This window comes from Pygocentrus nattereri, chromosome 16 (assembly GCF_015220715.1).
Source record: "Pygocentrus nattereri isolate fPygNat1 chromosome 16, fPygNat1.pri, whole genome shotgun sequence".
Taxonomy (NCBI): domain Eukaryota; kingdom Metazoa; phylum Chordata; class Actinopteri; order Characiformes; family Serrasalmidae; genus Pygocentrus; species Pygocentrus nattereri.
Genome location: NC_051226.1, coordinates 12,970,622 through 13,042,710, shown reverse-complemented (window position 1 = coordinate 13,042,710; position 72,089 = coordinate 12,970,622). Strand labels below are relative to the sequence as shown.

At 40.5% G+C, this 72,089-nt stretch overlaps 2 protein-coding genes across 2 annotated transcripts; one reads left to right on the top strand and one right to left on the bottom strand.

Moving 5' to 3' along the window:
- Positions 1-793: 793 nt before the first annotated feature.
- Positions 794-7,096, bottom strand: ackr3a (atypical chemokine receptor 3a). The gene is made up of 2 exons (XM_017713617.1): positions 6,960-7,096; positions 794-2,188 (listed from the first exon to the last, which is right to left on the bottom strand). The coding sequence occupies exon 2, from the start codon at positions 2,168-2,170 to the stop codon at positions 1,082-1,084; it is 1,089 nt and encodes a 362-aa protein (XP_017569106.1). The 5' UTR covers positions 2,171-2,188; positions 6,960-7,096; the 3' UTR covers positions 794-1,081.
- A 7,022-nt stretch (positions 7,097-14,118) lies between these two features.
- On the top strand, positions 14,119-52,584 carry tsc1b (TSC complex subunit 1b). The gene is made up of 22 exons (XM_017715675.2): positions 14,119-14,174; positions 15,977-16,229; positions 16,515-16,618; positions 18,484-18,636; positions 18,753-18,897; positions 21,190-21,344; positions 23,066-23,139; positions 23,251-23,429; positions 23,846-23,964; positions 26,823-26,988; positions 27,120-27,238; positions 27,608-27,704; positions 27,965-28,060; positions 28,903-29,503; positions 31,291-31,334; positions 33,159-33,325; positions 37,458-37,640; positions 39,055-39,165; positions 45,356-45,478; positions 46,363-46,550; positions 47,631-47,804; positions 49,047-52,584. Exons 2-22 carry the CDS (start codon positions 16,121-16,123, stop codon positions 49,597-49,599), a joined length of 3,660 nt encoding a protein of 1,219 aa, XP_017571164.1. The 5' UTR covers positions 14,119-14,174; positions 15,977-16,120; the 3' UTR covers positions 49,600-52,584.
- Positions 52,585-72,089: the final 19,505 nt, after the last annotated feature.

Below are 72,089 nucleotides of genomic sequence, written 5' to 3'. Positions count from 1 at the left end.
AGCCGACAGCACATGACTGAGCTGTCCTTGAGCAAGATACCTAACCCCCAATTGCTCCCCGGGCACTGCGGATTGGGCTGCCCACTGCTCCGGGCAAGTGTGCTCACTGCCCTCTAGTGTGTGTGTGCTCACTAGAGTGTATGAGGTGTTTCACTTCACTCACTTCGAATGGGTTAAATGTGGAGGTGAAATTTCCCATTGTGGGATGTATAAGGGTCACTTAATCAAACACAGCATGACATGAGTGTTAGACATCATTCCTATAGTAGGGTAATATAGTGAAAAAATAACCATGATGGTAAGATGACCCCCTCTTTTCTCCTGACCAAATGATAGGGGCCAAATCGAATGTCAGCACATTTACAGAACGGCAACAACTAATTATGAAATTCCATCAGGATGACTGCATTCCTTTGGATTTATAACCCTCAGAAAGTTACCATTAATTAATGTACATAATATCATTACAATTACTATTTAATTGATAAACAAGCTGGCATTTTACTGCTGTTTGTCTTTTGTCATTGCTTACTAAAAGGAATAATTGATTAATTGACAATAATGTGCTGGAATGTTCTAGTGAAAGGAACGTTGCTGTTAATAAAGATTGATTGATTGACTCAATTTGCTTTATGCTCATCAAATAAAGGTGCCAGAAAGGGTTCCATGGAGAAATGACATAGATCGCTCCAAAGACCCCTTTTTGGCACCTTTATTTTTTAGTGTAAGTGCCATCCTTTAGTATTGTATAGTATCCATTAAACTCAGTCTGGAAACAATGACTTCAGAAATATTTATTCTATTACACCTTTATTGCATTACATTTATTGTATTACATCTTGACTTAGATCTATTTTATAACATCTGCATTACAGAGAAAACCACTGGTTATGCTGCTTTTGCACACATTTCAGAAGTCTTTTTTTTAGCAAGAAGACATTCTGACAGTCTACTTCCCTCCTCTGAGTTCTAAATGCTTTCTCCTGCTATTACTGTGATAAAATTCCATTAAAGTGGAATTTCAAACTCTAAAACATTCTTTGTTTTAAAGTTCATAACTTGGAGTCCAAAAGATCCTACATCACAGCTGGTTCTCAAAAGCTGTGTATTCTCTCTCGTTGCCCTGAACGCCTTCTATGATGTGTGCGAGGCCTGTGCGGGTGGAATATTTGAAGATGAAAGCTTTCATGAGGTTGTAGCGATAGTGGGATTGTGAGAAACTGTAGACCACTGGGTTCAGGCAGCAGTGGAGCAGGGACAAGCCCTGGGTCAGGTGTAGCGCAACAAAGAGTCCATTCTCTGCCTCACAGCTAAGTGGTAGCAGCCCAAGCATGGCCATGGCATCTGCCAGAAGGACTCCTTGATATGGTGCCCAGCAGGCCAGGAAGACCACAATATAAGTAAGGATGTTCTTCTTGCTGACACTGTGATCTCGGCCCCTATTTGAAGAGGCCAGAGTATTTGCTAGCAGTGCGGATGAGGTGGCAAAGACACAGAAGGGCACAGTAAAACCCAGCACTACAAAGCTTAATTGCAGGCCCACCATCCAGTCCATTTGGTTGTTTTCTGGGTAAACAGGACGGCACAAAGTCACATCGCCGTGCACAGACGGAACTGATTGGAGGAAGTGGGTGTCAGGCACTGAAACAATCAGAGCAACTAACCATACTCCAGCACAGACCAGACGCCGCATAGTCTTTTCCCTTTGACAGGAGGCCTCATCTGTCCAAACCACAGTCAGGTAACGTTCCACACTCATGCAGGCCAAGAAGAAGATGCTAGCGAACAGGCTGACACTGAAGGTCAGGTGAGTTAGCTTGCAGGCAGCTTGACCAAAAGGCCAATGACCCTCCTGTGCAATCGAGATTGCCCATATGGGAAGTGTGGCCACCACACATAGATCAGCCACAGCCAAGTTGAGAATATATAAATGCATCTCATGATGGTGTCGACGCTCTGAGCGTAGATTGATCCAGATTACCAAGCCATTGGTAGCCACACCCACCACAAAGATGAGGACATAGAGGGTGCACATGGTCTGGAGGAGGGTTGAACGTCTGAAGTAGGTGGGACACATTTGGGTCTCTACCTGTGACATGTTGTGGTGGTCTGTCATATTGAGACTGTCCCATGCAGTGAACAAGTCGGAGAGTTCACTGGCAGCGCTCATTTTTTATTAGTAGAGGATCTGGAAAAAAAAGAAAATCAATCAAATATAGCTAAGGAGAAAAAGAAGTCAATACTATTAGATCACTGAGTGGGGCTAGAGAAGAGATAATGTCATCAAGAATGACAAAAATGAGCATAGTTTATATAACACCTTTCATAGTGCTATACAACAACAAAGGCAAATAATATTATTAAAATTCGGTCCCGCTTTATATTCAGTGTCTCTAATAGAGACACTGTAGAGTTACACAGGAATAACATATGCAACAACATCATAATTACTGATGATTTAGCCAATGTTACAGAACTACAGCCTATGTATTTACACGTGTATCAACTTCAGTTTTGCCTCATGTAATGACATTATTGTATCCTTTTGATACACTACAGATCCGAAGTCTTTTCCGGCAGTTAAAAGAAGTATGTTTTACATAACATTACAGTTATGTTTCAAAGAATTACTGTGGAATAAATGTCTGTAACAAGGTGACCAAATCACATCACATCACATTGATTAATACCATTCTGTATTTGCACGGTACGTTTATAACAACTACACAGGAACCTTCCTGTAGTGTAGTGTTAAAGTTACACTTTAAAACAAGTGGACAGTTCTGTGAAGTGCGTAATCACAGAGAGGCAATTCAACATATTTAATTAATGTCATGAAAGTTATATTTTAAGATAAGGGGACACCTGCTGTACTGTCACATTACAGAATGGTTTAATGTAAATGTTAGCTAAATGTTAGGAAAGCTGGCAAACACAGTGTCCTTTTTCTGCTGGGAAAAAAAACTGATTACAAATTTAATTACATTTGTGTTATTACCCTTGTGTAGTACAAAGTGAATAGGGTGTCACAACTATTAAGAGACACTTATGTAATCACATAAGCTGGACTTCTCTAATCCATCTGTAACAGTGACTAAATCATTAGTAGTTACTTTGTTGTTCACGTGTAACTACACAGTCATTAGAGACACTTCATGAAGTGGGACCTAAAATTCATTTCAAAGGATGAGCCTTTGATGTGTATATTAGGTCATTTGATATACAGTTGTATGCAGATGTTTGGGTGCTTCCTGATCAAATAACATACGGCTTCATTCACAAACCGTTCTTAAGAAGAAATTTCTTCTTATAACCCACTTTTGCAGTTTTCACAAGGATTCTGACAGTCACAAATGTTTTCTTATTTGGGATTTGTTCCTAGGTAAGAACAGAGTCTATTTCTCACTTCTGCAGTTTAAGAACGCTGAGAAAAAGAGAGTTCTGCTCAACTTAAAACGATATAGTAACTGATTTTATGGCTTGTCTTGAGTTGACTCAGCTCGAAGACACCAGAGTTCACCCAAATGTCTCAAACATCTCAAACGTCTTAGTTGAGTCAAAAATACTCCAACTGCTGTTTTCACGTCTGCATCTCAGTTAGATCATCTAAAATGAGTTTGTGGTTATTTACTCCGTTTTCCCCACTAGTTGCAACACCTTCTATCACACAGTCCCATCTGGCATATTTTCCTCGTGGGCTTCCAGACATGGACAGCTAAGATATTGCTGGGATTCAAAGTAACAACCTCCTGATGTTGGAATGAATTATTAAACAATTGCACCGCAAAAGCCTACATGATGTCTTAAAGCCAAAACACCTAATATTTTCTCCTGTATATTAAACATTTGTAGACACAAAATCTGAGTTGCTTCATGCGATCCTGTATGGTGCAGTGGACCAGTAAGCTGTCACCCCAACAGGAGGTTGTGAGTTTGTGCCCCAGCAATGCTGCTGCCATCCATAAGTACATACTCAAGAGGAAAAATGTTTATCAGGATTGTATGATGGAAAGAGTCCTGACTAGTGGGGAAGCTGAGTATAAAAACATGCTTGTTTTATTCAACTAAGAAGTTTGAGCTGTGTGAACTTTTGTGTCGTCAAGTTGAGTCAAATCAGGAAAAGCCAGGTAATCAGTTACTGTATCATTCTGAGTTGAGCTCACCTCTCATTTTTAACAGTGAACACGTCATTAATCTCACATAGACTCTTTCATAGGACCTTTCTCAAGAACAAATTAAGGAAAAAGGTTGGGAAGATATTGGAAGTAATAGTTCCAAACTATACAATCACGAACTCTTCCCTCTTCCTTTTCTCACACACAAACACATACACACACACACACACACACACACACACACACACACACACACTCACACACACACACACACACACACACCACACGCACACACACACGCACACACACACACGCACACACACACACACACACACACACACACACACACACACACACACACACATACACACACACACACACACCACACACACGCACACATGCAGAATACTCTGTACAACAATGTTAATTCTCATGTCACAGACACTATTGGTGTTGTTAATGTCTGCTTTTCATTAAGTCTACTGCTTATTTTCTCAGTATTATTACTATCTGTAATAGTATATAGTATTAATATCTGTCCTTTTTCCTTTTCTTGGTGTTGTCTGTCTATCTGTTTGTTTGTTTATGCTTATATTATAAAAGTAAATATTTATATTTATAAAAATAAAAAAAACTTTAATAGTCCTAATTAAACAATGAAAAAAAGCTAGATTTTGGTGAATGAGGCCCATCATTTTGTTGATTTTCTAAGTGAAAATAAGTACACATCCTCTATGTTTCTGCATATTGGGGAAAATAAAATAAAATGTGGCCTGAGCAAAAGATATGGCACATTTTAGCATTTATATATTTTCTAATGTGCTAAATTCAGCAATTAAGTAGAAATTGTATAATAACATTTACAGAAAAGGCCATTTAAGTTGAGGATGTGCAAACTTTCAGAAAATGAACAAAACAGGTGATCTGACTTGGGATGTTCAAACTGTTGGATTAGAAGTCTTTCTAGACAATGCCATTAATGATGGATTGCTTCGTAACATTGTCAAAACAGCATACTAAAAATGGTCAGAGGATTTTAATGTTGAAGTCTTTGTCCGACCATTGTAAATGACTCTGAGTGATGTTTGGAATGGATTTTACATTGTGTGGTTGCAGGGTTGTTGATTGACTTCTGATGTTAGTTTTGGATTTGACAGCAGATCCAGCATATACAAGCAGCCTCATTCTAACTGTCAGCTGATGTCCAATGGTAACATCTTCGGAAACATATTTAAAGGCCATTATTGAATGAATGCAGCAAATGAGGACACAAATAAGTGCCCTGCACAACACACACACACACACACACACACACACACACACACAAGAAAGTGCAGGGTAAAATGTACACTAGCATTTAAAAGCTTAGAATCACTTCTCATTTTTAAACCTGCTGTTATTAAGTTAAACTGTGTAGACTGAAATACTATAAACCAGGCACTGGACAGATTTTGGGAACATCTAAAAGTTATCATAAATAATGCACTGTAATTCTTTATTTACAGTAACTACGTTGTTCAGGGAGGTGGGAAGGGAGGCTCGGCTGGGGGTGCTGAAGTTTTAAGCACCGTAGCAGCGTGACGTAACCAATGACGTGGTGCAAAATGATTAGCCTTTTTTTTATCATTTACATCAAACACAGTGTGTCTTGCAGTGTTATAATGAGGCGAGATGACCACAACACATATATCTGACAACAGACCACCGTCCTCCCTCTGCGCTCTCCTTCTGGACACACTTTATGCAAATGAGCTAAGTGGTAACCAATCAGATTTTTGATATGTCAGTCACAATGCAGTGAGATTTAACGCTGAAACGCGCTCTGAGTGGGAGATTCAACGGTTGATAAAAACATCATCATTAATATAGATGATTATTTTTCAGTTTAAAAACAATATTGGGCTGCTTTGGGACTTTACGCACGTTGCAGCTCTGGGTAGGCATATTTCTCTTCTTCCTCAACCTTTAACCAAGGCTTATTATAAAGTTCACACGTTATAATAATAATAATAACAATAATAATAATAATAATAATACTACGTATTATTATTATTATTATTATTATTATTATTATTATAATAAACAGTTAAACTCTCAGGTGCTGCTGCAGCCCTCTCACAGCACGCCCACTTCCCTCATCCCTGGCCGAGATTTGGTCACCCCTTGTGTACACATAAAGTAGAGTGAAAAAGCTTTAGGCACTTTAGCCGCTGTTTAAAACCTTTTATCTTGGCACTAAGTGTGTTTTTGACAGTTAAGCACCACATACCATTAGACTAAGTACAAAAACCATAAATACAGCAAAAAGTTTCTAATTTTGAAAAAAGCAGAGGACATCTGGATCTAGTCTAAAACAGAACAATAAAATGAAAAGGCTGGAGACGAGACGGGGTGCGTGGAGTTAATACAGAGAGTTGAATTGTATTATGTATAATTATCTTCCCTGACTAAAGGTAGTGATAACAGGGGTCCCAGTGGTACTTCTGTAACTTTATTCTCAGGATTTATATATATATATATATATATATATATATATATATATATATATATATATATATATATATATATATATATATATTATGCATATGTATGCATGTATATAAACGCGGAGTTCTTTCGCGAGCAGAAATGTATGGATTTCAATGCCATTTCAATACAAAGCTGACGGAGCTGCCACCAGGTAAGATGACTTAAATACAGCTAATGTCAGGCTTGTAAATCTTTGGAGGAGTTACAGCGAGAACATGAGTCGAAATGCTGGTATTGACCTTAAACCCTGGTTTACAGTTGGTTAGTGAGGCGAGAAGGCGGTGTTTTTATGAGAGACGCAACAGAAGCTCTTACCTGCCCGGGCTCAGAGCGCGGCGGTGTCACAGCGAGGTTAGAACTGCACGAGCAGAAGCTCCTCAGACTTTCGTTTGCCGTTTCAGTCAGGACGTTAACGCAGATAAAGCCCTGCACAGTCGGCGACGCCCCTCACAGCGCTTTCATGCCGAGGACAGGTCGGTGTTTGAGCTGTACTGTGCACGAGGGGAAGGGGGTGGGGGGCGGGGGGTGTGGTGTGGGGGGCATATAGGCAGATGTCAGACAGTAATACTGCATCTCCACCGGCACACTTTCAGCACCACTCAGGGCCCCGGTCCAAATGAACAGCACAGTTAGGTCCATTGCCAGTTAAACCCTAGCCCCTGCGACTTAGCCCGTATCCTTCCGTTCTGTTAGGGCTACATGGCCCTCCAAACACAGTTTTTTTCAGAGATACATGTTGCTTTTTATGAGAAAAAAAGCAACATAAGCTCACAAATGTGAATATTTCCTCTGTTATTTCCTCAGCACAGTATTGTCTTCGTGTGATGTCGTTTCAACGTATTAAGGTCCTTTCCTCATAACAAGCATAAACATCACTAATACTAGGCTGATGTCTTGGTAGCTAGCTGGGTAATTTTCCCTTTACCTGATTTCCATTTAAGGTGGAACAGGAAAATGCGAGGAATAAGCTGGTGAATACCTAACTTAAGCTTCACATCACTGAAGAATTAGGGGTGGGCGATAATAGTCGAAATGGACGATAATATTGCTGAACTGAACTGACACTGTAGCATGAACTGCACTGCTTATGTTCTTGTTGAACATCTCAGACCATTCCATGTGCAAGATGTGAAAAAGATTTGTGGTTGATTGTGTAAAACATCTTAAAGGACACACAACATGGGAAAAAAAAGAAGTTGACATAGCACTACACTGTCACTGGGGTGGTACCCTCAAGTTTACATCTTCTACCTTTAGTCAGGAAACATAACTGTAATTTTGTGTTTTATTGCTATGATTTAAAGCATAAATACCTTTCCCTGGGAAAACCTTTTTATTTATCTATACACAGTTGGACATTAAAGCCACTTTGAGGGTACCTTTACATTGTTTGCACCTTGATGAACAAAAATGTACCTGCATAGTACCTTTATTTTGGCAGGGTAGAGAAAACTAAGTTGCAAAAGCACCCCATTTTTAACCCCCTCTCCTAAAAAAAATATTTACTCATATCCACCATACAGGACAGCCAATCATAACAGGGCTTGTTTAGATACATTGGTCCTAAAGGCACAAAAGAAAACAACTTGTTTAACTCTAAAGGATAAAAAACGTTAGAAAATGGTCATGTGAATGAGAATTGTGGCTGTTTTTAGTACATAAAGCCACATAAACATGATAAGTGGACCCTAGGGAATGAAATAAAATGCAAGAAAAATGTAGCATATGGGCCCTTTAAATATCCATCTTAAGTTAAATGCTTAAAAAACTAGAAATTAAAGATGCAGAAAAACTTTTTTACTTTCCATTTGAACATCACCTGTACAGACTTCATGCATCTGGAAACATCCGGCCCAAAGTTCGCCAAAGGAGTGCACAAAGAGGAGACTTGCACTGTACTGAGAACTGTAACATACACAACTGTTTTCCATAAATAAATAAATACATTTATTTTATTATAATGACTGTTTATATTTTGCACATCACTCACTGGTTAGATTTCTCTCATTTTTCCAGCATATGATCAAGATAACAAATAACAGTGATTCTTTTCATATTGGTTTTTACCAAGAATCCTATTGATTATGAAAGGCACTGTACATGTACAGATAAATAAGCAAACAAACAAGCAAATGCATATATATGTTGTTAAACTGACTGTAAATAATGTAATTAAACTTGCCTGCAAAATCAGAACGCCACAAATCATGTTAAAATTTCAAGCATTAATTGAATATAATGACCTGACGCTAAGCAAAACTTCATCTTTCCATGGACTGTGCGCTTGCAGTATTTGTTATGAAATCTCTTTAATCAATTTCTGTAGTTTCTGTAACTCTGATGTGGGATAAAGATATGACCTCATAATATGATAGGAATCAGTGTAGGGCTAATTGTTTTGAACCCGTTGGAAAGGGCTGGCCCCACCATCCCGGATATGTCCATTGTCCTTGCATATCAAAAGTACAATAGCAGGTTCCAAAGCTCTGTTATAAGCATGTTTTCCTTAGAGCTGTGCCAGCGACTTTATCTCTGCTTCTCTTTTCCCAATGCGTGTCACTTTGAAATGAGGGATTGAATATGGTGAGTTCAAGCTTTAAGCTGTAAAAACTGCAGGATTTTTTTTATTGCTGATGAAAAAGAACAAGAATATACACAGCAGGGTTACATACACTAAACAACAAATGTCTCTATGCCTTTCACAGACTTGATCCTTAAATTGTAGGAAATTCCAAGTTATTACTCGCTCTTGGAGCAGTCACACACTACTATTACAGAATTGGACTGTTTTAGGAGGGGTTGATGATGTTTCACGGTTAGTCTTGTAAGTTGGCTTTTTCAACACTATTTGCAACACTACTCTTCCTACATCTTTCGAGCTAGAACCACAAAAATTTGCAGGATCATAGAGCCTATAGACAAATAGGTTGCTTACACTTTTTTAACTGATTCGATTTACAGCATACATCATTCATCCATCCATTCACCTATCCATCCTCTAAACCACTTATACTTCTAGGTCGCAGAGGGTGCTGGAGCCTATGCATACAGCATTCATTCAAAGATTTTTTTTCATAGGAATGAACTGGGGAATGCCATTCCATTTAAATGAAACATAATGCTTTTATCTCTGCATCTTATTCCACCACAGTCACCACCTGGGATACCATAGCAGCTGCCTGCAACACCTTAGCAGATATCATAGCAACAGCCTAGCAATAACTTAGAAATCACCTGGGATACCGTAGTAACACTTTAGCAACCACCTGGAATATAGTAGCAATGACCTAGCAACACCTTAGCAACCACTTGTTATACAATAGCAATGGCCTAGCAACACCTTAGTAACCACCTTGGATGTCATAGAAAAGACCTAGCAACACCTTAGCAACTATCTGTGATACAATAGCATAGGCCTAACAACAAATAAGTAGCCACCTGGGATGCCACAGAGACGACCTAGCAACGCCTTAGCAACTACCTGTGATAGCATATCAGCAGCCTTTCAACAACTTAGCAACCATCTGGTATAGCAACCTTCTTGGATACCATAGCAATGGCCTACCAAACCTCAACAACCACCTGGGATACCATAGCAATAGCCCAACAAAACCTTAGCAACCACCTAACAACTACTAAGCAATGCCCTAAGAACAAGCCGGAATACAATAGCAAACTTGTAGCAACACAATAACAACAACCTATAATTATTATAAACCCAATTAAGTTACCAAAACTATGAACAATTTCAATTTCATTTATTGAATACCTACAGAAAATAAGGTTTCTGACAGTGGAAATGTTGCCTTCATTTACATTTGAGAACAATAAACAACATGGTCAAAAGTATGCATACATCATTCTAACAATGGGCTTGACAATTGCAATGCTATTGCTATAGATAGAAAAAGCAGTAGAATGAGTCATGTTAAAGAGATTAGTAATTTTCAATATGCCAAAGTCATAGGATGCCGCCTTTCTAACAAGTCACTATCTCAAATGTCTGCCCTGCTAGAGCTGTCCCAGCCAACTGTAAGTGCCCTTATCATGAAGTAGAAACATCTAGAAACAACAGCCACAAAGTGGCAGGAGACATAAACAGAATGCTAAAGCTGTTGAACAATTATCTGTCACAATTTTACACAAGCCTAAAATCACCATGTTCAATGTCAAGTGATGTCTGCATGAATGCATAGTGCTAACAGCAAAGTCATGAACCCTGCTTTGTGTACATGGGCACAGTCATGCTAGAACGGGCAGTCCAGGCTGAAATATGCATCTTGAATGGGTGGGCTGAACTGCTGTGAGCTGAATAAGCAGAAATGTGTTGTTTTTTGCAAACCAGACTATTGCTACTTAGTTACCATATATGTGGTATGTATGGACTGGTGAAAACACAGTATATTTAGAAATGTTTACTAGGTTACAAACTAAATCAAACTTTTTCTTGAAAGAAAATAAGAAAAAAAGAAAAGTTGGGTTCTTTAATGCCCAGTGTTCTGAAATTATGTGTTCAACAAACACATTTTGATGTGATGTTTGAGTGTCCACAAACTTTTGGTCATATAGTGTAGTAATGGACAGCAGAGTCCACCTTATATATAACTCCAAACAGCTGCAAGGATAAAAAAAGTACAGTTTTCAGAGGAAGTGGCTTTGTGGGTTTAGTGATAGACAGACACTGCATGTCTTGGGTGTAGCTTTAACAGATATCACACCTTTCCTGAACCCACAGACCAAGATACACCCTCAACGAATAAACTGCAAGATATACCCTACATCATTAACAAGTGCATGACAACTCAGTCACTTTTTACAACTTAATGAACATTACAACACCTTTGATCAATTTCAAATTTAAAACAGCAATAGCTGTATAGTATAGCTTATATGGTATTATATAGTATTATATTCGTATATATATATTTTTTTTTTCTTTTTTGCTCACACAGTTGTTCATAAAGTGATGAACCTCACCCCATCCTTGCTTGTGAACGACTGAGGCTTTCAGGGTTTCTCCCTTTATACCCAATCATGACACTCACTTGTTTCCAATTAACCTGTTCACCTGTGGAATGTTCCAAACAGGTGTTTTTTAAGCATTCCTCAACTTTCCCAGTCTTTTGTTGCCCCTGTCCCAACTTCTTTGGAACATGTTGCAGGCATCAATTCAAAATGAGTGAATATTTGCAAAAAACAATAAAGTTTATCCGTTTGAACATTAAATATCTTGTCTTTGTAGTGTATTCAATTGAATATAGGTCGAAAATGATTTGCAAATCATCGTATTCTGTTTTTATTTGTTTTACACAACGTCCCAACTTCACTGGAATTGGGGTTGTATATCTACATATATAAACATATATATATATATATATATATATATATATATATATATATATATATATATATAGACACTGATGTTGAATGAGAAGGCCTGGCTTACAGTCACCTCTCTAATTCATCCCAAAGGTGTTCTATCAAGTTGAGGTCAGGACTCTGTGCAGGCCAATTAAGTTCTTCCACACCTCACTCACTCATCCATGTCTTTGTGGACGTGCTTTTGTGCACTGGTGCGCAGGCATGTTGGAACAGGAAGGGGCCATCCCCAAACTAATCATCATGTTCTGTTTTTATTTATGTTTTACACAACGTCCCAAATTCATTGGAATTGGGGTTGTATATATATATATATACTATAGTGCCAAAAGTATTTGGTATTATACAGAGAGAGAGAGATACATATATACGTATACAGTTGATACACAGACTACAACAGAAAGTGAAGTTAATACGGCAATGTTATATGTTATCAGTGTTAATGTTATCAGTGCACCACAAGGTGGCAGTGTACATCCATAAAATCAACTCGCTCAAACTAATGAAATAAGACTCGCGCAGACAAATTGGCAAAGCAAATAACTGAAAAAAGCCTATATATATATAAATATATGTATACATATATAAATCCCATTTTCCTTGGCTAATGTGAGAAATATCTACCACATGTAATAACTTCCTCGGCCTAGCCAAATTACTTACTCAGGTCTGATTTTGGTTTTAGAAAGTGATGCATGTTGTGAAGTCAACACTAAATACTGAAAATAACTGATGTTAAAAGTTAGTCAAACAGCTTTACACCGTGAAAAACCTCCCTCCTAACCTACAAAAGTGTGTCTGCTGTTGCAAGTATCTCTGAGCTATCTAAGCGTTTATGTGTATATACATACATACATACATATATATATATATATATATATATATATATATATATATATATATATATATATATATATATATATATATATATATATATATATATATATAGATGCTTTCTTAAAAACATTCTGTGAGTTCTGTGAACAAGAGGTTAGTGAAATTGCAAATAATTTATTGTAATTGTTTATTTACATTAACTTTTGGTCAAGTTGCTAGAGTTTTTCAAGACCTCAGTGTCACTGCTGGCCTGAGAATAGTCCACTGACCAAGAATATCCAGCCACAGCATCCTGTGGGCAGCATCCTGTGACCACTGATGAAGGACTAGACAATGACTAGCACAAACTGTGCAGCAGCAAATGAGCTATCGTCTCAGACTTTACATCTACAAAGTGGACTGACAAGGTAGGAGTGTCTAATAAAGTGGACAGTGAGTGGACACAGTGTTTAAAAACTCCAGCAGCACTGCTGTGTCTGATCCACTCGTACCATCACAACACACACTAACACACCACCATTACATCAGTGTTACTGCAGTGCTGAGAATGATCCACCACCCAAATAGTAACTGCTCTGTGAGGGTCTGTGGGGACCCTGACCACTGAAGAACAGGGTAAAAGGGGCTAACAAAGAAACAGATGGACTACAGTCTGTAATTGCAGAACGACAAAGTGCACCTGCTAAATACGTACAGAAAGTGGAGCTGACAAGAAGCTGGTTTTAATGTTATGGCTGATGACTGTGTACATGACCATATGCTTAAAATCATTATCATATGCTTGAAAATTGTTGAAAGTTGTCATGTTTGGCCTCAGACTTGAAGTGAGCTTACAGCTCTGCAGGACAAGCTGCTGCTGCACAAGATAATGGACGAACTGGAGAAAACAGCTAAAAAAACACGTTTTATTTTCTTTATATTTAGGTTTCAAAACAAGTTTATTGGGGATAATTTTGCAGGCTGTGCTGCTGCAGCTACTGCCCTGATTTCCGCGCATGCGCACACTGCCTGAGTCACGAGCGAACCGCATAACTGCATAGCATCCCTCCGCCTTTTGCAGAAAACAACACAGGGCCCAGATGCAGAATTACATATACAAACTGTTTTTAATCCCAAATAAATGGTGCACCTCATAAGAATCATCTTATAAACCGACGCTGTATGTCTTCTTGTATTTATGTGCGCTATCTTGGTCTCACATCACAACACATTAGGGGCTATTTCACTGCACACTTGCGGAAGGAAACGGCAGAGGGCGAGGGATGTGAGGCGGTCAAGATGGCGGCGCCCTGTGGAGTGCAGTTGCTTTAAGAGGTAAACAGGCTTCGTTTTTTAAGACGAATTTATTTTTGCAGGCGTGAAGTGTCACGTTCTGGGACGACCTAGAAAATCCGATGGGAGCCTGAATTTAATTTGCGTTGTGTGCTCAGCCAGGCGTCCGTTTGGATTTGCCCAAAAAGCTGTCGGTAATGCTCCTCTGCTCCGGACTGAGTGCAATAAAAGCCTCCAGTTCTCATTGATTTATATGGAGGAGCTGCAGCAAGCGGGGCATTTCCCCACATGCTTGTGCGTGCGCGTTCAAACCAGTCGACAGTGTGCGTTTAGTAAAATAAGAAGTCATCTTTTCGCTATTTTTGTGGAGTTAGCCTGGCGAGTCCTGGCCATTGTTCTCGGACGAAGCTGAAGTCCCCTTCTTACTCGCCAGCTTCTTATTCGAATTCTCCCGTTCCACCTTAAATGGTGCAGCAGTTACATTCTGACGACTCGAGCTCCAGAAATGAATTGCTGCACCATTTAAGGTGGCACGGGACAATTGGAATAGGAAGCCAACTTTAGCCTCGTTGTTCTCGGGCAGTTGTTGTTTACGCCAGTCAGTCATACAGTCAAGGAGGGACGGCAGTGCAGGGAGGAACCGAGGTGGCAGAACGGGTTATGGTTTTCTATTGAAGTTTTTCCTTCCAGCAAACAGCAAATATTGCCCAGATCTTATCTGAATGCAGATGTGGTGTGGTCATGTGCACCGCTCTGTATTATGAACTCCAGGCCTTCTGCTCTAGCTCTTGCAGAATTTTGCATGGAGCAGCTTGGTGACTGCTGTCTTTGGAGCATAGGAGTTTGGCCACAACAGTTTCTTTTATATGAACTGGAGCTTCAGCTTTGTAGATTACCACTCTGAATTCATATTTCTTGGTTGAATGATCCCTTGATCTTGTATGTGAGGCTCTTCCTTTTGACCCTCACTTTAAAAAGCGTGGCGAGGTCTAGTGGGATCTATTAATAGTCATAGAGTTTCTGTTCTCCCTTGCCTTTGTGGAGTACCCTGTACTGGGTTTTTTAGTGTTTTCTTGCTCTAACACATCTAATTCACCTCGCTTGTTAATGGGCTGATTCATTGGATGAAGTGTGCTAGGAGCAGTGAAAATGCTCAGATATACAGGGCAGGGGTGGGATGTTTGGCTATCACTGGAATTGCCTGTTTAGGCAATGGGCTTTATGCCCATTAGATGGCTCAAATGTCAATTCCACTGATATTTCAACATTTCTGCATTGTTTCTATGTAAAAAAAGATGTGGTTTGATATGAAACTACTGTATTATTCAGAATGTTTGGAAAAGCAGTGAAATTACTTTTTCTAGTCTGTGCTTGAAAACTTTAAAAAAGACCTTAAAAAAAGAAGGTATTCTGAGTAGGTCTATAATGGTGAATCATCTCATTTTGGAGTGAACTGGTTCTGTTGTCATGCCCATGCAAGCACGCCTGATATCAGGAATAAAGAAGAAAAGTTCAGCACATATCTACATATGATAATAATCAGCAAAGCATGATGTTTTTGTTGTTTTGGTGTAATTTAGCATTGCTTTTATTAGCAACAGGACTAGCCTGACAGAAATGCATTGAGCAATGTATATGTTGAAACTTGCATTGCTTGTGAAGTGAAAGTCTGATTATAACTACCCTCACTGCTAAATGTATTTTATGGCAACATGAAGTACTGGAAACCATACTTATTTTAAAATATTCAAATTATTTTAAAATATCTAATGTTTATATTCGAATTAAGGAGAAAAAAAGTGAATAAAGGTCTCTTTTTGTGTCAAATCTATATGCACATGCAGTGGTGCCTGGAGACTGTATCGGCGGGAGGCCCAGGGACCCCGCCAGACAGGACAGGAGGCCGTGAAAGTGACGTCTGAGAGCCCCCCCTCCCACGGTCCATCTTAGCAACACACCCTCCACGCCTCCACATAGCCAGCACCACCATGGCCAGGGAACAGCTCAGTGTGGGGGACTTGCTCCCCCTCCTGGAGACCTCTGATCTCCATCAACTTGAAGAAATCAAAGGTCTCATCAATGAACACCTCAGTACAGGTACTGGACACAGGACACTTTACCATACCACTGCGTACCTATAATTTTTTATTTTTGTGACGTTGCATGGATAGATACTTCATTGAGCCCGAAGGAAATTCAGCAGCCAATAGCAGTCACGCAACACAGGACAATTATAGTAATAGGGGTGATACAATATGAAAAGAATAATATATAGATATTTAGACTTTTATTTGTCCTTTATTTAGTCTTGTTAGTCCAGTATGTTTTACTCATATGCCCATATTTTTTCTTTGTGATTGACATTTGAAATGCATTTTGCAGAGCGAGGATCTGTGCTTCTGAATGGCTTGGTGGATTACTTCTTGGAGACCAGCTCGACCCAAGCTATGCACATCCTGTGTTCAGTGAGAGAGCCGCATGACAAGGTCAGACACTGCTTAGAATGCCTCAAATGACAAAAACCTCTCTTAGCGTCACTGCTGTGGGATGATGTTTTGTCATTTGCAGCTTGTGGAATATGTTATAGATCAGGAATGGTCATTTCAATTAGTTTTGATATGTGAATTTGTATGGTATTATTCCAGAAAAAAAAAAAAAAAAAAGACCTCCATCCAAAAATAAGTGAAGTGCTACAGGCTACTGTAAACTGGGCATTGCGGGCAGACGATACTAGAGACAGTCATGCTACTCAGCATCATACTATTGCTATAATTGTATTGTACTAAACCCAGACCCAGATTACAAATCCCTAGTGACAGAAAATATATACATTAAGATAAACAAACAAATGCTAATTGTCTTTTTTTTGTCACTTTTGTATTTCACAATGTCAAGGTCAAAGTTTTGTTTGTTAGTTAGCAGGCATGTACCAAAGGTATTGTTTTGAGTATATCTGTATGAGTGGAGTGTAAAATGAACTTGCGCTTTTTGATCATCGGCTATATGTGCTTTTGTTTGTCTGTACTATAGTGTCACTTTGTAGTACTTGCTACGTGGTGCTAGAGACCCTTTGGTGCCACAGTACAGAGCTTCTCCTCCAGTGTAATAGCTTTAGATGGCTGCAGTAGTCTTTCTATGCTTCCATGTTTTACATGAATAGGATAAGAAGCCCTGAACAAAATGTGAGATGCAAACTCTGAACTGCCTTTTGGTGGAGCAGAGAGTTCAGATCTGTTGTGATTCCTAAAGGAACAGTGTGGTGAAAACTCTATATTTCCACTGACCCCAATGTGGTTGATAGACCAAGACATCCAATTTTTTACTGCTTAAGATTAGAACTGAAACATTGAGACTCTCAAGAACTCAATATTTTTTTTTGTAAAAATGCACACCTAAAATATTTATTTCAGTATTTCAAACTGCATCCAGGTCTTCGTTAAGGTCATGCAGACTTGTCGATGTGGTTTAGGACACCATTTCCCTTACTGTGAACTATAAAAAATTTAACTACAGGCAGCTGCTTTAAACAGTTGTGTATTCACACACCACCTCAGGAGATGCTGATCTAGATCAGTATTTGTAACAGATACTGTCTTAAACACGGAATCTAATCCAAGATCAGTTTTGCTTTGGGAATACCAGCCCTGGTGTTATCTGAAATGGCTGTCCATAGTGGTAAAGTTTTGTTCATTTTTATAGCTCTCAGTAAGTCATGCTGTGCTCTACCACATTGGCAAGTCTGAGCAACTTTAATAAAAACATGGTTTGAACAGACTGTAAGAAATGTTTTAGGGGGTTTTATTTTTACAGAAGTAGTTTGTGCTACTTGGGTGACTATTGTATTCTAGTGTTGGTCTCAAAGCTTCAGTTTTAAACCAAAGGACCATAGTTTGGACTCCAAAGCTGTATTGGCCGATGCATCTGGATTTAGTGGAACATGAGTTAAATTTGTTGTTGTGTTTAATTTTTCTCCAAACTTTCAAGATTAGTCCTTCATCCCTGATCTTTTTTTTGGTGTGGACCCAGTGTACACAACCAAGCTATCTGTGGGTATAATTTTTTTTGTCTGTTATTTAAAGTACTGCAGTGCCCCTTCAAGAGGAAGGGTGAATGCATAGCCAGTTGTGAAACATAGCAGGGCTATCTTTCTGAGCTTAAACAGGGTTTTGGTGTGATGAGCTCTTCTGACACAAGTCCTTGTAAAATTTTTGGCCTAACTAGAAGATACTTTAACTTGTTTTAAGAGCATCTCCATAAACACCAAATAATACTAGCATGTATACTGTTATTTGTCAGGGTACTTTCATCGTTGTAACTTCTCTCTTTCTCTCCTTCACTCTTTTGCCCTCAGCACCTGTTTGATAAGATGAACGAGTGCATGGCAAAGCAGGCTTGTCGTCTGCCAACTCTCAACCTGCTGGGGCAAGTGGTCCGCAAGCAGCCGTCCTGGATTCATAAGATTGCCCGCTACCCTCTGCTGCTTTCACTGCTCAAATGCCTCAAGGTGAGCTATAGGCAGTGGATCTCACTTAGTATTCTGCATACTATAGTACACTGGCAGTGTCTCACACTTTACCTTTGTTTTACTTTTGTGAATATTTGTTTTTTTCTTTGTTACAGACGGACACAGATGTTGTGGTTCTCATAACTGGAGTGCTGGTACTTGTGACCCTGCTACCCATGATCCCTCAGGCCGGGAAGCAGCATCTCTATGAGTTCTTTGATATCTTTGGCCGCCTGGCTGCCTGGAACCTGAGAAACCCAGGTAAAAGAACAGGAAGGAGAATTGAACTTTGAACAGCCGTGTGGACTAACAGAGGGCGTAAGATTGGACATTTGGTTGGCCTGTTTTAGACTCGCCTTAGCTGACGCTTTATGTCCAGAAGTTTGCAGACGCCTGCTCTCCCAACATTTATTATTTTGTTTTCTGACATCAAGACTATTGATGTTGGTTTTCTCCCCCTCTTTGCTGCAGTAACAACACTCAAGTGCAGTTCCACAGCTTGACAGTCAATGCTTGGTACTGGCTGTGGTTGCCTGTGGCATCTGTGTGGCTGCTCCAGAGTTTCGTTATTTGAGAGTGCTTTTCTATGGATATTATACAAAATGTTTGTGTGCCATTGAACGCCTTTTGTACAAGTGCATATACAAATGCACAAGCTTATTACTTGTTGTTTTGTATAAGTTTGTCTTGAGATTTGGTGGTCAAATAAGCTTGTCATTGAATACTGCTGACCTCTGGAAAGAAATCAGAAAAAACATTTGTGTTATAGAGCACTATAGGTGTGGGCGATGTAGTGGGATATCATCAATGGTGGACAAGTATCCTGATAGTAATGTGTAAAAGGGGTTAAAAAAAACATTTTTGTGAAACAACTGAGAGAGAATTAGAGAGGACTAGTTTACTATTAAACTGCTTTAAATATACGTTGGTTTGAAAAGGTTTCGAAGGAGAAGGCGGAACACTGCCGCAGGAGAGGCTACAGCATCAAAGAACAATTAAAAGTCTGAAAGCAAAGTTTAAAGAAATCAAGGACGTGAACCAAAGAAGTGACTGTGTCCTTCTGAAGTGATGAGCTCAGCTGTCAGTTAATGAAGCTTCAGGATGGCTTCTATGATACTGACGAAGATGAAGCTGAAAGCTCGGGAGTGACTGGTGTTCATTCATAGTCATGATTGTTTGCCTCTGGATGAGCCACGTGAAGCAACTTAAAACATTGTTCTTTTGTGCATGCTGGTCAGTTTATGAGCTGATTTATTCAGATGGATGTTGCTTACAGGTCACATTTAAAAGACTTTGTGACCAGCCAAACAAAAAAAAGGGATTTGGTGAGAGAACCAGATTTGGGCCACTTTAACCTGTTGTGTGAACATAGCCTTAGCTTCCATGTCGCAGACTGAGTCATGTGACTACATGCGTGGTAGTAAGTTTTTAAGGGGACAGTAGTACATGAACACACGGAATGGGGAAAGGATTAAAAGAATTTAAAAAAATCGAAATAACCAACATGGGCAAGATTATTTTGGTTAGAGATTTTGAATGTCGGTTTAGATTACTTTTCGATTAATCGCCCAGCCCTGCCACACAGATTCCCCTTTAATTAACTTTACATGAATGGAATCAAAAATAAATGCTGACATGCTTTGGAACTTCAGCTTGTCTCACCATGAATCACTGCGGTTAAAAAAAAAAAAAAAAAAAAAGAGCTAAAAAGACTGAAAACTTGTTCAGAGCAGCGAAGTTAACCCTAACCTGAAGAGAAAGTTCTGCTGGTCATTGTTTGCTGCTGGTGTGCAGTATTTTCTGTACAGATGAAGTGTCACAGTGGTTGGCTGAATTATGAAAACAAGTGGGGAAAAAAAGTGGCGGTGGACACTTAAGGTCCCTTTCCATGACTTCAGTACATTTTTCAAAATAGATTTTACACTTTTCCTTTTAAATTTTCTGAGATGTTTATTACCAAAAGGACAATATTTTTTGATGGGTGAATTCAACTCTAGATTTAGGGTTTATAAAGCAATATCTTTCAAAATGTAAGTAGTATTTTAAGTCAGATATGTTGTATGTAGAGTGGCTTTACAGGAGAAATATTGGAGGTGTCTGGTTAAACATGTTGTGTGTACACTTGGGTTAGTGTCCTGACATTTTTTGCTTTTTTAAGTAAAATGGGGGATAAGTAGTTTGCCATTGCTCAGTTGGACCAAAAGTATTGATTTAGAAGTTATACACTAGCTGAAATTCTACACGTTTGAATATGGTAAAGCAAAATTTCCATAATTTCTTAGCACATAAAGGAATTTATTTAGATTTTTAAAAAAAATATAATTTGCATTAAAAAATTAAACACTGTATTGTCAAACATGCTGTTCCATGTTTACCATGGTTATCTACAAAAGTAGTCTGAATGATGCAGAATACAGTATGTTCTAGTAGCCTGTAGGACCTATTATTACTTATGTTCAGTATAGGTATTTTTGTTTCATACTATCAATTAACAAAGAATTCTCACAGTAAATGTACATCAGCATGAGTTGGTTTGTTTTTTCTGACTTGCAGGGCACGTTTCAGAAGTGTACCTAATCCACCTACATGCTAGCGTCTATTCACTCTTCCATCGTCTTTATGGCATGTACCCCTGCAACTTCATTTCCTACCTGCGCTCCCATTACAGTATGAAGGAAAACATGGACACATTCGAGGAAGTTGTTAAGGTAGGAGACATCATTTAATGCATGTAAATTTCTAATGTGTGTAAATCTCTAAGTTTGGTATCAGTGCTTATGCTTGGCTGGATGAGTGACACCGAAAACCTGCTTCATGCCTGTAACCTCAGTCTGGATCAAAGCATTGAGTTGTTTTATGAGAAAAGCTGTGCAGTATGAGCAGAAATGTTAAAGGGAAATGTCACATTTTTAAAAAGCATAATATAATCAAACAAAATAATTCAAAGTGTTTTGATCGAAAAGGTTGCATTGTGAAGACACCTACCAGCTCTGATTTCTTTGCAGTGGTAGCGATAGTAACCGAAGGTTGTGATGTCATCAAAGAAATAGCCAGTTTATTTGCCATCAAAAAATAACTAGCAAGAGTGCACATGTCTTCTGAGGCTTTATATGTAAAGCTGATGGTGGTAATGCTGATCAGGCAGCATATTTGTTACCATTTTGTGTAATAGCTGTCTTTGAAGAAGCATTTAAAGCAGGAGTGACAAAACATTTTGTCTTGGGGGGCCAAAGTGCTTGAAAAGGAAAATTAGAATTTAATGATATATTAATACAAAATCTGTTTATTCTCTCATTGGATGAGGCTTGTTTTAGAGGCATTAAATGCTTAATGGGTGATTCAGATGTCTGGTTCCTTTCATTACTACTGTAAAAAATTTGTGACTAAGTAAATTTCCCTAGAATGGCACATTTGACATCAAACCACTCAATGACTGAATTAAACCATTTAAATATGCAGGACATTTGACAAAGTAGTGGAGGTCCTTTTTAATGAGCAGTTCATTCTAAAAATTATTCTTTTAGTTATTGCAGTGCACGTACACTCACCGGCCACTTTATTAGGTGCACCTTGCTAGTAAAAGGTTGGACCCCCTTTTGCCTTCAGAACTGCCTTAATTCTTTGTGGCATACTTTCAACAAGGTGTTGGAAACATTCCTCAGAGATTTTGGTTGGTTATTTGAGTTACTGTTGCCTTTCTATCATCTTGAACCAGTCTGCCCATTCTCCTCTGACCTCTCACATCAGCAAGGCATTTTCGTCCACACAACTGCCGCTCACTGGATATGTTCTATTTTTCGGACCGTTCTCTGTAAACCCTAGAGATGGTTGTGCATGAAAATCCCAGCAGATCAGCAGTTTCTGAAATGCTCAGACCAGCCTGTCTGACTTTGAACATGGCATAGTTGTTGGTGCCACTTAAATCACCTTTCTTCCCCATTCTGATCCTCGGGTTTGCACTTCAGCAAGTTGTCTTGACCACCTCTACATGCCTAAATGCATTGAGTTGCAGTCATGTGATTGGCTGATTAGCTATTTGTGTTAACAAGCAATTGAACAGGTGTACCTAATAAAGTGGCCGGTGAGTGTATATTCGTGGAAATTATGCTCCTACAGATTTTACATTTAGGAGAGTGTTGGTGTATGAAATGGACATTTCATTAGGGACTAAATTTAATACTGCTTCCAGTAACAGTATATATATATTTTTTTTCTTACAAAGTGTTATATATGGCTATATTGATAGCTGCCGGCTTTCGTTAAAGTATACCTGTGTTGTTGTGTTGTTATAAATTCAGGTACCATTCAGTTCTGTTTTCAGGAGATTTTGTAAATTAAAATGTAAGATCAGACTAAAGTTATGGAGGTATGAATGCCTGAGATTTTTATTTATCTATTTATTTATTGTTTGGTCATATCTACCCTTCAGCCGATGCTGGAACATGTTCGCATGCATCCAGAATTAGTGACTGGAACAAAGGACCATGAGCTTGACCCTACCAGGTGAGTCCCTTATGTATTGTAACTTTTATTGTGTTTAAGATGTAGCAACTATTTTCAACCAAACCACATGAGCCTGATTTCTTTCTGCTTTTTATCCATTTTTCCCTGCAGGTGGAAGAGATTTGAGATCCATGACATTGTCATTGAGTGTGCCAAAGTGTCTCTAGACCCCAGGGAGGCATCCTGTGAGGAGGGCTATGCCACCCTGCCTGAGCACTTCTGTGGTCAGCTGCACTTACGCCCTCCTGATTGCACCGCCAGCCCTTACACTGACTTCCACAGCAGCTATGGTACAACCATCGCATTTTCTTGCCTTTCTTTCACCGCTTCTCTGTTACCAGCATCACTTGGTACATGGTGAAATGAATTCTGCATGATTCATGTGCACCAGCTAAAGTAGGTTAAACAAATTGACTGTAAACATTTGATTTTTTTTTTGCTTCAGATTATACACTGATCTAATTTTAGTTTTTCTGTAGAAGTGGATGAATGTCATACTTTATATCCTCACTGTTATAACAAATCCTTGCATAGCCAAAATAGAATCTTTATAGATTTTAACAACTGTTAGTTTAACTTATAAGCAGCCCTTTGATGTGTTTATTCTTTGAATATTTGCCATGGAATGATCATACAGGTTTTATTTTCATACCAGTTTTGTAAAATTTCCTTACAACAGCCTCAAGATATATTTCTGTTTCTGCAGGAAGTTCATCCTCAAGTCAGTTCTATACTCCGCGGCAGCCTGTCCTTCCTCCCCTCCCCCTGGCATCTCTCTCAGGGACCCAAACAGCCTATCGCAGCCCCCCCAGCACCCGCCGACCGGTAGGTTTACTTATCTCCAACTTCTGCTAAAGCAGGTGTACTCAACTCCAATCCTAGAGACCCAATCCCCTTTACAGTTTCAACTGCCCCAACACACCTGAACTTCAGGCAATTGTCAGGCCTTTCATGAGCTGGATGAGTAGTGTTGAGGTAGGGAAATTCTGTCTTGAGCACTACAGAACTTAATTTATTTCAGTGGTTCATAATCCATAAGTCCGTAAGAGGGAAACAGATACTTAGTTAAAGGAATGGTTTGGTAAATAATCAAATTTACACAATTTTCCCACTTACCTCAGATCAGGTCAGTCAACTAAGACATGTTTGTTATCCAAATTTTACTTCATTATTTTAGTGCTGTAAGCACCAAGCTAACATGGAACTTAATAGTCCTCATCCAGACCTTAAATTTGTGCACTTATGGTTTAGCATATGATGTGTTGCTGTAGACACAGTTTAGCTCAAAGTGAGCTACAAAAAATATCAGAACTATGCTGTGTAGCTGAATGCATCCCATTTCACACCCATAACAGGTGTTGTTTCTTATTTTGTGTGTCTGCAATTTCTGTTGTTTGTTTATAAGTAACTGTTGATTTTAACTGTTAAATTTTACATTTTCAAACTGAAGATAAATATATAAAAATAAAAACAACTAAAATTTGTAATGCAATCAGGGATCCTTATATTAACGTGAAGTACACATGTGGATATGTACAGATACTTGAGGATCAGCTATCAGTATTAGTATCATGGGGGAAAAGTGGAATCAGTGCAGGCCTTATTCGGGTATCAATATGTGCACTCATACATCAGATCTTTGCATGTGTAATCCTGCGTGTCCTATTTTTATATTCCTAGGGAGTTTTTACTTTGCTTAACCCTTTGTCCACCATATGGAGCCAAACAGCACTAGATCCAACTGAGCAGGCACTCCAGTGTGATTCAGATCAGATGAGATCAGGATAATTAGACTTATTTCACTCTGCTTCCACTCAAGTTAAACTAGTCCAGATACTTTTCTCTTGCCTGCAGATACTTTGTGGTTGCTCCCTGTGGCTTGTGGAGAAATTGGTTAGTTGTTACTGTGTCTCTTCTCTCAGTTCTTGTTGTTTTCCTTCCCAAGAGTGTTTACTTCTAATGAATAGGCTGTGTCAGTCTCTATTCGTAAATACCCCCCCTTCCTCCAGCCTTTCACGAAGTGGTCCCCCCCTCCTCTGCCGAGGAACTTGAACTGTTTGAATCGTTTCCTTGTTCTCCAGCAGTGAGGCAGAGGTAAGGGGTGGGTAAGGGGGCTGCAGGGAGAGGGAGCAGAGGGAAGAGAAGCTGAAGGGTGAGGAGAGATGTTGAGTCATTGGGGTGGGTGTGCAAAGATTTAAAAACAGAAAAACACACCATCCACGAGCTGACGCAGGAGCTGTTGCCGTGGCAATGCGGCTGACGCCGGTACTGCTTTCTATCCTCTCCCGGTAGCCCACCAAATAGGATTTTTATTCTGTTTAACCCCTCATCCACCATATACAGCCACACTGCATCAGACCCATTTGCACAGGCACTCCAGTGCGATTCAGATTATGTCAAATTAGGATGATCAGATTGCAACAAATTGACCAGTTGGCAAGTTATTGTGTTTGCGTGAGCAATCAAAATGGGCAAATTTCATTTTTATAAGAGATGCATAAAGACAGGGTCACATTATTGGTTATGGTGAGGGTGTTCAGCTCCCTGCAGGGTACTGGAGGTCCAGTGTCCAGCAAAGTTTGGTAATGTGACTACTGAAACCCACCCCACAGACATGGCAATTAACAGATGAGTTGAATCCGGTGTAACCAAAGCTGTATTGGACACCAGGCCTACAGAACCAGAGTTAAACACCCCTCTCTTATGTACTAGTATGTATTAGTTTAGGTGAATAGGCAGTTTATTAAAGCAGTCAGGCCCAGATCATCCCATGGGTTTTATGGGTGCGTGCTCAGGGGCCCAAGCCACTGGGTAGCCCCTATGAGCATTTGTCGCAAAATTTAAACCACTGCTTTGACTCGCGGTGAGAACTTTGCTAGCAGATCAGTGAAAAAAATTGTCTAATTTCAACCTTACGGCAGATCATAATCTTTACTCAGCAACATTCCTACACATCAACTTCATTTTTTCCCTCCAATCACTGCTTAGCAGCTCTTCCACTATTCTCTATTAGCTTAGTCAAGGTTTTTATTTATCTATTTATTTATTTGTTAAAGATTTGAAACTTGGACAGGGTAAAGGGTGCCCATTTTTAAAGGCAAACAGAAATGTCAGCCCGAGTTAAAGAAAGCTCTGTCATTGTTTGCAGTGATATGCAAACAGTCCACGTCAAAGGTAAGATATGAGTTTAAAAAAAAAAAAAACTTTATGAAAGTTTACTTTTAGGATCTGATGGGGTCTGGTGGGTTCTTTATGATCTTGTGAAAAAAGAAATATTTACATGACTGAATCTAGGTGGGAGCCTGTATGGAAAAATAAAGGGAAGCCTAATAAAACTGCTACATTGTATAGGAACAGTCGTTCATCTTTTTGGGGATCGTGGTTGAACTTGCTATCCACTGTATTTGTTCATGAACCTGTTTTTGTCATTGGCGATTTTTAGTGCCTTTGTGCTATGATTATGTTCTAAATTCTGCTTTTATTTCTTTAAACAGTGCTGGAGTTTTTGTTGGTTTGTGCTTGTTGACTCCAAAGATAGACAATAAAAGCAGAAGTGGTGTCAGTTGCAGGGTGTATGCAAGGGATGTGCAGGCAGTAGGAACTAGTATAGCATTCTAATGCCTGCATTTCCCTTAGCCTTGTCTTTTCTTCTTTTCTCAAAATTGTGTTTGTGTGGTCTTCAGAACTCTAGCTGTGACTTCAACTCCACCTATGGCATTAAGGACACTCTCTGGAGTCCCTCCTCCCTGTGTGGTATGGCCACTCCCCCGTCATCTAGGGGAATGTCGCCCAATCCTGAGCTATCACAGAGTGCCTTTCACTTGTCTGGCCGCTTTCACAGCACTCCAGGTAAACCTAGGGTTGGCTAGCTAGTCCCATAATGCAGAATTGGATTCATAATTTCCATGTATTTTAAATTGTATTAATTGTGAATGCAACTCTAGATGTTTTACTTAAATCAGGTGTTCTCTTTTTTATAGCTGGTGGTAAAGGTACCCCAAGTTCTAGCACCCCTGCAGCATCCTCTCCACCCCCCAGCCTCACTGATGAGTTGCCCTCTGCATCTCTGCCCCAAAACACATCTAGCCTGACATGCAAGGTACTCTACTTTTCATAGTTTGCCTTTCCATTTTAAGTGGTAATCCTGCTATATATATTTCAGCTTTATAACTGGATTAATTTTTGGACTTGTTTGGTTTCATGGAGATTATGCCGGCTGTAAATACTGAATTCCCTAATTAGAATGGGTGTCTGGGTAATTTTGGAGTATAGGTCTAAAGGTTGGCTTGATGGTGAGTGGTGATGCATTGTCCTCTTTAGTTTTACAAGGTTTCTTTTAAAAATCTGTAATTCTATACGCCATATTTACAAAATATTAAACAGTCACCTCTCATTGGCAGTACCTTTAATGGGTCCGTTATGCTGTCATCTGACGCCTGTAGTGTTTTAACTTGGTGTTCCTCTGTAGGATGGTAGACCTGTAGAACCCTGCAAGCCCCCCCTTCTGAGACAGGAACCAATCAGAGAGCTTGACAAAGCAGGGGGTGAAATGACCAACCACAGAGGTAAGAAAATCAAAGTGACTTTACAAACCTGTAGGATGATTAAAATCTGCAGTGTAATAATGACATGTACAGCATTGAGGTGTTTGTGTCTGGCATTGAGAGATTTGCTAAGTATTTGTATTCAGAATGGAAGTATTTGTTTGCAAACTCCTTGTGCAGTAACTTTGCTGGTAGAGCAGAGTGGATGGTGGTGAGATATTTGCCATGGATTGGTTGTTTGTTAGACATGACTTGGCTCTTTTGTCCTCTCTCTGAATCAGATGGTGGGACTGAGACTGTGTCCATGACGCTGACTGAGCTTTCGGTCTACATGAAGGAGCAAGAGCAGCTGCGGATGGGCAAGGAGAGGGAGGAGGGTAGGAACAAGAGCCAGTCATCCATCTTCAGTATTAGTCATTTTTATCCTTGCCAGAAAGTGGAGTCTTTGCAGCTTGTTGTTAGCTTCTTTTGAATGGCTGTTAATGATTGCCAGCTGTCTGTTAACTGTTTACTGTAACTGGTAAATCCTGATCATAGGCCTGGATAATATGACCACAAATCTAGTCTTGCTATATTTTTACATGTTGTTTTGTTATTATATGCATTTTCTAACCTCAAATTTTAAATTTTAAAAATCCTTTTGAACCCTGATTTTAATTAAGTGATACTTTTTTAATCCCACAAACGGGGAAATTCCACCTCCGCATTTAACCCATCCGTGAAGTGAAACACCACATACACACTAATGAATACACACTAGTGGGCATTGAGCACATATGGCCCGGAGCTGTGGGCAGCCCTATCCACGGCGCCCGGGGAGCAACTGGGGGTTAGGTGTCTTGCTCAAGGACACCTCAGTCATGAACTGTCAGCACTGGGGATCGAACCGGTGACCTTCCGGTCACAGGACCAGTTCCCTAACCTCCAGCCCATGACTGTGCTGTCTGGAGTGAATGCCTAGACTTCTACCACACCGCCTACTATACCAAAGTAGTAGGTGTTCAAAGGTCATTCCATTGTTGCTAATTCTGAATTGAAGAACCAAATGTCATAACTGTACCCAGAACAGCTCAAAGATATTTCAAAATGTTGAATAATTTTTATCATCATTTTGTCACCCAGAACTTGTCATAAGTTTCAGATAGAAATAAAAGATGAAAGATCCCACTTGGAAGAACAGTAAACTTGCATTTTGCTATGTGCTGTACCTGCTCCACAGCTGCCATAACAGAAGAGCTGCTGAAGCTGACAGAGGAGAAGCGTGACCCAAGTGGACTGAGGGGCTTCGACTCGCCCTTCTACCACACCACAGAGACTCTCACAGGGGCCCAGGAAAAACCCCCGTCCACCTCCACCCAGAGCAGCCTACTCAGAGAGACCAACAATGTTGTCTCTACACCCGACAAACCAGACACCCGAACTGGGCATAGAGGTATGGGCAGCCGTGGCCCGTCCCAGGAGCAGCCGTGGTCCTTCCAGCCAGTCTTCACTCCCATTGAGCACCCTGCTCTTAGCCATGTCCGCCACAGCCCTGCTACGGACGATGAGGCGCTAAAATATGGTGCACTCCTTTCACCCAGCCCCTGCAAGGCTCCCTCACTTCCCTATGAGTCACTGTTTGACCTAGCCCTGCCTCGTGCTGCCTCACTGTATGTGGGGAACAGGACCTCAGAAGTGCTAGAGAAAGTGTCGTCCGAGGGCAGGATGGGGGAAGTTGGGGAGGGGGAGGATGGGCTTGTAGCAACATCTGTGTCGCCTCTTGAGGTGCTTGATCGTCTCGTGCAGCAAGGGAGCGACGCTCATGATAGGGTGCTAAAGAGGTGAGGGCTCACTTTGTTCAACATTTACAGTACTCAAAGCTAAAATGAACAAATAATGTGAATTTACTGCATTTCTGGTAGTTTGTTCATCTTTTCAACCAAACTAACTCAAATTTAGAAGAACTATTCCTCCCTTTTAAAAATATTCACATGGGCTAGGAAAATGGGGCTATTGAAAGATAAATAAACAGATACAACATTCCCAATAAATATTGATATATTGATTATGTAAAACATTTTAACTTTCACTATGTTTAAGACAGTTTCTGTTTGTGCTGGGGGGTGCCTTAAAGGGGATATCCACAACATTTTCAACCTTTCTATGCATTTAAAAGGTTGAGAAGTAATCAAATCAAAATGGTTTATTCTAGAGTAGCCTACCAACTCTTGATTTTTTTTATTTATTTATTTATTTTTTTTGCAGTAATGGTTCTATTAACCAGGGGCCATTTTATTTACTGCACCAAACCATCAGTGAATCTACAAATGATTTCTGAGTTTTAATATGTAATGTTGATGTTCATAAATGTGTATTGCTTTACAATGCCCTGCATGTGTCTCACCAGCGTGAATCAATTTTTAGAAAAATGTTTTCTAATCTTCTCAAAACTATCAGAAAACAATGTCTCGGGCATCAGACTCAGAATGATTTTGTTTATATCTTAGCCATTTATTTATTATTATTTATTTATTATATTATAGTTAAAATTGGTGGAGTAAGTCGTAAGTCCTAGTTTTACAGGCCAAAAAGAGAAACGCATGAAATCGAGGCAAGTTTTAAAAATATACACATTAACAGTAATGTCATCTTTTGTCTTATGACATCTTGTTTGTTTGCTCTTTTTTAATACTTGGAGACCAGAGCGGAATCCTAGCCTCAAACTCCATCACGAAAACACAGATCCTATTTTTTTTTTTTTTTTTTTTTTTTTTTTTTTTTTTTTTTAGTTACAGCTGTGCATTGGTGGTGAAAGGAAGTAAATGAAGTTAAATGAGCACTGGCGTTTCTGAACACAAAGAGCCCCGAAAGCTCACACTTATAAAGTGAAAAGAAAAGACTAATAATTGTTACTTTCTGATTTCTTGGCCACTAACCATAATTATCTAAAAATACATACATTATCCCATCCCTAAACTCCACTAATACAGTATTTTGGGCAAAATTTGTCTTTTCCTTCTATTGAGCAAAGCAAAATGGCAGCTTAGAATTGGCCAGCACTCTAGAATTAATTGCAACGCAACTCAGCCAGGACCCTTGAAAAACTGACCATAACTTCAAAAGCATACTTACTTATACTTATTGTCCAAGTCAAAATGTTAATTCTCTATGGCATATCTCATAGATGTAAATGTTATTTGTTTAAAAGTGCTGCCCTGATCATGCTGTAGGACTGAACAAAAACTGAGGAAAGCCCGTTTTAGGCTTACTGTGACCCGTCTTCCACTCCCACTGAAACAACTGCAGCCTTTGTCCTGATCTTCCTACGCTGGCCCACAAAACAGCCAACTGCTCAGCAGCACCAGTATCCGCACAGAACAAACAGAGCTTCTCTCTCTCTCTCTGCGCTCCATCATTCACTCGCTCTTGCTCTCTTCCTCTCAATCTATCTCTCGTTCTCCATAGCTGAGTAATTTAATTGGACTGGAGCTGGGCTTGTTCAAGCTTAGGTGTGTCCAGGCCTGGGTCAGGAGGGCCTATGGACTCGCTGCCAGACCAGAAGTGTGTGCTTAATATGCTGTCACATTGTTGACCCCGCTGATCCTCTCGTTTATATAATCTTTTTCAGATTACCCCTGCCAAGTAAGTCAGCTGATTGGACTCACTTCGGAGGTAAACAACATTATGCCAGTGCACTTCTGTTAACTTGGAAGGAAAAGCAGAGCTTTCAGAGTACAGTCTTTCCTAGTGTGTTTTCTGCTGCAGGCTAGTGCTGCGTCTTCCCAGGATCAGATGTACGTAAAATGGGTTGATGCTTTAGGACTGTTAGATGTTATCTTATTGTCCCCATCATCAGACTCAGACATGCAAGACACAACAGGAAATAGTGGGGTCAGCACAAGTCATCACTTTTACATTCTCAATTTTAAAGAAAAAGAAACCCCATTCTCATGGGGTTAGGCAGGAATGCACAGTTGTAATTTTTCAAGGATTCTTCATCTGCTGATTCATAGTTAAGCTGTTTAACGGGGGAAAATGGCTAGTTTAGGTACATTTACCATGTCCCTGTGATCTTTGGCCATTTTATCAAGTACATCAGCCATATAGGTGCAGTGTATAGGCATATAGTTATTTACTATAACTCATCTGTTTCTGCACAACGTCTGCACAGTTTCCCTCTACCCCATCCATCAATGAAAAGGGAGCACCACAGGGCCACTACTGGCCAGATATTATTTGGGTAGTGAAGTATTCTTAGCACAGCAATGTTATCAGTATGGTAGTGGCATAGTGAGTGGGTATCAGTAGGTCAGTGTTTTTAGTAAAATGGCCAATGAGTGTAGGCACAAGGTAGGTCTGCCAAGTACACTGGCAACTCAGAAGATTTAGAATGACAAAACACTTAGAAGAAAAAGGTTGAAGGAAAAAAAGTTATTTAATAATAATTACATTTGACATACAGTGCCAAAGTGACAGACTCTCTAATTTATTTAATCATTACTGAAAACAACCATTAAGGATAGGTTCTTTATCAGATCTTAGTAGTTGTTTTTAGTGCTTTTAGATGTATCTGTCCATAAAACCTTTACAGCTACATATCCTTTCTGACTCATAAGGTTGAGTTGTCTTCTCACAGTGGAAGGTTGGACAGATACACCTGTGGATTTTTTCGATTTGAAGCAAGAGTGAAGCTTGATTTTTGTCCTCTCTCGCGCTCAAAGATGAAAGCTTTAAGCATGTGGCTTATTTGACGGTTTTTGAACTCCACTTTGGAAACTTCTGTTTTTTTTTTCCCCCTTACTTATTTCCATTTGACAAATGTCATTTTAATTAAAATACGAGGAGTGTTTTCTATTTCAGAGCACTGTATATAATAATAATAATAATAATAATAATAATAATAATAATAATAATAATAATAATGATAAACAAAATTTGTGCTTGATGCTTGAACATGAATTCTCTAGTGGAGAGAGAGAGTAGTGCTAATGTTTCTGAATAGGAATAGAGCCTGTGACATTATCGTGGCCTCTACTCTAATGACAAACAGATGATGACTGTGGTGGGGAAAACAAAACCGCATATCCTGCTGGCAGGATTGACTATCTGAATTAAATACGGACCTGCAGTTATGTAAGTTATAGGAGTCATGTATTTGTGATTGTGTGAAGAACTGTGCTGAAAGAGGCTGTGTTCTGTGTGTGCAGGTTTCAGCATTCGTTCTGTTTTAATGGGTTAAACACTTGGCTTTCTCTCTCATTATTCCTGTGTACAACTCATTCTGCCACCATTCTCTTTCCTCCTTGTTTTTTGTTTATCTTTATTTTTCTCTGTACTGTTTTCCTTTATCTTTCTTTATCATGAGAAAACCCATTGTTCTGTGTTTTTTTTTTTTTTTTTGTTTTTTTGTTTTTTTTCCTCCCCTACTAACCTTTTTTGTGTTTTTTTTTTTTTTTAACCATTTCTTCTCTCTCATCTCTCTCATTCTCTCTCTAGGCTCTGCTCCCCTGGATGAGTTGCAGACTCTGCGCAGTCAGTTGCTGCTGCTGCATAATCAGCTGCTTTATGAGCGCTATAAACGCGAGCAGCATGCTGTGCGCAACCGGCGGCTCCTCCGTCGCATAATCAACGCCACGGCGCTGGAGGAGCAGAACAACGCATTGGTAACCACTTCAGACACTATAATCATACTCCGCACGCTACATGAAAGCCTTCCTGTTTGACACACACATTCGGCTTCAGGGTGTTTTCCACCAGGGGCTTCTGTTCCAGTGTTGTTGACACTTTTTCCTCAAATTGTGTGAACAAAAAGACCTGCAAAACAATTTTAAGAGCACAAATTAAAAGTTGTTAAATGTAACTTATGTATGCAGCTGCGGTTATTTAAGTAGTGGATGACCATTATTATGTTTCGTATCTCCTGACTGCTGGGGCTCTTATTAAGTGGATGGTTCACTAGATGTAGCAACTGTAGATTGAGAAATTATGCCAAACGGTTACCTTGTGACACCAGCACATCAAGCCTATATATACTTGAGTCACACTGCACTCTTCCATTGGAGCATGGTCTCTTCTCACTGACAAGCAATTGAGGCAATACTTGTGACACTGTGGGTATAAGTCATCCGCTTAGTAAGAACTGCCATTGGCGGTCAGGAGATACGAAACAAAATACTAGTTACATATGTAACTGTGGTTATATGAGTAGTGGATGACTACCAGGGGTGGTTCTTACCAGGTGCATGACTTATAGCCATAATGTCACACGGAGTGCCTCAACTGCAGCACATAACTGGGGAAGAGGGGACGTGAAAGGAGGAGAATGTGCGCAGCGATGATGGTGTGGTCGCTGCACAGATGTCCAACAGAAGAGACATCCTTCAGGGCAGCCCAGGAGGCTGCTATGCCCCTGAAGGAGAGTAGAGTAGCTGATACATCTGGAAGCCTTGTATGCCAGCTTGATCACATCCTCTACTCAGTGGGAGAGCTGCTGTTTAGAGAGCAGCAAACCCCATCTCAACAGCATTTTTCCCTCTTCATAAATATTTCTTGCCTCCAGCCATTTTTCAGCCTAGCTGATGTAGAAACATATTGTGCATGCATTCCTGACATCACGGCTAGACTACTGCAATGTTCTTTTTTCTGGCTCCCGTGTCAAAAACCTTACTAGGTTACAGTATGTTCAAAATGCTGCTGCAAGCATTGTCACCTTTTCAAAAAAGAATGACCACATCACCCTTGTCCTTAAGAGTCTTCACTGGTTGCCCATTAAATTCTGTGTTCATTACAAGGTTCTCCTTGTAACATAAAAAGCTTTACATTGTCTGGCTCCCAATACTAGGCAGAGCCTCTTCATCTATATGTCCCATCCTGTACTTTGAGATCACAAAATCCAGGCCTTCTTCATGTTCCAAGTTTTAAATTTACTTCAATGGGTGATCAATCATTTAATGTATTAGCTCCCAAATTATGGAATATACTCTACACCACTCTATTTGGGATGCAACCTCTCAATCTTCACTTAAATCTCTGTTAAAGACTTATTTGTTTTCACTGTTATCATTGTTCCGTTTATACTTGAATACCTGTGTTGTCCTCTTGTTTAATGTGTTGATATTCTTTGATTTTAAAGCATCCTTGACCATAGAAAAGGTCCTATATAAGTTAAAGTGATGATGATGAGGATGATAACTTAGAGAAGTATATAAATAACTGATCCGTTCTGGGAAGCCCACCTGTAACAATGACATTGTTGGCACAATTGGTTCTGTCTTTGATCAAACTGGTCTATGTAAGCAACGAGGCTGATGGAATGATTAATGAACTCAGGGTTGAGAACTTTGGGTAAGAAGGCCAGGTAGGAAGCCCACAAAACATTTGCATTGTCCAGGCCCCGCTGGAGGAACATAGGACTAACGAAAACTCTGTTGCTGACAGAAACGCTTAGCCGCAAAAATTTAGCGAAAAGGAAACCCATTTAAGAGCAGCCTGATCCGGAAGGGTTCCTTTCCTCATCAAGAAAGGAAAGCACCACTTCGATGGTGGACAAGAGTGGGTCTGTCTGGCTGTTCGGACACAAGTCAGTAAACGCCCTCGATCTACCCTCACATTGAGTGCAAATAGATTGGGCTTTGGCACTCAGGATTGTGTTTTGAACCTCCAGGGAACACATCAACTCTGCGATAACCCTAAGGCCACAGCCAGACTTGGAGGTGCACTGGGTATTGGTGCCATACCTGATCCCCCAGCTGGAAGAGGAGGTCCCTGCGCATAGGGACTTCACATGGATCCCTCTGAACCAGAGAGAGCAACAGAGGAAACCATGTCTGATAGAAGGCTGTGTCATCCCTCCCATCATGCCTGCATTCTCCAGTGTGGCCTCTTCCATGCATTTGGCATGGGAACAGTTTGGGCTGGAGGTTAGGGAAATAGCCTTGAGAACGGAAGGTCGCCGTTTCAATCACAGTATGTGACCAAGGTGCCCTTGACCAAGACACCTAATGCCCAACTGCTCCTCTGGCACTGTGAATAGGGCTGCCCACTGCTCCGGGCAAGTATGCTCACTGCCCGGTAGTGTGTGTCTTTGCTAGTGTGTATGTGGTGTTTCACTGCATGGATGGATAGATTGTGGAGGTGAAATTTCCCCGTTGTGGGACTAATCTTAATCTTAATCAGACTCTGTCCAACAGTGCTGGAATAGGAGTAGAGGATAGAAGGATTGGCCGCTTGTGCCAGAGGATTATGACCCAATGGCCCAGGATCACTCTAAAAACCACCATTGGTGATGGGTCATGTTCGATGAGGCGAACAGGTCCACCTGTTCTTCCCTGAACATCTGCCAAATCAACCTAAACACATCTGGATGCAGTTTCCTCTGGCTGTGGTTCAAAGTGTGACATCTTATTGATTGTACCTCCTAGGTGTGCTGCTCTCAAGGAGAGATGAGCGCATGTCCACAAGTGCCATGTGAGGTTCAGTAGCATACGTAACCAGGTGCCACCATAGTGGTTCACATGATAAACTGTGGACAGGTTGTCTGAGAAAATAGCTAGCCGGACTGCTTGCATCTCGACAAAGTTGAGTTCCTGTGTATACTGTATGGCCCATTTGTCCTGCACCTATCTATATCACCAGATGGGGTCACATCCAGTAGTGGATGCATCTGTTGTCACCACCTCTATGCTCCATGACTACACCAGTCAACAGGAACACACGTCAGTGCCTTGGTCTGAGGGCTGACAAGCATTCTGAGGATATGCGCCTTCTCACTCGTCTGTGATGCACCAGGTTCAGCTGGAGGCTTTTCACTCACATCTGGAAAGGATAGATGTTATGCATTACCTGCGCAGCACCTGTGACTAAGCCCTGGAGCGGCAATAGTGTCATGATGGTGATGGGTAGATCAGTTGAGCCCATTCCCAGGGCAGCGATGCTGTCATAGACCACAAGGCCAAAAGCCTAAACATGCTCCAAAAACCTGAGGCAGAATTTTTAAGCCTGGCAGACTGAATGCATCTGGTAAAGACTCTGGATTGGAATACCATATTTTGGAAAACAAAGGCTGTGCATTTGAAAAAGGAATGGGTTCTTGGCATCTGGGCCACCAGGGTGTGCAGGGCCAGCTTAGCCAAGGAAACCTTCACAGCAATGTGCTAGTGTGTTTCATGTGTTTATTGACCCAAAACATGGGGGTTTTGTGTTGAAAAGTAAAGCTTTTTAAAATTGTAAATTTTTAGGCACATTCAAATTCTACGTTCTTTACAGCAAAATTCTGCTATAAAGAAAACAGAATAAGAATCTGCCTAAAATATAATATAAATAATATAAATGTAATTAATAAATAAGGATTAAATACACTTGTTACATATTGAATTACATTTAAAAAAATATATGTACATTCTATATTGACAGGTAGAAGTCTAGACTTTTATACTTTTTCTGTCCTGATTTCAAAAAGTCATACGAAAAATAGCCAAAATATAAAGAAATGTTCTTTCCAGAAAACAAGATTTTGCTCATCAATAAAGTTTGAAGTACAAATCACAAAAATTGTCGCACAATTTCCTATTTAAAACAACAAAAATGTTATGTTTAGAAGTTTAGAATGTGTTTTCAACAGAATTCCTCTGCTTGTGAGAAAAAAATTTAAAAATTGCACTGTGCATTTATTATTGACAGCATATCAGATAATAAGCCATTATTATCTAAGGTTTCCATTAAGTTCTGTGTGTGTGCATGCGGGCGTGCGTGTACGTGTGTGCGTGTGCGTATGTGTGTGTGTGTGTGTGTGCGTAGAAGGACCAGCTGAATCTGCAGAATGTGGACATCACATCTCTGCGTGAGAGCCTGCAAGTGGAACAGCAGCGCTACAGGCAGTTGTGGGAAGACCGGGAGACCATGGTTACACGTCTGCACAGCCAGATCCGCCAGCTCCAGCAGAGCCGTGATGACTACTACACCAAAAACCAGGAGTTACAGGTACTGTTCTCATACATGTTCACCAGTTCACACTAACCCTGGACAAAAACTGATATTATAGATATGACATGCAAATTGTCAGCTTTTTTCCCTTTTTTGATAATTAAATTTATGTTCAATGGACCCATATTCCTGTGCTGTCAAACTTTTTGGAATACTGTGTTCTTACAGTGTATGTGCATGTATACGTGTGTAAATGTTTTTTAAATAATATAGAAGTTGGCGCAGTTGGTAATTATAGTGTAATTCAATACCCATGAGTGAAAATACAAGCTATAGGGTAAGTACTGTGATGCTCACGTGTGGTACTTCGTAAATGAGTTTGGTTCATGATATTGTTTATTGCAGTAATTCTGCAGATGATAATTGTTTTTCTAAGTTTTTCTTCTAAGCTTAGTTCACAAATGCTGTATCAGGTGTCAGGTTCCAGTCCTGACAGGCCGCAACACTGCAGAATATGTCATTCTGTCTTATAAAACAAAGCAGATTCAACTGATCGTCTAATTTGCAGGGCTTTTTATTAGTTGGTATGTTGCATATAGCCAGGTCAAATATCTACTGGTGTATGGAAACTCAGGAGTTGAAGTACCAGATTCACACTCTCCCACAGAGTTTTCATATCTTTCCTTCATGTGCTTTAATGTTTATTATTTTTCATATGGTCTGGCTGGGCTTCTTTCAGTACAATGAGGCACTGTGATGGCTGCTGTATTGTAATGCAGTTGTTATGCCAGCGGCACATCAAGCAACACTTGACTATATTTAGCAGTGTGAATGTTACCAGTGGTTGAACAGTTAAGCTGACGGGCAATTCCAGTCCAGAGCGCTGCATGGTTTAAACACTTGATTAAACTCACTAAAGGCTTGAACATTATCTTACGAGTTTATACAGAAACATGGTAAACTTTACATTTCCATTCCTGCTTTAGATTGTGAATTTAACAGACTCACCAAGCTGCAAATATAGTGATGGTTAGGCTGCTTAGTCTGCAATTAAAAGTTTGATGTGTTTATGTAATTCAGTTCAATTCAAATGATATGTTCAGCATTTTTTACACCTGACATTGTTACAAAGAGGAAAGGTTTTGCTGCTTCACAGTAGTTTTCTTGTCCTAATGTGGAGGAACTGACTGATTCCCATGATGTAATTTATTTTTCCACTATAAAAGGCTTGAATCAATTTGTTTCATCATTCAGGGGTTGTGACAAAACAAAATACAGTTAAGTTATTGTAGTTGTTTATGCTTGAACATTTAAACAATCAAAAGAACTGAGGTATGGCATTAGATTAAAAAAAAATTCTACTTGTTTTCCTTTAAAAGCCCATTTAGCTCCCTACCCTATAAAATCTTCTGTAACTGAATTTATATTGTGAATGTTTATTGTTCTGTTGATTTTGCATATGCGCTTTCAGAGTAAGTTACAAGAGTGCCAGAAGAGGATGGGCGAGATGGAGGCAGAGCTACAGAGGGCTAATAACAAAGTGTGTCATACAGGGCACCAACTGAACCAGCTTACCGCCAAGGTAAAAAAAAAAAAATGTATGTAATGTACATACAGTGGGGCAAAAAAGTATTTAGTCAGCCACTGATTGTGTAAGTTCTCCTACTTAGAAAGATGAGAGAGGTCTGTAATTTTCATCATAGGTACACTTCAACTATGAGAGACAAAATGAGAAAAAAAATCCAGGAAATCACATTGTAGGCGTGGTGGGTAGCGCTGTCGCCTCACAGCAAGGAGGGCCTGGGTTCGATTCCCCGGCCGGGCGACCAGGGTCCTCTCTGTGTGAAGTTTGCATGTTCTCCCTGTGTCTGCGTGGGTTTCCTCCGGGTTCTCCGGTTTCCTCCCACAGTCCAAAGACATGCAGTCAGGTCAATTGGACATGCTAAATTGCCCCTAGGTGTGAGAGTGAGAGTGACTGTCTGTGTCTGTCTGTCTGCCCTGCGATGGACTGGCGACCTGTCCAGGGTGTATCGTGCCTTTCGCCCGAAGACTGCTGGGATAGGCTCCAGCACCCCCCCCGCGACCCTGACGGAGAAGCGGCACCTGTTTGACCTCGTTATCTGTATAAAAGTCACCTGTCCACAGCCTCAAACAGTCAGACTCCAAACTTAACCATGGCCAAGACTAAAGAGCTGTCGAAGGACACCAGGAAGAAAGTTGTAGCACTGCACCAGGCTGGGAAGAGTGACGCTACAATAGGCAAGCAGGTTGGTGTGAATAAATCAACTGTGGGAGCAATTGTAAGAAAATGGAAGACATACAAGACCATTGATAATCTCCCTCAATCTGGGGCCCCACGCAAGATCTCATCCCATGGGGTCAAAATGATCATGAGAACGGTGAACAAAAATCCCAGAACTACACGGAGGGACCTGATGAATGACCTGCAGAGAGCTGGGACCAAAGTAACAAAGGCTATCCTCAGTAACACACGATGCCAAGAAGGACTCAAATCCTGCAGTGCCAGGCGTGTCCCCCTGCTTAAGCCAGTACATGTCCAGGCCCATCTGAAGTTTGCCAGAGAGCATATGAATGATCCAGAAGAGGATTGGGAAAATATCATGTGGTCAGATGAAATCAAAATCAAAAGAACTTTTTGGTAAAAACTGGAGGAAGAAAAATGCTGAGTTGCATCCATACCTACTGTGAAGAATGGGGTTGGAAACATCATGCTTTGGAGCTGTTTTTCTGCAAAGGGGACAGGACGACTGATCCGTGTTAAGGGAAGAATGAACAGGGCCACGTATCGTGAGATTTTAAGTAAAAACCTGTGTGTGTGTGTATATGTGTGTGTGTGTGTGTGTGTGTATATGTATATATATATATATATATATATATATATATATATATATATATATATAAAACACACACAACCCCAATTCCAATGAAGTTGGGACATTGGGTAAAACATAAATAAAAACAAAATACGATGATTTGCAAATCCTTTTCAACCTATATTCAATTGAATACATTACAAAGACAAGATATTTAATGTTCAAACGGATAAACTTGATTGTTTTTTTGCAAAAGTTCACTTATTTTGAATTTGATGCCTACAACACGTTCCAAAGAAGTTGGGACAGGGGCAACAAAAGACTGGGAAAGTTGAGGAATGCTCGAAAAACACCTGTTTGAAACATTCCACAGGTGAACAGGTTAATTGGAAACAGGTGAGAAAGGCTCAGGCATTCACAAGCAAGGACAGGGCGAGGGTCACCACTTTGTGAACAACTGCATGAGCAAATAGTCCAACAGTTTAAGAACGTTTCTCAACGTGTAATTGCAAGGAATTCAGGGAATTAATCATCTACAGTCCATAATATCATCAAAAGATTCAGAGAATCTGCAGAAATCTCTGCAAGTAAGCAGCAAGGCAGAAAACCAACATTAAATGCCCGTGACCTTCGATCCCTCAGGCGGCACTGCATTAAAAACCGACATCATTCTGTAATGGATATTACCACACGGGCTCAGGAACACTTCAGAAAACCAGTGAAAAGAGTTCGTCTCTCCATCTACAAGTGCAAGTTAAAACTCTGCCATGCAAAGCGAAAGCCATATATCAACAACACCCAGAAACTCCGCTGGCTCTTCGCCCGAGCTCATCTGAGATGGACTGACGCAAAGTGGAAAAGTGTCCTGTGGTCTGACGAGTCCACATTTCAAATTGTTTTTGGAAATCATGGACATCGTGTCTTCCGGGCCAAAGAGGAAAAGGACTGTCCGGATTGTTATCAGCGCAAAGTTCAAAATCCAGCATTTCTGATGGTATGGGGGTGTGTTAGTGCCCATGGCATGGGTAACTTGCTCATCTGTGAAGGCACCATTATTGCCAAAAGGTACATACAGGTTTTGGAGCAACATATGCTGCCATCCAAGCAACGTCTTTTTCAGGGACGTCCTGCTTATTTCAGCAAGACAATGCCAAGCCACATTCTGCATGTGTTACAACAGCGTGGCTTCGTAGTAAGAGTGCGGGTACTAGACTGGCCTGCCTGCAGTCCAGACCTGTCTCCCGTTGAAAATGTGTGACGCATTATCAAGCGCAAAATACGACAATGGAGACTCCGGGCTGTTGAGCAACTGAAATTGTACATCAAGCAAGAATGGGAAAGAATTCCACCTACAAAGCTTTAACAATTAGTGTCCACAGTTCCCAAACGCTTATTGAGTATCGTTAAAAGGAAAGGTGATGTAACACAGTGGTAAACACGCCCCTGTCCTAACTTCTTTGGAACGTGTTGCAGGCATCAAATTCAAAATCAGTGAATATTTGCAAAAAAAATGTTTATCCGTTTGAACATTAATCTTGTCTTTGTAGTGTATTCTATTGAATATAGGTTGAAAAGAATTTGCAAATCATCGTATTCTGTTTTTATTTGTTTTACACAACGTCCCAACTTCATTGGAATTGGGGATGTGTGTGTGTGTGTGTGTGTGTGTGTGTGTGTGTGTGTGTGTGTGTGTGTGTGTGTGTGTGTGTGTGTATATACATACATACATACATACATACATACATACATACATACATACATACATACATACATACATACATACATACATACATACATACATACATAATTTAGGCATGTAGAGGTGGTCGACAACTTTGTCAAGTGCAAACTGAGGATCAGAATGGGGAAGAAAGGTGATTTAAGTGACTTTGAACGTGGTATGGTTGTTGGTGCCAGACGGGCTGGTCTGAGTATTTCAGAAACTGCTGGTTTGAGATGGTAGAAAGGCAACAGTAACTCAAATAACCACTTGTTAGAACCAAGGAATGCACAATACCATCTCGGAACGCACAACACATCGAACCTTGAGGAAGATGGGCTATAGCAGCAGAAGACCACACCGACTGCCACTCCTGTCAGCTAAGAACAGAAAACTGAGACTACAATTCGCATCGGCTCACCGAAAAGGACAATAGACGATTGGAAAAGTGTTGCCTGGTCTGACGATTCTCAATTTCAGCTGCGACATTCAGATGGTAGGATCAGAATTTGGCGTAAACAACATGAAAGCATGGGTCCATCCTGCATTGTATCAACAGTTCAGGCTGATGGTGGTGGTGTAATTCAATTCAACTTTATTGTCATTATACAATACAGGGTAGTACAGTATAATGAAACACTATCGGGCTACTTTTCCAGTGTAGTAATAAAAGATAAATGGCAAACAGTGCAAAAGAAAAAACAAAATGGGCATAGTCAATAGGTACAAGTATCAAACGTAGACAAAATGTGCATAGGCAAAGGTTATAACAGGTATATTGGACATAAGTATGTGCATAGTCAGATATTCAAGTGTATCAGATATATAGACAGAAATCTGCTGGTGAATTGCAGTACAGTACAATAAATGCAGAAGGTACTAGTGGTGCAAAAAGATATGTAATCAGTGATCTGTATATAAAGTGTACAGTGCAGGTAGAGAGTAACAGCATAATGTTCAGGTAACATCTTAAACAGTTACAGTATAAATATATAAGTATACTATAAATAAGGCTTCGTCAGAGATGAAGTGCACAGCATACAGTCCTCTGAGCTGGTGGAGCTCAATGTGTAGTGTGCTGGGTGATCAGGCTGATCAGTAACAGACTGTAGTGTTGTTGTTAAGCTCAGGTCAATGCTACCGGTGTGACCAGTTTGACAGCTTGGGTATATATGGTGGTTCTGGCTCAGATGTTCTGGTCCCTCTTTCCGGATGGCAGAAGTTGGAACAAGGGGTGGCTGGGATGTGTGGGGTCCGAGGATATGTTGATGGCTTTCCTCTCACATCGCTTGTCATATACGTCCTCTATGGGTGGGAGGACAGCTGCGGTGATGTGTTGAGCAGTTTTGACCATCCTCTGCAGGGCCTTGCGTTCAGCAGCATGGTGATGCAGCTGGTCAAGATGCTCACCACTGTGGCTCTGTAGAAGTTGCAGAGGAGCTGTTGTGGCAGGTTGACTTTTTTTAACCTTCTGAGGAAGTGAAGGTGTTGTTGGCTTTTCCTGATTATGTGGGATGTGTAGAGTGACCAGGTGAGATCCTTGGATATGTAGGCACCAAGACACTTGAAGCTGTTCACCCTTTCCACCATCGCCCCCTCGATGCTCAGTGGTGCATGCTTTCTACTTCCCCTCCTGAGGTCATCAGTTCTTTGGTTTTGCTGACGTTGAGGGAAAGGTTGTTGGCGGCACACCACTCTGGGAGGAGCTTGACTTCCTTTCTGTATGGTCCTTCATCATTGTTGGTGATATTGCCTATGATTGTGGTGTCATCCGCAAATTTAATACAAGTATTGGAGCTGTGTTTTGGAGTGCAGTCGTAGGTGTACAGTGTGTAGAGCATTGCTGAGAGGACACAGCCTTGTGAACAACCTGTGCTGAATCTGAGGGAGGGGGAGGTGTGTTCACCCATCCTAAAACACTGGGGTCTGCAGGTGAGGAAGTCCATAATCCAGCTGCACAGGGGGTGACTTATTCCAAGTGTGTTGAGCTTGGATACGAGTCTGGAGGGGATGATGGTGTTAAAGGCGGAGCTGAAGTCGATGAACAGCATTCTTGCATAGGTGTTTGTTCCTTCCAGGTGGTTGAGTGCAGTGTGTATTGCCAGAGAGACTGCGTCCTCAGTAGATCTTTTTGCCTGGTAGGCAAACTGGTGAGAGTTCAGGGTGCTGGGATGTGGTGGGGGATATTTTCTTTGCATACTTTGGGCCCCTTAGTGCCAGTTGAGCATCATTTAAATGCCACAGCCTACATGAGTATTGTTGCTGACCATGTCCATCGTTTTATGACCACAGTGTACCCATCTTCTGATGGCTACTTCCAGCAGGATAATGCACCCTGTCACAAAGCTCTTGCCATCCCAAACTGGTTTCTTGAAATGACAATGAGTTCACTGTACTCCAATGACCTCCACAGTCACCAGATCTCAATCCAGTAGAGCAGCTTTAGGATGTGGTGGAACGGGAGATTCGCATCATAGATGTGCAGCCGACAAATCTGCAGCAACTGCGTGATGCTATCAGGTCAATATGGACCAAAATCTCTGAGGAATGATTCCAACACCTTGTTGAAAGTATGCCATGAAGAATTAAGGCAGCTCTGAAGGCAAAAGGGGATCCAACCTTTTACTAGCAAGGTGTACTTAATAAAGTGGCCGGTGAGTGTATGTATGGATGTATTTTGTGTATATATTACTGAGGTGAAGAAACTGCTCCATAATATCTTCATAATAGCTCCATAATTAGTTCTGTGATCAGTGTCATTCAAAGTGGTTTGGTGTGATGGGGGTAAATCCAAAAAACTTTTTTCTCTGGGGCCTATAGTACTCGGTGTATCCATCAATCAATTAGTCACTCAAACAATCATTAGTTAAACAATGGCAGTGTCTCAGGTATCAGGCAATGTATTCATAACCATTCTTTGTGTGGGGGAAAAATCTTTCACAGTTTTATTTATTTATTATTATTATTTTTTTTGTATTGGCTTTAAATACTTTAGACGTCTGGTTCCTATCACCGCCACTGAACAATTATGACTGTACATTTCTTTAGAATAGAGCATAACTACTCTGAATGACTTGGTTTACTTAATAATTATGCAGAAATTTTGAAAAGTCTGTGGGATTGCTCATTTTTCCTGATGTCTGACATCTTTCCTTGATGATGGCTTGATTTTCTATTTTTTCTGTTCATTTTCTTTTTTTCCCCCCTTTCTTTTCTAGTTGTCCACAAGTGAGAGTACCCAGCAACAGCTGAGTTTCCTAAGCAAACAGTTACTGTTGCTGGGGGAGGCACATAAACTGTGTGTGCAAGAGCTTCAGCAAGCTGGTCCAGACATCAGCAAGGTACGTGATAGACTGGTGTTGTACTGTATTTTAACTCTGGGTACGTAAATTGCACATGAGCTACACAAGCAGCATTGCTCAGTCTTCTGCATACCTTATATATATATCTGGAGGACTAAGAGCTGTAACCACTACGGGGCATGTTAGAGCCCCACAATAGATTACATGACTACTTCTGAATTTGCACAAACAGGCATTATCAAAGGAGCAGACAGTTCAGTGGTTCAAATATGAATGGTAGAGGCTTTAATGTAATTTAAATGTAATTTAATTTTTAGTAAGAAATTTAAGCGATGACTATGTTGGTAAAGTGAGTGGAAAAAGTTCCTCTTGTCCCAAGACCCAAGTAGATATATCCACATACATAGTATCATGACACACTGTGAAATTTATGTTGTTCTATTTTAAAAGACCACAAATTCATTTTGTTCTATTAGTGTTCAGTCACTGTTTTACTAGTGATTTCTAGGGGTCAGTCGTGGGCTGGAGGTTAGGGAACTGGCCCTTTGACCGGAAGGTTGCCAGTTCAATCCCCAGTGCTGACAGTCCATGACTGAGGTGACCTTGAGCAAGACACCTAACCCCCAATTGCTCCCCGGGCCCCGTGGATAAGGCTGCCCACCGCTCCGGGCAAGTGTGCTCACTGCCCCCTAGTGTGTGTATTCACTAGTGTGTATGTGGTGTTTCACTTTACGGATGGGTTAAATGTGGAGGTGGAATTTCCCTGTTTGTGGGACTAAAAAAGTATCACTTAACTTCTAAGGTGGTGGTCTGGTTACCACTGTAGGGTCCGTAACTAGGAACGTGCGCTACGAACTTTTCTTTTTTTTTTACTTTTTCTTCTTCTGCTTTCTGTTACACGATTGTTCACTCTTGCTCTGCAGGAAGTGCAGATGTTGCAGTTGTCCTGGGGGAAGGAGGTGGAGCAGCTTAAGCAGAGTCTGCTATTGCAAGGCCAGAAGCTGGAGGCGGCGCAGCAGAGAGTAGCTGAACTGGAGACACAGCTCTCCAAGAAGGAGCATCTGATTGCAGAGCAGAAGAAGTTCCTGGAGGATGTCAAGTGCCAGGCCAAGTATGGATATGCTCTCATTAACAACACTAACAGCTTAGGGACAGAAAGGACAGAAGTCCTCACTAAATTACTCTAACCGTGTTTATGCCTGTTTCCATTTAATGCAAGTGTAAATGTACCCAAGACACATTTAAATCGGATTGCTTAGGCCACTTGAGAAGGTGATCTGAGATGTATTATATCCAAATAAGTGCTAAACTATCTAAGTCATGTTTGATAATCAGAGCTCCTCCCAGTGCATTATCCGGTCCACAGCCCTGATGACTAACTTAAGACTAATTTAAGGGAATAAACAGCATCATCAAAGCAGCAACCATCTTTTGAATATGAAAAAGCTGGAAATTAGTTATGAGCTAGTTTAATTCAATTAACTGGGGGACTAGGGATGCCTTTGCTACCAAGTTTAAATGCATGTTGTCACATCAAATGGACATGAGTAAACAGGGACTGAGTTTTATCTGTTGTTTTTGTATCAGGAGGGTTTCATATTTGTAAAAAAGTTATACTCCTGATGTTTAAATTGTGATTCTTTATTGAAAGGGTTCTGGTTTCACATACAAAATGTAATGTGATGATCGACTTCCAGGACTTCCAGTTCCTGTTGATTATAACATGCAGTATGTGTTGGCAATAAGTGTACTTGTATTTGTATCACCATGCCATCACATGGATTTATTACTTTTCTTTAATAACACTTGATTTAACATAACAAAGCACTGAATAGCCTGACTAGGTATTGGATGATAACTATAGTTAATACTAGGCTGCCATGAGGAGTGGTTTGGAAATGGTTAAATACATTAATATACATAAAATCACTGCTTACTGCATTAATATTATTTGTATTTATTGTAATTTTTCTGTTTTTCTTAGAAAATGTACTCTTACTACCCAGAGATAATGATTTTTAAATGTAATTTTCTCAGGTGTCTAATGTCCACAAATTCTTGGAATCTGGGAATTAGTGTTTTTATGGTTTAATGCAATGACTTTGAAGTGAAAGTTACAAACATCATCTTTCTCTTTATTCTCCAATTTCTGTCTGTCTCTATCTGTCTTTCTCTCTCTGTCTGTGTGTAGGGAGGAGCTGCAGGCATCTGAGAGTAGGTATGAGACTCAGAGGCGTGTGACTCAGGTCCTGCAGACAGAGCTGCTGCAGCTCTATAGCAGGCTGGAGACGGAGGCTCCTGCTGCCACTGCAGCAGCTTCATCTGCAGGGGAAGCCAAAGACCGCTGCGGCCCCCCAGAAACCAGGTAAAATACATCTACTGTCTATTTTCCTCCACATTAACGCAGGGCCTAGCAAGCACTGCTGCATGGCTTAACTGTGTTGCACAAAAACTTTTGCTTCTCACTTAAACAAATTTTTAAAAACATTTTAAATATTTACAAACTACTGTTACCCTTTGCATTGTGATATCTCAATTATGAGTCAAAGTCCTTACTTGAATCTCATTGAGATGTTGTGGCAAGCCCTTGTACAGGCAGTTTATGCTGATATGTGGTTGGTATAGTGTATTGGGTAACACATCTTCCTTCTATGCTGTAGACTGGGGTTCAATCCTCTGCCTGACAAAGCACCCTACACTTTACCAATAAGAGTCCTTGGGCAAGACTCCTAACACTACCTTCGCCCACTTGTGTAAATTGATCAAATTGTGAGTCTGGATAAGAGCGTCAGCCAAATGTTGTAAATTCAAGTTCAAACCTGAAAAACCCTCCAGTGTTGCCAAATTGAAACAGTTATGCAAAGAACAGTGGGCCAGAATTCCTCCATAGCGATGTAAAAGACTCATTGCTAGTTATTATAAATGTTTGATTGCAGCCATTGGCAGCCATGGGCAGTCATGGGCTGGAGGTTAGGGAACCAGCCTCGTGACCGGAAGGTCGCCGGTTCAATCCCCAGAGCCGACAGCACATGACTGAGGTGTCCTTGAGCAAGACACCTAACCCCCAACTGCTCCCCGGGCGCCGCGGATTGGGCTGCCCCCCGCTCCGGGCAAGTATGCTTACTGCCCCCTAGTGTGTGTATTCACTAGTGTGTATGTGGTGTTTCACTTCACGGATGGGTTAAATGCGGAGGTGAAATTTCCCCATTGTGGGACTAATAAGGGTCTCTTAATCACTTAATTACTGCCAAGGGTGGCACAATCAGTTATTAGGTTTTTGGGGCAATTCCTTTTTCACTCAGGTGATGCAATTTTTGAATACATATATATCTTGACTAAATGGAGTGATTATTTGAATGCTGCATTTTGTGTTTATTTGTCTTCATCTTATATTAAAATTAGTTGGATCATCTGAAATGTGACAATAATAAAGAATAAGGATAATAAGGACTCAGGCAGCAAATACATTTTCATAGGACTGTGTGGCACTGGTGGATGATAATTTTGTGTGGGGGTTTCTTTGTTTTTGTTATAGAAATTCTAAGAGACTGTTCCTTCAGATTTATTTATTTATTGACCATTGCATTGTCCTGTTGTACTCCTGCAGTGTGATGGTGTTGGATGGACCAGTGAAAACAGCCTCCAAACAGGATGTTGAGTCGTCTTTGTCTCCACATGGTAACGGCAGCATTCTACCGTCGGGTCAAGCCAAGTCTGTTAACGGCAGTCGAGACACTCCTCCCCCTGTGCTGGTGGAGCCGCCTCCTCTTCAGCCGCATATACCGTTTGGTCCCACTGGACCCCCAGCACCTTCTACGGCTGCACCTCTCACTGTGGGCTCCTACCCTAGCGCCAAAAGCTTCTTGGGCATGCGGGCGCGGGAGCTGTTCCGTAACAAGAGCGAGAGTCAGTGTGACGAAGGTGAAACCTTGCACCCGCAGCTTACTGGCCTGTCACAGGGCCTGAAGACTGAGCTCTGTGTCGAGCCTCCCAAAAAGACTGCACCTGGGCCCGCCACAGCGGCTAAAGAGGCCCAGACCCACAGCCTGCAGCAGGCCACTAACCGAGAAGGAGGCGGGGCCAGCGGGATGCCGACCCGGCCCAGGCAGCAACGGCTACGGATCATGGACTACAACGAAACACATCAGGAGCACAGCTAGAGAGAGAGAAAGTAAGTGAGAGAAAAGGAAGTTGGCTTCAGAACTAGTAAATGGAGAAAGCTGCAAGCTGAGATCGGATTACGCAGGACTCTTTTGATTTCAGTGTTATTTGTCCCATTCCCTCAAGTGGACAACAGGATTTGGAACTGTTATGTTCCTCGCCAAAAAAATGGAGCTATGAAAGGCTTGGATTTGAAAGACAGTGTTACAAGGTCATTCCATGGAGAGTGTCATTCAGTGGGTTTATTTGGTCCCCCTTCTGTATCCTTGTGAAACTCCATGAGGCTCATTCATTTGCCCTTACATCTGCTAAATTAGCAGTATGGTTTGAAAACATGATTGAGTCCCAGTTCAAGTCAGAGCAGAGCATCAGCCTTGTATAGGTTCATTGTTGTATGAAAGTAACAGAAGTAATATGCGGTTTAGCACAGTGATTTTTGGGTTAATATGTGCCTACGGAGTTCTGTGTGGTGCATAGCGTGCTTTAGGGCTGAATTATTTGGACTGGGGGGGGGGTGGGGTGGTTGGGGGTTATCTAAATTAGATTTTTCGTACAAGTATTGTGACTGCAGTTTAAATTGCGATCATCTTTCTATAAATTAGGGTCCAGGCTAAGAAGTCCAGCATATCCACTTTTTCTGGTTTCAGGTTCAAAGGGTAGCATGTCTGGTTGGTTCATGTGGATGTTCAGTCGCTTCTGATTGATCTGAATCATGGGTGTCCAGTCCATCCTGGAGATCTACCACCTTGTAGAGTTCATATCCTACATACATCGTTCTAGTGTTCAGATGCCTCTGAAGGTATTTCATTTCATGTAACGTGTGAGGTTGACGTTGGAGCTAAACTCTGCAGGATGGTAGCTCTTTTAAACCAACCATGGTAATTCATCTGTAGACAGTTAATTAGCTGTGTTTTCAGATTAAAAATACTCACTTTAAACTTGGACTATAATTAAAATTGCAGCTCTTATGATTTGACTGTTGGGACTACCCTTATAAAAAGTTTAAGTATGATTTAAAATGAGTTTATTAATGGTTATAAATTAGGTCATGAACACCTTTTACAATCACTAATAAGCAGTTGTAACACATCAGCAGTGACCTGTTAAGATTGATTGATTATATTTGAAGCTAACAGGACTAATGCTGACTGACGGAGAAGACAAAGACAAGTAACCAGCAAGCTCTTAGGTTTAAGTATTAGTATAGATGAACATGGGTTCATGGTTTTGCTCTCTTTTTATTTGTGTTATAACTGCTTAAAAATTATTAAAGTGTTTATGACCTAATTAATAGGGATTAATAAACTAGTTTTAAACCATTGATGAAAGCTTTATAAGGGTAATCTTAATGTAAAATGTAAAAACATAAAACTGATCCGATTTTTCAGCTCTAGCTTGCTTACACCCGTGGATTGATCAGCCTTCTTGTGTCAAGGAGGAACGAGTCTATGTTCCAGTCCACTTAAAGAATTGAGAATTAACCCTAAAATGGTTTTAAAAGTGCTGACACCGTGCATATCACTTTTGTATGTGTGAGTATGTGAGCGAGAATGTGTGTGGCAGTCAGAATGAGAGAGAGGGCGCTATGAAGTTTAGTAGAGGTGCTTTTTATATTACTAGAATTTTTTAATTATTTATTTTTTGTCTCTACTTTGTGACATATTGCCTTTTTGGTAAGAGAAAAGTATTAGTGCTCAACAAAAGCAAGTCAGCAGACAAACAAAAGTAGCCTTCCAAGTAACACCAGTCCAAGGTATCTATAATGATATGAGTCATATTAACTGACTGATAGTGAGAGCGGTTACACTGAACTGTTACATGTCATTACATGAAGCTGTTACATCTTGTAATATTTTCATAAATGCCATATCTCCATGGTGCAATCCAGATAATCAGGCCTTATTCTGAGGATTTCTCTTACCAGTAAAGTAAGCATTGCACTAATCAGTATAGTGATACTAACACTTGATTATCAGATCCCAGATTTTTTCAGAATCTGTCTCGTTTCTTAAATAGCGGTTGCAAAAATATATTGCAGTACTTTAAGGTATTTTCTCAGTACACAATACAAATCAGCATATTTAGTTTCTGAGGTTTAATGAAGTGGAACAGACAAAAATGAACTAGCAGTGCCACATTTAAAAATACTATGAATAACTAATTAAAACTATGAATACAGTGATTTTTCTTCAGTGTTTCAAATACAGCACTATATTACACTTTAATTATGCTCTCTATTTAAAGAAATGTTCAGATAGTTGGTGTTCTTTAAGCACAGACAGTGCTAAATAGCATCATATTACCCACCCCTAGTCTTCACCTACAGCAAGATGGCTAAATGTTATAAGCAGGTGGCCAAAGGACTTTATCTGCCCAACACTGTGAAATGCAGCCCCCTGTGAAATTCTCAACTGGTGTGCCAGCCCATTTCCTGGCTTCGTGTAAGGCCTCACATTTCAGCAGTTCTAAAATCAGGTTTTTGATTGTTCATCTTCAGATCGGTATGACTGAGTGAACTACCCATAGATCCATTTCTTACACTTTCATTTTTTACATCATCTATTTTAACAGAATATGGTACAACAACTGCATTAAAGGGCCCATATAACTGAAATCCGAATTTTCCTTGCATTTTGAGATTGCATGCAGAAATTGTTTGTTTTGAAATGTACTGTTTACTCCCTGTCCATTCACACTTAAGTTATAAGGAATGTTTCAGCCCAGACTGCTTGTTGAATGAGGCACAATACAGGACAGTCAATCAGTACAGAGGTCCTTTACATACAGTTGTATGAAGCAGTTCGGCTGCCCCAGTCAGATGACTTTTTTGTTTAAGTGAGAGAAAAGTAGGCGTCCTTTACAGAGAAAGCACATTTTATTACAAAATTACTGTTTATTTGCTGAATGTTATGTATTGGTGGGGAAAAATAAAACATTAAATGTGGTCTGGGCAAAAGTTATGGCACATTTTATATTTTGTTTTCCTTTTCCCTTAAACTGAACAAATGAATAGAAATTATGCACTAAAATTTGCAGGAAAATGCTATATTGAAGCATGTTCTCTGTAGAGGGTGTGTTAACTAATTTTTACTTAGAAAATCAACAAAACGTGATTTGATTGGGGGTGTTTTGCATATGGTTGCATACCAGTCTTGATGGGGCCGTAACAAAATCTGCTTGGTTAATTCTAAGGGATAAAGAGAGGTTAGAATGTGGTCACTTAAAAATGTTTTTTGGTACAAATAACACCAAATTGCCATAAGTGCCATCAGGGAAAATTTAAAATACAAGAAAAAAAATATGATGTGGGTCCTTTAAAGCTGAAGGATGAATACAATACAAAAATAAGACATGCAAAACCAGTAAACCAGTCTTACCTTCAGTGCATCACTGTGTTCAAACCTTTAAAATTTGACTTCAAAATGCCGAATGATGAACGTTTGGTCATTCAGTGCACCAGGAAGGATTTCTGTTTACTTAAAAGTTTAACTGCCTCTTTATTTGCATATCATGTAAGGATTTTAATACTAAGAGGACAGTTTGAAGGTGCACAAATACATACTGGTTCCTTATCTAATCTGTTTATTATATCTAATCCAGTATGAATGGTCTTATCTATTATTATTGTTGCTAAATAACAAAGGCAATGTGTAGACCACAGTATAGAAGGCACGGGTCAGCATACAGATGTGCTATATAACCAGCCATTCATTGGCCATCCAGCACACAAGAATGTATTTGCAGGTGCCAGCATTTGATGTGGTAATCAGCTTGTAAAGAGTGGATTTCCTGGCTCTGTTGGAATTCGACAAATCCTGTTGTCCTCTTGAAGTCTCTGCGGTCATCCCTTCTGCCTTGCTATCTAAAGCATGTATAACAATTCACTTTAAATGCCAACAATAGGAACTACAACATACCAAGATACAAGGTACAATCAGTGAGAACTGAATGGACTGTTTCAGTCGCATCTCCTCTGGATGGAGAAGGAAGTTCTTAAAGCAGTTGCCTGTGTTAACTGTGAAAGATGAAAATAAACTCGTCTTCAATGTTTTGCACTATAGAACGTGTATTGTCTGATTTTATTTTTTGACACTGTTTTAATGTTGACATCTGAAATCAGGACGTTTCTTATGAGTGCTGTCATGTGTTTGAGTGGTGTCATGGTATGATGAAGTGTGTCTGACGTAGCTGAGCGTTTTTTCTCAGTGAGGTGGTGGGAAGGGGGGTTGAAAAGTGTTAGTGGTCAATGTAATTCTGAATGACCTGTTAGTGCGAGTCTGGCAATCCAGTGGACTAGTCTAGGTTTGGCGTTTGCCGTGAGAATGGTACTTGTCTGACTGCATTGTGCCAAGTGTAAACTTTGGTGTTCCAACATGACTGCACACCAGTCCACAAAGCAAGGTCCATAAAGACATGGATGAGGGAGTGTGGTTTGGAATAACTTGACTGGTTATGAGTCCTGACCTCAACCTGATAGAACACCTTTGGGATGTTGGGAGACTGCAAGCCGGGCCTTCTCGTCCAACATCAGTGTCTGACCTCACAAATGCGCTTCTGGAAGAATGGGCAAAAATTCCCATAAACACACTCCTATACCTTTGGAAAGCCTTCCCAGAAGAGTTGAAAAGGGTGGGCCGAAATCATATTAAATCCTATGGATTAAGAATGGTATGTCACTGAAGTTCATATGTGTGTGAAGGCAGACGACCGAATACTTTTGTCAATATAGTGTATTTCTGAGGAGATTAGATATAAGATAATCCACTTGCATAACATAGAGGAGGGCCAAGGGAACATAAGTGGGGGAACAAGTTTTCAAAACTGGAGTTTAGAGAATGATAAAAAGATACAGGGAAAATGGGATTCATAACAACCATGTAAGTCCTGAAAGACCACCAACACTGTCATCAGGATCCAGTAGGCAAACCGGGTCTAAGCTTTCATCTATGAGAGCAAGAAGAAAATCAAGCTCCTTCAGACCTATAAAAATCTACAGGTGTTTCTGTCCATCCTTCCACTGTGAGAAGACAACTCTGTGCTATGAGTCTGAAAGGATGTGTAGCTGTCAGGAAGACCTTACTGAGAAAAAGGAGACAGACACAGAAGAAGAACATTTATAAATCAAACAAAGAAGCTGCTGGTGTTCTCAGAATAGTCCACCTCAGAGTCCAGATCTCTACAACACTGTATGTGTTCAGGATTGCGAGAACCAGAAAATGCAAACAGCTGAACTTTGGAGGGAAACTTAGTGGAAAATATCCATGCAGATTTCTTTAAAAAACTGAAAGCAACTCTCCTGGAAAGAATGGAACACTGTGGGAGGAAGCACCTGGAGGAAACCTAAGCACACCCTTGGAGAACATGCAAGCTCCACACAGAAAAGACCTTGGTCACCCAGCCAGGGATTCGAAACAAGGCCCTGTGTGCTGTGTGGCACCACTATACCGCTATTGTTTTATACGTTTTCTACCATTTCTTTGCCACTGAAAACTGAAACTGGTGATGGCTGTTCTGACTAGAACTCAGAGTGCTCTTTGACCCTATTATTGACACCTTATCATAAATGTATTCATTTTTCTGTTCATTTATTTGACTAATTAGGGTCCAGCGATACTTTGGACAGGATTTGCTACAGCACACTCATGCACCAATCACTATAATGATAACACTTGGGCACAGGTGAACCCACCCACTGCCCCCACCACACACACACACACACAACTTTGCATTTATTGGGCTGCGGTTCTCCATCCTGACCACCAGAGGGCACTGTTGCTCCAGTGCAGCCACAACAAACGCCGATTATGGTTCAGCGATCCACAGGTGGAATAAACACCAGGTCCTAGACTGAGATGAGACGTGTGAAGCCTGGTTAGCTGAACGCGCTTTAATGTTGTGGTATTTATAACAGACTAACTTTTAATGTGCCGTTTATTGGTTTTAGCTGCCGGGCAACATGGAGGATATTGTCCGTTCCCCACAAATGTAAGTCTATTTTCCATTTAGCATTGGAGAAAATCGATGGACTGCAAATAAATAAATAAGAAAATAAAATAGGGCTCTACAACACTTCACACTTTAGGATAAAGTTTCATTTGCCCTCAAACAATAAAGCCTCAGATGTAAACCTGCTGGCTACGTTTTAATACGGCCCTGAAGTCCTGTGCAGATAACCCACATCTCCTGAAGTGAAGCTGAACTAAGTCTTGCTAACTAGCTAAACAGGTGGAAAACATTCATCTGTATCGAGCTAAACGGGTCGTAAAACAAACCCAGCCTGTTGTGACGTGTAAAAATCAAATATTGGACATTATGGCACGCAAAGTGTGTAAATCCTGTCACATTAGGATGGAAACTAACGGTTTAAAGTTACCTCAATTGCCATATTGAAGCTAGCTTCCCGTGCGCCAGCTTCTTGTTCCAATTTTCCCGTTCGACCTTAAACGGCGCAGCAGTTACATTCTGGCGCCTAAGGCCCCAGAACTGAGCTGCCGCACAGTTTAAGGTGGAACGGGCACGTTCGAGCATGAAGCTCAGCTCAGCTTCGTCCATTCGTCTCCATTCGTTGCTCTCCTTTGTGCTTCTCGGGGTTTTGTCCCCGTGTTTGGCGCCGGAGGAGAGGAAACAGTGTAAGCTCTGAACGCGAGCCGGAGTGATGAGTTTATCAAACGTGTGCATATGTAGGATTTCCTGACGGAGTCAAAAATGGCATGATTAATTTAGCAGCGCTGCGAGGGTCAGGCGGGCTGATGTGGGGTAATTGGACGCAGAGGGAATCCACAGCAATTTGTGATTTCGTACTCTACGTGAGAAATTAGATGTCAGTGCAAATATGAAATTGCTCCTCAATGTTCTCAAGGAGTGTATGAAATTTTAAATATAAATCTTTAGTAGTCACTGCAAAGGGATTTCTTCTTTTCCCCCTCTCTTTTCACTCGTTTACAGTTTCTTTACCAACTTGAAGTGTAACCCTGTGAAAATGTCAGGACATGGACTGACAGCCCTGTTCAGGCTAATGATGGGGCTTTTTAATGGGCTCTTGAAATGAGGAAAAGAAGTGCACAGGAACCTGTTAGTTAGACTGAAACCTGTTTTCATAGCTTCACCTCTTATCTCATATATATATTAAAGGCCATTTAAATTACTGACACAAAGTATATATACATAATATATATCCATATATATATATATATATATATATATATATATATATATATTCCACTATTCCACAGAAGACCTAATTAGACCGTAATGACACAACATGCAAAATGTTTGAATATGTGACTGAAGTCTGTTGCTGTTCTAGATTAACGTATGTCACAGTTTATATAGTACACAATTGTGTTTTATTATGACCTGTACTATATATACACTTGCTGTCTTAGATTTACCAGAAGGCTGGTTTATTAATTTAATCTGTGTAGTGTTTTATAGCTTACTTCTAAAACAAAAACAAACAGGGGAGCATGAATCTCTGAGTCATCTGATCTGAAACGTATAAAGATGTAAATTATATGGACTAGCGTGCTCACTTGTGGTGCTTTTCTAGGCCCCGGATAGCTCGGTTATGTTTAAACGCTCGTGCTTATTCCACATGGACACACGCTGGAGAGGAAAATGCAAAACAAGATCATTTTTGGTAAGCATACTTCATACTGACACTGTGAAAAACGACTTCATTTGTCCTCATTAAAAGCTTAAAAGTCCATGAATAAATAATCATAAAAGAGGATACTTTTTTTTTTACCCCTTATACTTTATGTTTGGCTTAATGAAAAGTACGCAGGAATAGACTAGATAAATATGCAGCGCACAGCCTGTTTATCTCCAGGCCCTCCCCTCAGTATCGGCTTTAGACAGCTGACATGAACTTCAGCAGCAGGCTGCGCGGCTGCTGGGAGCAAAAAAATGCGAATCTGAGCCCTTAATGCAATTAACTGAGGGTGGCGTGCGTGATGCTCCTGCTTCTGAATCAGTTAGCGGAGTAGATTCAGAACTTCAGAAAAGAGAAGAAAGAAAGCGAGAGAGAGAGAGAGAGAGAGAGAGAGGGGCAATCCCAGTGGTTTAATTATTTTAATTATCATCCTCTTTCAGCTTTCCCAAAAAAGGGGCCATTAAAGGATGCCCGTTTGGGTTAATCTGATTAAAAAAAAAAAAGAAGAAGAAGAAGGAAAAACAAGATGGAGGGAAAGATAAAAGGCTGCAGATGTCAGGGATAATCAGGGGAGTAAAAACTGCTATTTGTGAACTGGGACGCCTGTAAAAAAGAAAAAAAAAAACGAGCGTGTGTTTATGTCTCCTCCGCTCTTGAGCACACCTTTCCTTGCCGTTTTTCTGATTTCTCAGCATCCCGACAAAACATTCCCTTCTCCGTCTCTCCTATAGAATATTGATAGCAGCTGAGGCTCAGTTTGATGTTTGTGGCTCGATAAACTGCACTGTGCGCTTTGTGCACGAATGGTTTCTAATTTTAATTTCGTTCAGGAGCCAATTTTCCTCCCATGTACAAATAATAGGATTACAATGGTTCTTTCTTGTGCAGTAATGTATATCTAAACATGGAACAACGATCCATACAAACTGACAGTTTTAGCCGCAGCCCCTGTTAGATTTCGCCTGGCGCAGCCTTCATCTTGTGTCAGATGTCCCATTCGATTTATATTTCAGGCATCTTAATCACGGTGCCTGCTATGAGCCTGCACTTTGGGCTAACTTTGTTGTGATGGACGCGTCACGTCTGTCCACCCAGCGAAAGTTACGGAGAAAACCTGGCTAAAACCTGCCCAGGTGTTGCACCACAGCATGAAAAGAGGAGAGAAAGCTCCACTTTCTGAATAAATCAAGCAGAAGCAATATCCTGCGTGTGTAGAGAGATGGACGCGAGCCCATGTAATATTAAAGCGCCGTGTCTGGCAACGCTAGCAGTGCCACTCCTTTCATTGCTCCTGCTCTCTCTGCTTCCCGGCCATCGGCTCTTTCCTCAAGGTGACACTTCAAAGCGGGCACGCAGACGTGGAAGGCCTGGCTGCCAGCATGGAGCCAGCCCCCGCCCCTGTCTCTTCCCCACCCCCCCGCCTCAAAAAGGCGCCTGCTATACCACCCCCCACCCCCACCTCCCCCCGGGCCAGGTCAGCGCCAAGATCCACACCGCTTGCCACTCGGGAGCCCCTGTCAAAGTCTGCCTCATAGCCTTAATTAATAAGACTCCATTCCTATTGCAAACACTCAGAGAGGAGAGAGGGAGCTGGCTGGAGCCTTCAGTCCACTTGTGCTGTTCAGCACTGCAGAGGCTGTTTGACAAAGAAAATGCCAGAGAAGGGATGTGGTGGAAATGAGGAAGGGTACCTGGTGGAATGTGGCTTGCGGGTATATATAAATCTTCTGCGGTCTTAACATGGATTATTTCCCCATATTTTTTTGCTGTTTTTTATTTTTTCTTTCTAAAAGTGAAGCTAAGCTTGCTAATTAGATGGAAAAGATTTACCTGTATTCAGTTCAAAAGCTTCTTAATCTCATAACCCCTTAAATTCCCAGCCTTATTACATTCTAAGGTTTATTATATGGAAGGTGATTACCTGCAAACCATTGCAAAGTGACTGAGTTTGTCACTCTCAGAGCAACAACATTGTCTTATTTACACCACTATGTGAATTTGTGAATATGTGTAATTTGTCATGTGACATGTTTCTGTAGTACCCAAATTTTCCACTGGGAATCAATAAAGTTTATCTGTATGTGTGTCTGCCTGTGTACAGTACAGTGCATTAGTCAGAGATCACCCTTTATATATATAATTTACATTCAAAAGAATGCTACTGTTGTGAAATGGAAGCATCTAGAAACAACATCAGTTTAGCTATGAAGACTCTGCAGACCCGCAGAGTGGACCACTCAGGGCTGAAGCACACAGTGCCTGTCCTCTGTTGAGTCACTCATTAAGAGTTGTGAATTGCCTCTGCAAGCGACATAAGTAAAAGAGCTGTGCATTAGGAGCTTCATTAAATGGATTTCCGTGGCTGAGCAGCTACACACAAGACTAAGATCAAAATGCACAGTGCCAAGCATCAGATGGAGTGGTGTAAAGCACGTCGCCACTGGACTCTGGAGCAGTGGAAATGTTTTCTGTGGAGTGAAGAAGCACACTTCTCTATTTGCCAGTCTGATGGATGAGTCTGGGTTTGGCGAATGCCTGGCAAGCTTTACATGCTTGACTACACTAAAGTTTAGTGGAGGAGGAATAATGCTATGGGGGTGTTTTCAGGGGTTGGCGTAGACCCGTTTGTTTCAGTGATGGAAAATCTTAATGCTTCAGCAAACCAAGACATTTTGGACAATTGTATGCTTCGGACTTTGTGGGAACAGTTTGGGGAAGACCCTTCTCTGCTCCAGCATGACTGTGTCCCACTGCAAAAACCAAGGTCCATAAAGACATGGCTGGGTGAGTTTGGTGTGGAAGAACTTGACTGGCCTGCGCAGAGCCCTGACCTCAACCCCATAAACACCTTTGGGATGAAATAGAACGGAGATTGCGAGCCAGGCCCTCTCGTCCAACATCAGTGTCTGATCTTGCAAACGCTCTTCTGGATGAATGGGCAAACAGTCCCACAGACAAATTTCAAAACCATGTAGAAAGCTTCCCAGAAGAGTGGAAGCTGTTATAGCTGCAAAGGGGGATCAACGCCATATTATTACCTATGGATTTACAATGGGATGTCATAAAGTCTCTTGTAGGTATAATGTGTAGGTGCCCCAGTACTTTTGTCCATGTATTATATAGAAGCAGAAAACATATATTTAACAGTAAACTACACAACTAAATATTTTCAATATTTGGAATGTTTTCCTTCAGAGTCTTAGAAGTTGGTTGTGTTTTCTGCTGATCAACACCCAAGTAATCCTAAACAAATGGTTACAGCTTCTTGACAGCTACACGTGCTTGTGTCTCGTTGTCCACTCACAGTGGATGGATGGACAGAAACACCTGTGTATCTTTTCAGATCTGGAGCAAGAGTGGAGCTTGATTTTTCTCCTCTTTCTCTTGAGTACTCTTTATCTGATATTGACAGTTTTGGTGGTCTACCAGGCCTTACCAGGTTTAATAGTTAATAGGAGTCCCACTTTTTTGATCTCCAGTTTTGAAACTGTTTTTTCCTGCTATTTTACTTTCCCTTTTCTATGCAAGTGCATTATCTTATACCCAGCCTCTTCAGAAATATCTCCTAAAAATAAATAACATTGTCCATTTTGCCTGACAATGAAGTAATTGAAGGGTGGTCTTCTTCGCTATCTTTGCATAGTACTGAAAAACTATATGTGTATGTGTTAAGATCAATAATTAATATCATTTGGTTAAAAATACTAAAACTTATTATCAGTAAGTACTACAAAACATTCAGTATCTACTATGAAGCTTATATGTAAGTGATGAGGTTTGAGTGGTTTAAGAGGTTAAAAAAAACCTGTTTGAGGGGAAAACCAGAAGACTGAGTCTTGAAGATGTTTTCAGAAGGACACCCCTCTGTTTGGATGCTTCAGCACTGCTTGAGCACTGTCTGAAAGTGAGTAAGAGCACTTCCTCTGGACAGCCATCCCCTATGTCACATACGATGTGTGTGCGTGTAGTGTTTGGCTTATTAGAGCTAGAGCACGAACACATCAGCAGCATCAGCTGGGTCTGACCGTAATCACCCCTCAAACCTACAGGGAGAGTTTTACGAATACTGCCATGATCGATATTTGCCAATCCATCCTAAGGCATGGGGCCAAACAGAGCGCAGGTGCGGGGGGCAGGGCTGGCTGCAGCGGGTCACAAAGAGGCCGGCCTGCCAGTCTGATGTTTGTGGAGCCCTCATCAACACATTGAGCCGGCTTCACCTCTGCTGTTGTGGAAGCGGCGGGTCATCTTCACGACAACCCCACACAGTGCGCCGCTGATTGCCTGGCTGCTGCCACTGTGGGGATTGCTTTTGCTTTTTCCACTGTTAGAAGGTGTGCATCCCAGCAGCACGCCGGGCTCCTTTTTAATGGGGCCCTCACTCCAAACTTAAAGGTCGCTCTTCTCAGCTTGTTTATGGGGGTTACTTCACTCCTGTCTCTTCTCTGCCCACGTTGGCGGGTGCAGTTTGAAGTTTGTGCTTGAGCCGTGTGCCTTCCCCTTCTCAGCATCTGCTCTTGAGCTTCTGTTATACTTCCAGTACTTGTATGGAAGCCGGTGGAGCAGCTGTAGAAATGTCTTCACATTAGTGATTGATTTGTGATATGAACCCTCAAGATGCCAAAAATAGTCGATCCCAAGTATCCGTGGGAGCAGCATTCTCCTTTTTCCAAATAATATATCATAGAGGTGGACTAAATAGAAAAAATACAATGTAACAACATTTTCTTGATGTACTATGTGCATCATGATACTTAATTTTTCCAAGGTTTGATAAGTTAGAATATACCTAGCAGTGTAGTTTATGCTAATAAAGCCATTGGCACCATGCAAAACAGCATGGTTGTATTGCAAACTGTTACATTTTGGACACAGTCAGTAGTTAATGTAATGTACATGGCCATAGATTCTCAGCTAGGCCTTGAAGCAGTGGCAGGAAAACTGCCCCACTTTCAGCAGCAGCCAGTGGCTTTCGTGTGTGCGGCTCCCAGTTGCCCCAGCACTTAAACTGAGCCCAGCCAGTGCCAGTACAGACTTACTGAGGACGTTACAGGCACAAATTGTCAGTAATTAATGAGCTTAATACACAGCTAGCATTGGCAAAAACAGGAAACAGTGCTTTGGGTTCTGTTCTGTCCCAAGACTAATGTGTCTTCTGAACGGGACACTCTCTAGATATGCGGTGCATTTTGTGACTTTTTAGGAGCTTGGAAATGACACGGTTTAATTCCGATATAACCCATTTTGAATCTCGCTGTATCTAGTTTAGTGTATGTATGTTTATAGGCATAGTAGTAATGTAGCACTAACACTGCATGTAAAATCATCCATGCAGTCAATATATTGTTATTCCCAGCTCCTGCATAAGCAAGTATAAACTTATCTAATTTGCTTTTTTGAGTTCGAGATAGAATGTAAGCACTGTTTTTAGCCATGGTACGTTTAAAATCCTGAAGTGATGACCTCTCTTGTTGTTCCATACCAACTTACCCATGGCAGAGTTACATTCTTTGATATAACCATTAAGAGGTGCTGTTGTGGTGCATTGTTAATCTATGCAAAATATTCATCTTAACAGTTATCGTACAGATCTAGACATCAGATCAGTCTTAATCTTGTCTAAAAGAATAATTTAGTTCTGTTTTGTTATTTGCTGTAACATTTGGAAAATTGTAGTGCCCAGGTAAGCAAACTGCATTGTTATTGGAATTAAGGTGGGAGTAGTATCAATGATTGATGTTGCACTTTCATTAAGGGTCATAGAAATGATTCGTTCCAGTTATTTTATAGCCAGAAAGCTTGCCAACATTTTCAGAAAGTTTTTAGCACTCAAACAGAATCAGTGATATTCAATATGTAAAGCAAAATATCGTCATGAAGTGAAATTTTGTGGAATGTATACTTACATAAAATGGGAGATGATGAGCTTAACTACACTGATTGAGCGTGGGGTTTTGAAGACTGATTAATATGGTGGTAAGGGACACCCTTTGTGGATGCGTCTGTTGAGTTTGAATGACAGGGACTGTAAGGAGCCAGTAAATATACTAGCTTAAGAATTGCTTATATATTTAAATATAATACAATATTTTTTTTAACCATTTTCAAGAAATTGGACCCAAAACCAAAGGACTCCAAAAGTGACCAAAGAAAGTTCCTTTCAATACTATAGAAATCTTTCTCTGAGTCAAGAGAACAAGCTGCAGTAAGTGACTCAGGAGTTCGACCAATCGACAATATGAAGCAATTGCCTCATGTTATCCGAGGCAAGTCTTCCTTTAAGGAAGCCAGTTTGATAATAGTTGATCAAATCTCCAATTTACTGATCAAGTCTACAAGTGATCAAGTCAGTAGATATCAGTATAATTGGAAGCAATCTAAAGGATTCCTTCTTTAGTAAAACTTGTCGAAGCGGTAGTTTGATCCTAATGGAGTGAGCCGTATTCTAAAGAAAAATTAAACAAATTGAAAACAAACAAACCAACAGTGTCCCAAAGGATGTGTAACAAATCAGGGGGGAATCCCATCCAAATTCGCAGCTTTGTTAGATTTTATGGCGTCCAAAAAAGTCCAAAAAAATCATGCTGATCATTTCTTAATTTTAGAAGTTGTAGTTTACCTACGAAGCTTTTGTACTCCTTATGACTTGCCTGGAATTCTGAGGTGTATAATCATTGTATTCATCTAATTACATGCATATTAACTCTTTGTTCATTAAATTTTAATCTTAAAGCTAAAAGTTTACTAGCTCACCATTGGAATAATAGGACTGTTTAGTATGGTACATGATAAATTCAGCTCTTTTTAAAAAAATAAGCCTTTCAGCTCTGTTTTAAGAACTTTCAGCTCCTCTCTATACAGTAATGCCCTATCAACTCTTTCTCCACGTCCTACATATATGTCTTAGCTTACTTTCATAAGAAGAGAAAGTTTTATGTTTTCCCCCAGTTATGTAACACTTAATGACTTCCCACAGCAGTTGGAGGCTGCATGCCTAATTCTATGGCAACTACATAACCTGACGGTAAACTGTCAGCTGGAGATATTCTTAATTTATCACATGATGGGGATGAATGAAATCTCTACCTGTAATAATAATATGCATTAATTTAGCAAGAAATGTTGGGTCATTTTCATTTGGGGCATATATTAACATTAAACATATTTTTTACTATTCTAGGCACCAAGAATTTAGGTAATACAGTCTTTGTTGTCTACACCAGAAGAGTTGAGGAAAAATTGACATTTACTTGTGAAAGGTTTTAGTACTCCTTTAGTTTATTGCCAAACATGAAGTTACAACCTTAAAATGTCTGTTTTAAAATCCTTACATCTCTATAGATGAGTACTAGAGTGAGTCACCTCCTTCAGAACATCCTACCTTTCCTCCATCCTCGTGAGGTAAACCCCAGATCATTACTCAAATATCTATCTACAATTCAATCCTTTCATCACCCATCGCATCGATATTTGGAGGGGAAGATGAAGCAAGTTTAGCTGTGAGTTGTCCTTCAGTGGAAATCTTCCCTTCGTGGGTAGCTTTAACCACAGCAGGATAAAGCTCAATATGGACACACCAATCAGTGTGAGCTTTTGCCTTACTTGGGCCGTTGATCTCCTCTTGTTTACTTTTGTATTCCATCAACACCATCTTCTCTTGGAGAGTATCTGCCACACATTTGATTCCTTTTTAACATTTTGCATGGCCAACTGCATGTTTTCGACGTTGCTCCTTATTGCTTTAATCTCTTTTTCCAACATGCCGATCCTCTCAGAGGCAGGACTGAATTCCTCCTTAAACGTTTCTCACATGTGATCGAACTGCTGCCTTAGCTCATAAGCTTCAGCAGTGCTCAACTTCGTTATATTGATGGTTGGCTCTTTTGGACTTCTCTTGAGATGACTTCAACAGCTGGCACTCAGACATGTCCAAGTTTTACTCACTATAGCTTCTTAATACGACTATCTTTGAATTAAAGGATGAATTCTATCAACTGGGACAGAAGTCACACAGTTAAGCAGCTATCCATGTCCCTTCATGGAAACACGGTTAAAGTATCATAACCTACTGTTCAGCTCCCAGTCCTCACAGTTCGTATTGAATTCATTGCTTTTGTCAAAAAAAAAAAAAACATCCTGCAGCCGTTTAGCCCGGCCTATTCACAGTGACGTTATAAAGAGTGTTTCAGGCAGGACTGCTTTTTAGTCATAGTAAGAAAAACACCTATTTAATTCTTAGGGGTGAAGAGGAATCATTAAAAATGAATTACGATGTTTTTGGTACATAATGTTATAAGATGTCACAAATGTTATAAGATGCATAAAATACAATAAAACTATAGGATATTGGCTTTTTAACAGATTTTTAGGATTCCACACAAAGAGATGTGTCCTGTTTTCTGACATGTGTATGCCTCCCCAATTTGCATGCGAGCTGGTGTGTGCAGCACTGTGATTGATTCCCAGCCTGCTGCACGTCGCAGGGCAAGGCGGGAAGCCATAGATTTATTAGCAGGCGCGACGACAAAGGGAGGAAGAGAGTGTGCATATGTTAATCAGCTGGCTGAACGCTGATCAAAGGCTGGAACACGGCGGGCCTCACTGATCGCCCCAGGGCAACGCACGCTCTCCAGCAGCCTTCTAGAGTGCACAGGAACTGGGCAACTCAGAGCTATGGCAATCAGCATGCGTTTTTGGGGCTAGGCTACACTGATAGCTGGGCTATAAGAACATGCATCAGATTGCTTTAGGAAGTGCTGCTTGACTGAGGTTGTGCTTCGCACCTTCTGTAGCTACTTGAGGTACTGAGTGAAGGCTAGACTTATTGTGATACTGTAGTCTATACAGAGTGTCCAAAACTCCAGTGTGATTGTCAGAAAGGGGCTGATATTGTTTAAAGAAAGATTTTTAAGGCTTGAGACAGTTGAGAAATGGCTTGTGGTATCAGTAGGTGTTGAGTGTATCAGCCAGAGCATCTCAAAAACTGCAAAATTGATTTTTCTAGCTCAGCCATATTCTATGTGTACCTAGTTTGGTACACAACCAAAAGATATGCTGTTGGTGCCAGGCCCCCTCTGACAGTTTACCCCTCAAATTTTCAGGCTTATTTCATCCTAAGGCTTATTATTCAGTGATTACATGGTAAGCAGTGCAAACTGGCTGAGTTTTTTAGAAGTTACTGGAGTGGGGAATGGAGACCTGGACCTGCCAATATTTCTTGGACATAAAAGGAGTTAATCCACTAGTTAAGGGAGTGCAAACTAATAATGTGAAACAATCTCTAGTGTTTTAAACTCTGATCTCACTTTCAAATGACTTTTGCAACTAGACACCCTAGATCACAATAATGCAGTTTCAGGTCTACTTTTAGCAGTCTGGTCATTTAGCTGTCTATATTAACCTATTAAACACTAGGATCATCGCTCAGTTATTAATTGTAGGGCTTATTATTTAGTAAGATCTATGAATTATTGAGTAATCGCTATGGAACGATAGGGTTGAGATGAATAATGAAATTGATGTATTGGGTATAATCACTGCTGTCAGAACAAAACCTTGTATCTCCATTTTTATCGTTTTTCAGATTTTGACATTATTTGAAAGTGCCTGTTTTCCCAGAATGACTTGGAAAAAAGTCTGGTTCCATTGTCTTAGATTAGAAGTAAAGCAGGTTTTTGCCTTCTCCTGTAAAGTCCTCTTTTTGGAGAAGGTTTTATTCTCACCATGGCGATATACTTTCAGATACATAACAAATGAAGTATGTATTCAGAATGTAATTATTTCATACATAGTCATCAGAACACTTTTATGATACTTATCCACCAAAAATAACATGCAGTTGTTGAAAGAAACATCATCAATGCTTGTTTATTGCCTATTTTCAAATCAGCCCATTCAATTATAAAAGAGGAACTCAACAAGCAAACATTGAAGTTCCCTTTAAAGCCTGTGTAGACTGATAAATTAATGTTTACCAGTTATTTATGTCAATGTTGAAAGATGATTGAACTAAATAATCTCCTCAATAATGGACATGTACAACTGATAAGCATCTTGGCATCGGCATTATTCTGGACTGGTATGTGTTTTATGGAATGAGTATCACTTAGTTACCAACTTCAAAGTAAAATTAGCAAGATTTCACAATAAAAATGGTGCCAGGGGGGTGCAATGTGTCGTGGGGTCTAACAGAATACATTACTGAATTCAATAATGTATTCTGTTGTCATCTACTTTATCATAACATTCTGCCCAACTCTGGAAACAGTTAGTTAAGTGAATAAGTCTGGACTTGCCGACAGGACTTTAAGAGGTTAAGCGTGTTTGCATCATTAAGTCTGGGCCTCCTTTATGAACCTGTGTACTGAGCTACTTTTTAGAGTAAGTCTTTTAAGGAAGGAGTTTTGGTTGAGGGCTCATCCTCTTACATGTTCTTCTTAGCACTCTCGCTGTGCAAAGCAGGCCTGAAAGCGACTTTGATATCAACTGACCTGGACCTCAAAGCAAAGATCATTGCAGTGTCTGTGCACGCTGCTGGAGCCTGAATCCTCTGTCACTTTGCTGCCACGATCTGTTTCAGGCCAGCTTTCTGTAGGTACACCTGCGTTTTCCTCTAGAGTACATTCTCCTGAGCCACAGCTCCCACAGGAAGGAATGTCAGTTTGAATTATTTTCTGCCTACCAGCTGAGTGCACTTTAACTTTTCCTTCAGAGAGGTCTGCGTGTGCTCCTTAAAGCATGTCTTAGTCTATTCTTGGCATAAATATGTAATTAGTAGCTCACAATTAGGGGTATTTTGCCTGTTATCAAGGGGGTTTTAGCATCCCTCTTAAGTGTCACTTTCTTTATGAAAGAATTAGCTGTCACTGAATAATGCAAGCAGTTTTTTTTTTCATTTTGAATTCCTTAAACTGTTTTTTTCTTGAGTTTTGTAATTGAAATGACTTAACTTTTTCCCCCATAGCTTGGCATCTTTTAACTCCCTCTCTCTTTTTAAAATGACAGACTTGTGATTATTATTTTTGTCTAATCTGGTAATGGAATGCAAATCCCCTCAGGCTAATGTCTGATAGTAGTTAGAAATTTTATTTGTTTATTCATCTGTTAATCTGCATAAACGGCATGGAACTCTGCCAGCTTTTTGCCGTCTCTCCGTTTCGCTCCCGGCAGGGTGTTTAGGCTGCGCTAGAGGCGTGCCCCATGTGCCAAGGTGGCAGGCTGAGGACTACCTGCCAGGCCAGGCTCACTCTGTCTGTGAGTGGCAACTAATGGGACCTGATACTTCACCTCAGGATGATTGACAAATCACTTCAGGGCTATTGAGTCAGAGCAGTGTTTAATTAGTGTGTAACTGATACGGCATGTAACTGAATCATAATGTGGATGCTTTGTCTCAACCCCCCACAGATACGTCTCGTGTAACACATCAGATCTTTATGGGCTGGCTTCTCCCATGAACTCTACAAATGGCCAAGGATCAGAGTGTGTGTGCGATGCCTCAGGCCACTGCTAACAACAACACTTTGTAAGTTTGTCATTCAGTGTTAGTTGCAACATAAATAAATGGAATGAATCTCATGCTATGCTCAGCTTCCAGTCCCTTTGGATTATAACATGCAGTACATTTTTGCTGCAAATAACTAGGTCTTACTAAATTTTAGTGAGGTACTATATAATATAGGGTTAAATATGGCCAAGGCCATACAAAGGATTTCTGGGGCCCTGGACTAACTACTCTTATCAACAAGTTACCTACACATTTTTAATGAAAGTGAAGTGCTGACTTCCAATGGACATAAAGCCATTTAATGTTGATAAGCATCATAATAAAATACCCAGAAATTATGGCATCTAAGGTTAATGTAATGGAAAATATCTGTGAATGTGTGTAATTCATATCAATGAGATGCAATCAAGACATAAACTAGAATTTGGAAGTGTGGGAGCTTCTTTTGTAGGTGGGAACAGTGATATTAACATAGTGTTAATATGTGAATATCTCTTAAAATGTTATGGCAACGTGATATGGTTTTCCGATCAGGTACACTATATAGACAAAAGTATTGGACACCTGCACATAATACCTACAGCAGTTTTTATAACATCCCATTCTAAATCCATAAGCATTAATATGGAGTTGGTTTCTCCTTTGCTACTATAATAGCTTCCACTCTTCTGGTAAGCTTTCTACAAGATTTTGGAGTGTGTCTGTGGGAATTTTTGGCCATTTATGCATTTTTTGAGGTCAGACGCTGATGTTGGACGAGGGGGCCAGGCTTGCAAAGGTTTTCAATGGGGTTAAAGTAGGGGCTCTGTGTGGGCCAGTCAAGTTCTTCCACACCAACCTCCCCTAACCATGCCTTTATGGACCTTTTTTGTGTTTCAGTTATGCTGGAACAGACTAGAGCCTTCCTCAAACTGTTCCCACACGGAGGCATTAAGATTTCCCTTCACTGAAACTAAGGGGCCTAGGCCAGCCCCTGAAAAACACCCCCATAGCATTGTACCTCCTTCAACAAACTTTACAGTTGGCATAATTCAGTCAAGCAGGTGGCATTCTCCTGGCATTCCCCAAATCAAAACTCATCCATCAGACTGCCAGATAGGAAAGTGTGATTCGTCACTCCACATACTACGTTTCTACTGCTCCAGAGCTCAGTGACGGTGTACTTTACACCACTCTACCCGATGCTTGCCATTGTGCTTGGTGACGCAAGGCTTGCACGCAGCTGCTCGGCCATGGAAATCCATGCCATGAAGCTCCCGACACATAGTGATGTTGATGCCAGAGGAGGTTTGAACTCTGCAGTTATTGAGTCAGCAGAGTGTTGGTGACTTTTATGCACTTTGTGGCGCAGCACTCTGTTACCCACTCTGTAACTTTACGTGGTCTGACACTTTGTGGCTGAGTTGCTGTGGTTCGTAAACGCTTCCACTTTTCAAAAATACCACTCACAGTTGATCAGTGGAATATCTAGGAAGAAATTTTGTGAACTGACTTGTGGCAACAGTGGCCTCCTATTACAGTATCACACTTGAATTCAGTGAGCTCTTTAGAATGACCCGTTCTTACACAAATGTTTGTAAAGGCAGACTGCATAGGTGTTTCCCAGCATTTTGTCCATATAGTGTATCATTGAAATATGACCACATTTTTTTTCTGTATCTGTTTCTGACTGTGATCAGACCAGTCACACCCACTTCCCTAATATGGGTGAGGATGCAGAGGCTAGGAAAACGACGGGAAAAGTCGACATTTGTGGAAGTAAAGTGTATAGATGCTGACTTTGATACTCTCTTTGACTGAATAGAATTACAAGGAGAATATGTTGCTATGCTGTCTGTAGAGAGACAGTGTTATCCTACTGTGCACATCACTGCCTGCCTTAGCTTCAGTGCATGGTGTTAGCAAAGCTAATAGCTAGTGTACATTTGGCTTTAGAGAACATTCAGCTTCAGCTCAACTGCCCAAACACTCCAAGGACACAAATCATAAGCTTCACTGATACAAGTCATTCATGCTGTCACTGTGCTTCAGAGACTGATGTTAAAAGATACAACAGTACAGAAGTGCTTCTCTGCCCATTCTTCTCCACTGCAGCACTACTCGATCCAGCTAACATAGCATAGCTAGCAAAAGCACATAATTTAAAATCAGTTATATTTTAATGATTTAATTTTAAGGTACATTACACTCATTTACACTAACAACTACTTAATTCTAATTCATTATCAGACTCTGTATCAGTGAGTAAAAAAACATACTCAATGCGTCACTAGTTTGTTGAATTGAACACAGAAACAATAAAGATCTTACAGCTTAATTAATGTTTATTTTTTAATCAGTCTCTGAATTAAAGTCCCTGGTCCCAACCTATTTAAATAAATTATTACTGAGTAGAAAGTCAAGAGATAGACTTTTGCAACTTTAGTTTTGAGGTTAGTGTCAAATCTAATCCAGTATGTTGGGTCGGTGCGTCGCTAGACAGTATGTTTGAGTAAGAGAGTGTCTTTGGTTAGTATGAACAGAAATTATTTATTTGTTCCCTTGTTGGACAAACAGCTGAACATTGCAAAGATGTAGTATGCCATGTCTGACTTCTTTAATTATCTGGTCCATGTTTTTTATCCAAACGAACCACATATATAGAAATATCAGCTCTCCTGAATAATTGCGGCTGCTGACGAATGTATGAGGTGCCTGGTGGATGTCTGTGCTCTGCTAAAGTTTTCTCTCATTAGCGTCCTGTGATAAAGTGCGGTGGCATATTTGCGGTGTGGTCAAGGCACATTGCTGTAAGCTAATGAAGGCATGCTATTCCACACTTGCATAAGTATTCAGTTACACAGTTTTTTCGTTGATTCAGGACCAGCTTTGTGTGCCTGCGTTTTTTCCACAGCTGCTGTAAGAGAGGCTACAAAACTGATCAAAGAGCAGCATAAACCTAAACATCCATCACTCCTAAGAGGGTGTAGAGACAGGCAGGCCTACAGCTTACAAAATCCTCTCTTATAGGTTCATGCTGGTCTCATTATTCATGACTACTGTGTTTGTGTACGCACATGTGTGTTCTTGTATGCGTGCCGCTTACTGAAATTAACCTTCATAGCTGCCCGAGAATAGATACAGAGGTACATCTGGCATCAGCGTTCAAACCTGTTATAAACATCTTGACTGGATAGTCAACAGCATAATGTGTTATCTGTGGTATGGCTGTAGAGGTTATAATAAGGCTATTTTGCATGCTACAAAGCCTCTTGTATGGTGCCTCTTCTCTCTTTTCCTTATGTTGCCCCTCTCTCTCTCTCTCTCTCTCTCTCTCTCACTTCATGTCA

What these genes read in the sequence shown, in the direction of transcription:
- ackr3a (XM_017713617.1), bottom strand. Translation starts at nt 2,170, where the DNA reads ATGAGCGCTGCCAGTGAACTCTCCGACTTGTTCACTGCATGGGACAGT.
- tsc1b (XM_017715675.2), top strand. Translation starts at nt 16,121, where the DNA reads ATGGCCAGGGAACAGCTCAGTGTGGGGGACTTGCTCCCCCTCCTGGAG. An exon ending in CCGCTTTCACAGCACTCCAG is followed by an intron (nt 26,989 to 27,119) that starts GTAAACCTAGGG and finishes TCTTTTTTATAG; the next exon opens with CTGGTGGTAAAGGTACCCCA. An exon ending in TGCGGCCCCCCAGAAACCAG is followed by an intron (nt 47,805 to 49,046) that starts GTAAAATACATC and finishes GTACTCCTGCAG; the next exon opens with TGTGATGGTGTTGGATGGAC.